At 35.1% G+C, this 69,096-nt stretch overlaps 7 protein-coding genes and 2 long non-coding RNA genes across 15 annotated transcripts; all 9 read right to left on the bottom strand.

Moving 5' to 3' along the window:
• On the bottom strand, window positions 1-1,944 carry LOC125592878. The gene is made up of 5 exons (XR_007328578.1): window positions 1,731-1,944; window positions 1,484-1,649; window positions 884-1,027; window positions 262-739; window positions 1-138 (listed from the first exon to the last, which is right to left on the bottom strand). It is a non-coding gene; the product is annotated as an uncharacterized LOC125592878 (long non-coding RNA).
• A 1,294-nt stretch (window positions 1,945-3,238) lies between these two features.
• Window positions 3,239-5,424, bottom strand: LOC106423125. 3 transcript variants are annotated; one of them, XR_001284578.3, is made up of 5 exons: window positions 5,141-5,397; window positions 4,902-5,053; window positions 4,271-4,339; window positions 4,066-4,182; window positions 3,239-3,933 (listed from the first exon to the last, which is right to left on the bottom strand). It is a non-coding gene; the product is annotated as an uncharacterized LOC106423125 (long non-coding RNA). The 3 variants fall into 3 exon arrangements; XR_001284579.3 differs by having other exon boundaries at window positions 4,911-5,053; XR_007328575.1 differs by having other exon boundaries at window positions 4,271-5,053; window positions 5,141-5,424.
• Window positions 5,425-23,967: 18,543 nt separating this feature from the next.
• LOC125592876 (50S ribosomal protein L24, chloroplastic-like) lies at window positions 23,968-25,211 on the bottom strand. The gene is made up of 4 exons (XM_048768452.1): window positions 24,957-25,211; window positions 24,738-24,779; window positions 24,391-24,621; window positions 23,968-24,290 (listed from the first exon to the last, which is right to left on the bottom strand). Exons 1-4 carry the CDS (start codon window positions 25,059-25,061, stop codon window positions 24,078-24,080), a joined length of 591 nt encoding a protein of 196 aa, XP_048624409.1. The 5' UTR covers window positions 25,062-25,211; the 3' UTR covers window positions 23,968-24,077.
• Window positions 25,212-25,303: 92 nt separating this feature from the next.
• On the bottom strand, window positions 25,304-28,388 carry LOC106423177 (calcium/calmodulin-regulated receptor-like kinase 1). Of its 2 annotated transcripts, none has more exons than XM_013863957.3 (8): window positions 28,050-28,388; window positions 27,115-27,497; window positions 26,846-26,999; window positions 26,531-26,657; window positions 26,266-26,351; window positions 26,098-26,169; window positions 25,826-26,029; window positions 25,304-25,728 (listed from the first exon to the last, which is right to left on the bottom strand). In XM_013863957.3, exons 2-8 carry the CDS (start codon window positions 27,432-27,434, stop codon window positions 25,390-25,392), a joined length of 1,302 nt encoding a protein of 433 aa, XP_013719411.1. In that variant the 5' UTR covers window positions 27,435-27,497; window positions 28,050-28,388; the 3' UTR covers window positions 25,304-25,389. The 2 variants fall into 2 exon arrangements, with proteins under 2 accessions (XP_013719411.1, XP_022566732.1); XM_022711011.2 differs by lacking the exon at window positions 28,050-28,388 and adding an exon at window positions 27,689-27,939.
• Window positions 28,389-38,958: 10,570 nt separating this feature from the next.
• Window positions 38,959-44,266, bottom strand: LOC106445415 (glutathione S-transferase T3-like). Of its 3 annotated transcripts, none has more exons than XM_048768449.1 (2): window positions 39,770-44,266; window positions 38,959-39,557 (listed from the first exon to the last, which is right to left on the bottom strand). In XM_048768449.1, the coding sequence occupies exon 1, from the start codon at window positions 43,695-43,697 to the stop codon at window positions 42,816-42,818; it is 882 nt and encodes a 293-aa protein (XP_048624406.1). In that variant the 5' UTR covers window positions 43,698-44,266; the 3' UTR covers window positions 38,959-39,557; window positions 39,770-42,815. The 3 variants fall into 3 exon arrangements, with proteins under 3 accessions (XP_048624406.1, XP_048624407.1, XP_048624408.1); XM_048768450.1 differs by having other exon boundaries at window positions 38,959-39,550; XM_048768451.1 differs by having other exon boundaries at window positions 38,959-39,542.
• A 4,510-nt stretch (window positions 44,267-48,776) lies between these two features.
• LOC111210542 lies at window positions 48,777-55,977 on the bottom strand. 2 transcript variants are annotated; one of them, XM_022711016.2, is made up of 2 exons: window positions 55,478-55,975; window positions 48,777-49,007 (listed from the first exon to the last, which is right to left on the bottom strand). In XM_022711016.2, the coding sequence occupies exons 1-2, from the start codon at window positions 55,810-55,812 to the stop codon at window positions 48,950-48,952; spliced, it is 393 nt and encodes a 130-aa protein (XP_022566737.1). In that variant the 5' UTR covers window positions 55,813-55,975; the 3' UTR covers window positions 48,777-48,949. The 2 variants fall into 2 exon arrangements, with proteins under 2 accessions (XP_022566737.1, XP_022566738.1); XM_022711017.2 differs by lacking the exon at window positions 48,777-49,007 and adding an exon at window positions 54,909-55,250 and having other exon boundaries at window positions 55,478-55,977.
• Window positions 55,978-56,503: 526 nt separating this feature from the next.
• On the bottom strand, window positions 56,504-60,246 carry LOC106384087 (glutathione S-transferase T3-like). Its single transcript, XM_048768448.1, has one exon. The coding sequence runs from the start codon at window positions 59,252-59,254 to the stop codon at window positions 58,130-58,132; it is 1,125 nt and encodes a 374-aa protein (XP_048624405.1). The 5' UTR covers window positions 59,255-60,246; the 3' UTR covers window positions 56,504-58,129.
• Window positions 56,516-57,784, bottom strand: LOC125592674. The gene is made up of 2 exons (XM_048768022.1): window positions 57,361-57,784; window positions 56,516-57,063 (listed from the first exon to the last, which is right to left on the bottom strand). Exons 1-2 carry the CDS (start codon window positions 57,782-57,784, stop codon window positions 56,516-56,518), a joined length of 972 nt encoding a protein of 323 aa, XP_048623979.1.
• Window positions 60,247-63,889: 3,643 nt separating the features above from the next.
• Window positions 63,890-65,351, bottom strand: LOC106423119 (organelle RRM domain-containing protein 2, mitochondrial). The gene is made up of 4 exons (XM_013863904.3): window positions 65,051-65,351; window positions 64,461-64,529; window positions 64,254-64,360; window positions 63,890-64,171 (listed from the first exon to the last, which is right to left on the bottom strand). Exons 1-4 carry the CDS (start codon window positions 65,232-65,234, stop codon window positions 64,070-64,072), a joined length of 462 nt encoding a protein of 153 aa, XP_013719358.1. The 5' UTR covers window positions 65,235-65,351; the 3' UTR covers window positions 63,890-64,069.
• Between the last annotated feature and the right edge of the window lie 3,745 nt (window positions 65,352-69,096).

Raw genomic sequence — 69,096 nt, 5'->3', positions numbered from 1 at the left:
TTCTAAAACGCTAACCAATGTTTGATCTGCACCTTGACTTCCTGTCTTTAAAATTTTCTACAAATTCTCATCGACATAAAAGTATCCTCCATCTTTCCCTCTGTCCTAACTCAAAGCTTCAATCTGGTCCTCATCATTCTACAATAAGATAATTGCATTAGCATGACCCTAGTCAGGAATAAATCCAGTTGTCGAAAGAGACATTACTTGATTCAGGAACAGTCACAGAACCAAAAGAATTTTTTTTTGCAAAATTCTTACCTCATAAGTCTTCTCAAAATCATAGATATTGTCTTTCTCATCAATAGAGAGCTCAGTTGTAGTCTGATTGAAATCTGTGAACGCTCCAACGCACGGGCATGGCGGTGAGCTACATGATCTTCAGCTAATTGTACATTGTTGTATTCATCATAGCTTGATATGCAGACTTCTTTTCACATAAGCAACTTCCGCCAAGCCCTTTACCATAACACAAACGCCGGCAAAGAACAGATAAACCAGAGGGAGAAAAAAAAAGAAAACAGAAGTTAAGATGTTGTTTCGGTACAAATCCATTCTGGTGAAGTCGTCTCACTGTGAAATTGATAAAAATAGCTTTGACGGTGATGAATCTGCGGTAAGGAGTGATCAAGAACCCATAAATATGATAACGGCGATTAGGGTGAACACGTTGTTTGCAGCTGATGGAGATCCGTCGCAGCAGACTCGAAAGCTAGCTGGTTGTTCTTGAAAACAAATACTGCAACATATCAATGTCCTACACATCTCAATATGACTCTCCAAATAAACATAACGCAAAATAAACAACAACGATCCATGGAAAACTTATTTAGAAGGTGATAAAGCAAATCCACGAACATATAATTTCCAAGTCACTACTTACATTTATAGAATTGTCCACGGAACCAGAAAAGAGTCTGCTAGCTCCAACATATAAAGAAACAACTCTACAGGTGTGGTCCGTAAGTGACGCAGCCGGATGAAAACGTAGTGGCAGTATTGTATCTCCAAGCAAAGTAAAGCCATCCTGCACATAGAGAATGATATATCCCTATAACAACTTGTTACTTACCTAAACCCAATAGACCTGTGAAATTCTATAACACAGACGTATTTTCCCATTCAAGAAGATAATCTATGATAATATAAAAAGAGAAAAACAAAGATGAAGGATACGCATGACGCTAAAGCACAATTCTACTCGGTTTAAGAAATATATTATACAATCAGTTAAACAAATTTATGTACTCATATTCACCTGAAAATAGATTTTGTGAAGAGGATGTTTACCAGCTTTGAAAGAAGGTTTTGCCATTTTAATTTGGAGATTGAGTCATCGTAATTTACAGATAAGAGTCTTCTTTCAAAATCTTTTCAATTTTTCATCTCTACAATCTTCTATGCGTTTCTCTCAGTGATGCTCGCGCATCAAGCTCTGATAAGATAGATTACAAGAGATAGAGGATAGAGTAAAAGGTTTTACCTTGAGATGATCATGGGCGTTGGAGGGAGTTCGTTGAAAGAATTAGCTGAAGTAGATATACGAATTTCATCTCCGATAAAGAATACCCACAACATATAATTTAGCTGAGACATGAAGGAAACGGGTTTAAGATTGACGCCTTCGGTTAAGTTTTCGTGAGATTCACCTGCAATCGGAATCAAATTTAGTCAAAGGCAAGAAACAAAAGGGTGAAGCAGGTCGAATCAGATGTCAAGTAAACCATCACCTGAGACGCAGCGGCGAAGCCAGAGACGCAGCGGCAGATGAGCCATCTGCATATGGAGTAGATCTGATTTGTCGTCCATCGAAGCCTCTTCTCCTCCTCTGCTTATGAACACAGCCGTTTCCACGTTCTTCGTTGCAGGCTTGCAGCCGTAGGGTTAGATGAGGCCAAAATGTTAAAGTTTAATGAAACACTGCAGTTTTCTTATTAGACACGTGTCAAAATGCCATGAAACGAGTTATCTATGTGGCACCCTACGTGGACACTCTACCAGAGAAGGAAACCCTTCTTTATACTCCCTCCGGATACGAATGTAAGATGTTCTATATTTTTATCTTGTATACAAATGTATGATGTTTTGAGATATAATTAATGTATTTATTTTTAAAATTTAAATATAAATTAAAAAGTAAAATTATGAGTGGTGAAACTTTATTGATATAATCAAAAAGTAACAACTAAAATATTGTATTTATTGTTTCTTAATATGTGTGTAAAACCTTAAACATCTTATATTTAAATCCAGAGGGAGTATATATATACTAGGGTAAACCCGCCCTACGGGCGGGCGGGTGAGTAAGTGAAGAAACCATAGAATACATATTTAGAGTAAGTGAAGAAACAATATAATACATATTTATTTTATGTACATTTAAAATACTCACACTAAGTATTTAGAGCGTTCACTATTTTTTTTGTTTTTTTTAAATCACAGGTTTGTCTAATTTATAAGCTGATTTTTTTTAGTGGATGGTTATATATTATGTTTGAGCAATTATTTTATAAATTATTTACTTTTATATGATATTTAAATATTGAGAATCACAGATGGTTGACTAAATTGCATAATACCATGCTTAGTTACGATTCAGAATCTGAATAAAATAATAAATTTTTATTAAGAGAGTTTCATTTATTTATTTGCTTTTATTTATTTCTTATCGAATTATTATATATTTCTGTATTCATTTAGACTTTACTGCTATTTACTTTAATCTTCAATATTATAATTGAATTAGGTTCGTTCATTGAACTTCGTTAAATATTTAAATTAATTTTTTAGTGGATGGGTTATATATTATGTTTGAACAATTATTTCTTATATATGATATTTAAATATTGAGAATCAAAGATGGTTGACTAAATTGTGTAGTACCATGCTTAGTTATGATTCTCTGAATAAAACAATAATTTTTTTTATTAAGAGAGTTTCGTTTATTTTATTTGATTTTATTTATTTCTTATCGAATTGTTGTTTATTGCGGTAATCATTTAGACTTTACTGCTATTTACTTCAATCTTCACTGTTACAATTGAATTCGGTTTGTTTATTTTAATTTTAATTCCCTATTTTTTTTTTGATGTCTCCCTATTTTTCTTTTGACCTTTTCACCTTTAGACAAAAAACATTTCTTGGTTAAATTTAAAAAATTACATCTGTTTATTGTAATAGTGGTGTTTATTGTTGCTATATATATTTTTTGACTGATTCCACTATAATACCAAAACAGTACGAAACCAAAAATCTGGTTAACCAAAAAGTTTCATAATCACAACATAAATACTAAAGTTACCAGGTATACCAATTATACTTTACCTACCTAAAATCAGAACTGGTTATTTAAAAAGTTGCAAGACAACTACATTATTCAGTGAATGGTAAAAACTTAGCAACCGGAAATGGAATTGGGAATTTTTTGGCCAGCTTCATTGTCTCCATAGTTGGAGTGATCAGGACCCCTTGTAATATAAGATAGTAGATACAATAATAAATAGAAAAAGCTGAAAAACCAATTTCTTCCCTTGTAAGTGTCATATCATTAACCAAAAAAATTGTTTGTCTAGCTTCACCTGTAATTTTAGAAAAAAAAATTGGGCCTCACTGATACAACCCGACTAATGGCATAGGAAAGATAATCATTTAAGCAAAGTTGACGTTTGTACACGAATAAAAAGATTACACATTGCAAAAAATGATTGTATTATCTCTCTGATCTTGACCCAAAGTGGACAAACCTCTGAGTTCTGGTCTCTCTCTCACTGGTATTGCTATGGATTTTCTTGCAAGCTCGATTTTGCTTTTGATCCTTACGGGAACAGTGGTTAGTTACACGTGTGAATCTCGGCCCCGTCGTTCATAAGCGGAGACGATTCTGACCATTGATTTCGATTGGAGATCTGGTCTTCACTCCAAGGTCCAAAGTCTCTAAGTCGTAAATTAGTTGTTTTGGTTTCAGTGAAATTGATCAAGCTATTGTTTTATATCCAACAAACTACATAGGCTCTTCTTACGGTTTGTCATATTGTAGATAGTGTTCAAAGGTTTGTTTATTCTAACCTGCTTGTGCGTCGTTAATCTCTGGCTCTGTCTCCTCTCACTCGATAATCATGGATCTCGCTCCTTCTTCTCCAGCTGATCTCTCACCGTCACCACCTCCTGAGCACCTATCGACGACTACTCTCCGACAATAGGAACAAAACAAATAAAAATTCTTCAGCTAATAGAAATGAATGAAGAATGTGGAGGTTTAAGGAATCAATACCTGAGAATATGTCTACGTTTTGTAACTCTATTTGAAGTAGGGGTGGTGGTTGATGATCTTCAAGCTTCCCTGGTTAAACATAATAAGGAACTACATATACATGATATGAAACTTAAAAAGAAGAATTTTAAAATAAACTAACTAAAAGCAAACAAACTAAACCATTGATTAGATATATAATATCAACTCATTCTCATAGAGAATGGACGTTGGCAATAATTAACGGGAAGGACTTCAGAAGAGGCTTCTTCAGAAGAACAATAGCTTTCTCAGAATTGTTGATACCATGCAAATCAGGTCCCACAGTATCAACTATCAAGCATAACCTAAAGAACCCAAAAAGAACTCTCAACACACATATGCAAAAGACACATTCACCACCGACTTAGAAACACGCCGGTAAACTCTGAAACCACCGGCAAATAAAAATGCTTCAAGCTAGCCAATGAAATAGCCTTTAAATCAAGGAATTCCTTAAATAAAAGCTACCAGCATCACGAAATACCTAACGTGACACATCGATAAAAGAAAAGCATACCTATGATAGATCGACCAATTGAAACCAATAGAGAAGAACAGAGAGAGATGGTCAGAAAGGCCTACTTTATGCAGAAACCTCCGTCCAACTCACCATTAATACCTTTCCTCATTATCATCAAAGGCTTTCTCTTTATTCTTAACCGCTTTCATCCTCTTTCTCTCCTCCATCGCCGCCGCTTTCTTCCTCCTACTGCGCCGCACTCCTTTTCGACGATTATCTTCCGCCGTGAAGTCTCGGGCTTCCTGCGAGAGCTCACAGGTGAGACGACTTTTCCATTGTGCTCTACAAAAGTTTTTAGAGTTTATATGATGTGAAGAATCAAGACTCACCTATTTATATATGTAGTTTCACCGACTGGAAGCTAGGTGGGAGCTGAAGAATCATGGAAGGAGTGGGGGAGATGAAGTTAAGGAAAACTTTAATGACATTGATTGAATCCGGTTTGAGTTCCGTTAAGTTGCTGATTTTCCATTGCAAGAGAGAAGAAATCCTATCGGTTCGACACTACAACGGCTTACGCCGGAGATTGACCAGAAAAAGTCGTCCTCCTTAACCTAATTGAAATTCCGTTGTCGCAAGAATGGCCACGACCTTAAAAAAGGTTGACAAAGCGAAGGGCCAAAAAAAGCCCATGGCACGACACAAAGCCCAACTCGTGTCCCTTTCGTTTTAATGAAACGCAGCGGAGAGAGAGGCATGGACACGTGTCGCAAGCAGAGACTTCGACTTTCCTAGCTGGATGCTGAGCTGGATGGCCTAGGAGGGATTCAAACCCTTTTATATATATAAAGATATAGATAGATAGATTGTTTCGTTGGACTTCGTCAGAAAGTTGTGAAAATACAATAAATAAGGACAAAACATAGGTACGATGAATCGTTAAATTCACCACATCTTTTACCACCAATTAAAATGCCACCTAGAAAATTAATAAAAAAATATTAAATATTATTTAGAAAATTTAAAATAGTTGAAAAAAGAATGATGCCTAGCAAAACCCTAAATCCTAAATTATAAACCGTAAATCTAAATCAAACCCTTAAATACTAAACCCAAACCATATACCCTAAAACCAAATAGTAAACCTTAAACCCAAACTCTATACTATAAACCCAAATCCTAGACCCTAAACCCAAACCGTAAACTCTAAACTCAAACCCAAATCCTAGACCCTAAAACAAACTGTAAACCTTAAACTCAAATTCAAACTTTTTGGGTTTAGGGTTTACGGTTTGGGTTTAGGGTCTAGGATTCAGGTTTAGGATATACGGTTTGGGTTTAGGATTTATGGTTTAGGATTTTGGTTTAGGGTATATGGTTTGAGTTTAGGATTTAGGGTTTAGAGTTTGGGTTTAGGATTTAGGGTTTAGAGTTTGAGTTTAGAATTTAAGATTTAGAGTTATGTTAGTGGCATCATTTTTTTTTCAATTATTTTTGATTTTTTTTTAAAAAAATAATATTTTTATTAATATTCTAGTTAGCACTTTGATTGGTTATAAGAAGGTGGTGAATTTAAAAGTTCACCCAAGAGGGTGAACCTAAGTTTTGTCCAATAAATAAAGAAAATATTACATGGAGGGTCACATTTCAAGTTTTAATAACACTACTAGATCTTGACCTGTGCGTCCGCACGGGTCTTTACTTTAATTTGTAAGAATATTATAAAAATTATTGGTAATTGTTGGATTTTAAAAATTATGGTCCCGTTATATATTATTGTTTGACTATTATTGTATTTTTAATACGAATAAAGGAATACTAATACATTCCTATATTATTATTATTTTCATTGTTTATTTAATATTGTAAGCCAAATATTCTAGCTATTTCTAGTATTGTATATCTAATTCTATTTCGGTGGTCCATAAAAAAAATTAGAAAAAAGTTCACTCAATCTATTAGTTCCTTGGTATTTTATTTTTTATATATATTGAAAACAATTTTATAATGGTTATTGGAAAATACATTAGTAAAAATTAATTTTTGAATACATGTATATTTTTGAATCAATTTTTATTTTGAATTTTGTTTAATTATTAATTTAGACAAAATATGTTTTTAGTTAATTAAATTGGACCAGTTGCACAAAAAAATAATTAGAATGAGTCATTTTCGTATATTTTAAATCTGGTCTAAACATATAATTTATAAAAAAATATAATGGACTCCAATTTTTTTTAATAACATAAACCTATTATTTTGTTTTTTAATATACTGTTATCTATATTTTCAAACAACATTATATTTCTTTTTAATTATGTTATTTTTGTTTCTAAACATTGCCAAAGGTACTTCTACTTTAATAAGATAGAAGATATAATATTGCAAAAATATGTTGTTATTTATTTTTTCATGTCACTATAAAATATCATATATCTGTCATTATATAATTAATCGTGTTTTTTACCTACCATAATATAAGTAATCATATTTTATATGTATCATCATATAAATAATCATATATATTATATTTTTAAAACTTAATATGAAATATAAAAATCGTAATTTACGTTGGTGTTTGAAATTGCTTTGTATTGTATTTTTCTTAAATATATTTAAAACATTTTTATAATGGTTATAAAAAATATTTTAGTAAAATCAATTTTTGAATATATGTATATTTTTGAATCAATTTTTGATATAAATCAATTTTAAATTAATATTTTGATTTGAAATATGTATATAAAATTTAAATTTTATCTTACGATTATTTTAGACAAAGATGTTTTTAGGTAATTAGATTGGGTCAGCCATTTTCGTATATTTCAAAGCTGGCCCATATATATATTTTTCATAATATAATGAATTTCTAATTTTTCTTGATAACATAAGCCCATTACTTTTTTTTAATATATTGATATCCATGTTTTCAAACAATACTATATATTTTTTTAACTGTTATCTATATTGCCAAACAAAAGGTTAAAGTAATTCTACTTTAGTAAGAAACTAGATTTTGACCCGCGCTTTGAAAGCGCGAGAATTTTTGTGAATTATTTTTTGTTTTTACATTTATTTACCCGCTTGTTTGTTTTGAGTTATATATTTAGACTTGGTGTATTGATTTTAGGTTCGTTTTCATTTTCATTTTTTTGAGTTTTCAGTTTGATTTTGGTTCGGTTGTGGTTTATGGTTGTTCGGTTCAAGTGATAAAAATCGTTTGATTATTTATGAATTTGGGCTCAAATTCGGTTTGGTTAGTTTTGGATATTTGTATACCCATTCTGTTCTTTTTTTTTTGACGATGTCCATCTTCTAAGATCAAGTGGTAGGCGGTTCTGAGTTGTTCCGAAGAGACGCTCTGTCCGGCTGGATCTGATCTATATGGGAAAAAAGAGTACCGCTAAGTTCTCTATTTATATGTCGAGGTTTAAATTTTTTTCTAAAATATGTCTTGCATTTGATAAATAACTGATTTTTAATAATTGTTAAGGATAAATGTATAAATGAAATATTAATTTGTCCATAATAAAATCGAACTAAGTTAAAATTTTGCTACTTGTATTTTTCTGTTAGAATAAAATGAAATGCAATTTAAAATAATTGTTGATAATTATATAAAGCTTATACTTTATTCCATATAATTTTATTAAACAAAAGATGATTGTATTTATTTTAAAACAATACTTTTGCAATTTGAAAATGCTCTTAATTGAAATTAATATAAGGGAAAAACATTCTAGATATGTTGACCATTCTGATAATTATTTTAAAATTGTTTAAAAACTCCTTGGGTCTGATTTATACAAAACAAAGAAGTTCCATTTTTATATTTAAAAATAAAAACTAATTGAATACAACTGAGTTTTAAAAACTGAAACTCAAAATGAGAACAATAAAATGTTAGTGTAAGTTGGGTTTATAATTTATGTTGATATTTTTCAATATCACTCAGGCCCATGGTTCATCACTACCAACTGAGAGAAGAAAAACCTGTCTTTTTGCCTTTTCAGAATAAGCTTCCTCAGAAAAAAAGCGTTTGTCTCTCTCTCAAAATGTTTCGATAACATGATGAAACATGATCCATCAACACAGATGGTTGAAGGTATATCTCCAATAACTTATTTTTCTTTGATTAATATATCATAGGCTCATCGAAACCATTACTTACGATCTAAAAATCATTTTTTTTCAGATAAGGGTTGCATGTTGAATCCAATGAATGATCTGATTAAGCGGTTAGTTCTGTTTGTCTCGTATATGTCTGAAGAAGATCTGAAAAAGTATCCCTCAAGACAAAACAAAAAACTGGAGTTAAAGGATCAAGAAACATCAATCACTTCATGTCAATAGACTTTCAAATATTTCTCTTACTCGTTATATAGTTGGTTAATCGAGTGTAGTTAAACACTAAAAAATAAATATCTAAAGTTTTTTAAACTATTTTTCGAATTTGTTTCATGTCGAGCGATGAGTCTTCCACTTTTCTCACATCTTTCCAAACAAATTGTTATAATATATTTCCGTTCATATTGAAATGGTGGTATATGATCTTTGATTGATCTTACTCATTTTTGTTTGAAAATTTAATATATTTACTCATGTGCAGGCCGTGCAGTGACATTTGTATAGCCAGAGCTTTATTCATGTGACTCTAACCAATATCACAAAACAACAAACCTGAGAAAAGATAAGTTTTCATACAATGGCATAAAAATTTCAACGCTTACAATAACTACTATATTTAATATTTGTAAAATCTAAATTTTATCTAATGTTTATTTTGTAATTTTACAGTCAAAGTCTACACGTATGATGATGAAAGTTATGAGGCTAAGTCCAACCAAGTCCAACCAAATCCATACCTATACACAGATAAAAAAAATCAAGATGTACCTGAAACAATATAATTGAGTAGACTATGCATTTTTCAGTTTACCTTCTTGTCAACGAATACGTTTCACCAAATTTCGAGTTTATTTGCTCCCAGGTGTGGATTACTTTCAATTGGATGTACCAATCAGTTCTGTTAGGTTTCAGTTTTGAAAGGTAAGAATTTTTTTTCATTCTTTGCGTTTCTTTACGCTTTCGAAAAGCAAAAAGAAATTTTGTGTGTGGGGATGATTGTTTGACTATGGTAATTATATATAGCTTACAATAGATAGGTTTTGAAAGAATATTCGGATTATTTTTAGTTTAGTTTTCTACCACATAATAACAATGTAAATCGCTTTAGAATATCTTAGTTATGTTAATAAACTAAGTGAATATCGTTATTTGGCAGTAAATTTGTTAGGATGGCTGATATTTTGGTAGGAGGTTTAAGGGTTTGTTAATAATTGGTAATTGGTGAATAAAGAATATTACTTGGCATATACTTCGTTATTGATTAACAAAATATTTTTGAAACAGAATATATTTTATTAGAGTTTAAAAAATTTTCAGATTTGGTGGTTTTATATTTTAAGTTTGAAATTGAAATATTTTTCATGTGAGTTTTTTTTTTTTTTGCAAGTAAGAAATCACATATAATTAGATTACGGTTTATTTTTTGCAAGTAAGAAAACATGAAGCAACTTCCGGAATTTAATTTATTTGCTTAAATTTTATCTTTTTATTTAATGGTATAGATATTTTTGGTTATTGATTTGAAAAAGATTGGTATTTGTGATCTAGTATATTGGATATGTTTATGTATGGAACTTCTGAAAATCTAGTTTATTTGCCAAATTTTTAGCTTTTGATTTAGTGGTTTATAGTTTTGGTTATTGATTTGAAAAAGCTTTATAAATCCAATAATTGGGTCGACTATATTGGACGGTGGTTTAGGGTTTAGGATTCTAATTATCTGTATTTATTATGTAAAAGTTTATTGTTTTGATTAGTTTATTTGCTTAAATTTACGTTTTTATTTAATGGTATAGATATTTATGGTGATTGATTTGAAAAAAGATTGGTATCATGACATTGCTTATTTTAATAAATTAAAATATAAAAAAAGATTTGGGGGTTATGGGTTCGTTTGTGTCTCTTACTATACATATAAAAATGCTAGCTTACAAATATATAAAAATGAATCTGGAAATTAAAATGATAGATTTTTATAGATTTTCAATAATGCAACATGTATGTTTTTTTGGTGCAATTGTTTGTAACCAAAACATTGATTGGAAGTGATAAATGGTCGATGATACACTGATATTAACAGAATGTATTGTTTTATTTAGAAGCTTGCAGAATTCACTTCGGTGTCGATAGAACATTATTATCAATATACAAAGATTTGGTACATAGACTGTCTAAGAAATAAAAATCAGTGTGTTGTAGCAATTGAAGTTTGTTTTAAATGTAAGAGAATTTGTAATGATACGTAATGATACATTATGTTTTGATAGGAAGACATAGTTAACTAAACGTAGGTGTTGTTTTTAAAATAAAAGGATTTTTGCTGTTAAACTAAAAAGAAATTTAAAAAATACAGAACTTAATTAAAATCATAGCTTAAAAATATTCTAGTGGCAGTGTCTTGTAAATATTGTTGAAACAGGAGTGCACATAAAAAAAAAGCCCTTCAGTTTTAATAGTATTGATTCTACTTTAATAAGATAGATTTATATAACTATCTATATATTTTAAGAATTTTTTTAAAATTATGTTGAGGAATGAATATTAGGATATTTCTTTCAAAGAGACTCTCCCCATAACCGGTGTTCTGATTTCAAGAATGCACTCAAGAGACTCTCCCCCATAACCGGTGTTTTGATTTCACGAATGAAGTAACTTCATGTGTATTCCCATCAAGTCCTGTAGGGTTTAACATCCTTAAGAGGTGTAAGATTTTTAGTAAGCGACATTATTTTGTGGTTTCAGAATATGAATGGGAAGTACGTAATTAGAATAGCTATATATATTGACATGGTGAAACGATGTAGGTTAACTCTTATTTTTGAATTTAATAGTCAGATATGGAGAGATTATAGGTAGGGTATATCTGCGATTTTTTTGCAACATTCCTAAAATCTTGTTTAGATATTTTGAAATTAAACTAATGATATGGCAATATTTTCTTTGTACCGTAATTTGAGGTTAAAATATTGCAAGGTTGAAAATTTTACTGAGCATATTCCTTATATTGATTCACGTTAGAAAAGTGTAAGCATATTTAGGAGTAATTTCGAAAAGTGAATATATGTAAAGTAGTTATTAGCTTCCACAAAATTTATGTGTACAATATAAGTTTGTATTTAATAGATCAAAAACATAGTGACTCAACGGTTTGATTTTATTCAGATTTAGTTTCACTACAAGAAAACACATACTTAGCGAGGAAAATTAACGAGGAAAAACAATCCTCGTAAATTTGCGTCGAGTTTACGACGAATTTACGTGAAAAACTAAAGTCATCGTTATTTCCTCGTAACGTAACGACAAAACTGTTTCGTCGTAAAGTGGATGTAATTTTATGAGTATTTTACGAGGAAAAACTATTTCCTCGTAAATACGACGTAAACTTTGCGTGGTATTTACGAGGTAATAGTTTACGTGTATTTAGCGAGGAAATTTTTGAATCCACCAACTTTATAGGTGTTACACGTTTTTTTTGCCCACCTAATTAATTTTCGTCGTAAATTCATAGCAAAATTACAACTATCAGATTCGAATTTTCCTATAAATATGGATGTTTGAACATCATTTTAAACACACCAACAACAAAAAACGTGAAAGAAAAAAAATGGCTGGCTCCGGGACTATTTACGAGTTGCGGAAGTGGATGTATATGCATAGAGATGCTAACGGGAGAGTGACGAAAGAATACCTTGCGGGTCTGGAGACATTTATGCATCAAGCAGATTCAACACCGCTCGCCCAAGAAAGTGGTAAGATGTTTTGTCCTTGTCGGAAATGCAACAATTCGAAACTGGCAAATCGTAAAAATGTTTGGAAGCATTTAATAAATAGAGGTTTCACGGAAAATTATTATATATGGTTTCAACATGGAGAAGGTTTTAATTATGATCAGAATGAAGCAAGTAGTAGTAATAGCAATTTTCAGGAAAAAGAACCGGTTGATCATCATTTGCATAATGAACATAGTTACCATCAGGAGGAGATGGTAGATTATGATAGGGTTCATGATATGGTAGCTGATGCATTCGTAGCTCATGATGAAGATGAAGAACCTAATATAGATGCAAAAAAGTTTTACGAAATGTTAAACGCGGCGAATCAACCACTTTACAGTGGTTGTAGAGAAGGTCTCTCTAAATTGTCGTTAGCTGCTAGAATGATGAATATTAAAACTGATCACAATCTACCTGAAAGTTGCATGAACGAATGGGCGGACTTGTTTAAAGAGTACTTGCCGGAAGACAATGTGTCTGCTGATTCTTATTATGAGATTCAGAAACTGGTTTATAGTCTTGGGTTGCCTTCGGAGATGATAGATGTTTGCATCGACAACTGCATGATCTATTGGGGAGATGATGAGAAGCTAGAAGAATGTCGATTCTGCAAGAAGCCACGATTCAAGCCGCAAGGACGGGGACGTAATAGGGTACCGTACCAAAGGATGTGGTACCTACCAATTACAGATAGATTGAAAAGATTGTATCAATCAGAGCAGACTGCTGGAAAGATGAGATGGCATGCCGAGCATACTCAGACGGATGGTGAGATGACTCATCCATCAGATGCAAGAGCCTGGAAACATTTCAACAAAGTACATCCAGATTTCGCTAGCAATATCCGGAATGTGTATCTCGGATTATGCACAGATGGATTTAGTCCGTTCGGAATGTCAGGGAGACAATATTCATTGTGGCCAGTCTTTCTTACTCCATACAACCTGCCACCGGAGATGTGCATGCAACGGGAGTTACTATTCTTGACCATATTAATACCTGGTCCGAACCATCCAAAAAGGTCCCTGGATGTTTTCCTACAACCACTGATAAAAGAGTTGAAGGATTTGTGGTCAACAGGGGTGAGGACGTATGACTGTTCAACGAAGACGAATTTTACGATGCGAGCGATGCTTTTGTGGACCATAAGTGATTTTCCTGCCTATGGGATGTTGTCTGGATGGACTACACATGGGAGATTAGCTTGTCCATATTGTAATGGAACGACAGATGCGTTTCAACTGAAGAATGGTAGGAAGACAAGTTGGTTTGATTGTCACCGTCAATTTCTTCCCATTGGCCATCCTTACCGAAGAAACAAGAATATGTTTAGGCACAAAAGGGTTGTGAGAGACACTCCTCCTCCATATCTAACTGGAGAACAAATTGAAGCGCAAATCGACTACTACGGAGCTAACGAAACAGTTCGTTGGGGTGGTAATTGGCATGTCCCTCGTAATATGCCAGATTCTTACGGTGTTCATCACAACTGGCACAAGAAGAGTATATTTTGGGAGTTGCCATATTGGAAGGATCTTCTTCTGCGCCACAACCTCGATGTGATGCATATAGAGAAGAATTTCTTTGAGAACATCATGAGTACAATATTGAATGTCCCAGGGAAGACAAAAGACAACATAAAATCGAGGTTGGACTTGCCGGATATTTGCTCAAGAAGCGAGTTACATATTAAAAGCAATGGACAAGTTCCCGTTCCGATATTCAGATTATCTTCAGAAAAAAAGTCGGTGTTGTTCAACTGGGTGGCATCAGAAGTGAAGTTCCCCGATGGGTATGTTTCGAATCTCTCTAGATGTGTTGAAAAGGGTCAAAAGTTCTCCGGGATGAAGAGTCATGATTGTCATGTATTTATGCAACGACTACTGCCCTTTGCATTTGCGGAGCTACTTCCAACAAACGTACATGAAGCACTTGCAGGTACGTAGTGTATTATATCACAATAATTTACAAAATAATATATGACTAACAATGTGTTTAATTTTTTTTTGAATATAAAAGGCATTGGAGCATTTTTCAGGGATCTGAGCACACGCACTCTTAAAGAAGAAGTTGTGGAACAGCTTCAGGAGAACATTCCCATCTTATTGTGCAACTTGGAGAAGATATTTCCTCCCGGATTTTTTGACGTCATGGAGCATCTAGCTGTCCACCTCCCATATGAGGCATTGCTTCGTGGACCTGTACATTACGGATGGATGTATCAGTATGAGGTAGCCATGAAATATTTGAAGGGAAAAGCAAAGAACCTCGCCAAAGTTGAAGGTTCTATAATTGCTGGAAGTTTGACGGAAGAAGTTTCTCACTTCACATCGTACTACTTTGCGTCAAAAGTACGTACACGGAGAAGAGCTCCAAGAAGATATGATGATGGTGGTGTTGCGCCAACATATGCAGTTGCTGGTGTTCCAGACATCTTTAGCCAGATTGGGCGACTCGGTGGGAAGTCTAAAGAGGTTTGGTGGTCGAGTGAACAAGACGCTCATAGTGCACACACCTATATTCTACTCAATTGCGAAGATCCATTGATTCGTTATTTTGAAAGGTAACATATATTGACACTTCGAAACACATATAAGTATAATTAATTGTATAATTGCGAGAGATTCATTCCTATAAAATGTGATTTTACAGCCTATTTGTTTCTCAAGTCGAAGAAACATTTCCTGGTATATCCACAAGTGACGTAGACAAAAGGAAAGATCAACACTTCATTAAGTGGTTGTGGAATCAGGTATTAACTAAAAAAATTTTCATACATTATCTGTATTTCATTAACATTCTCTTTATTTTTGCAGGTTGATTATGACGACGACGATGCAGATTATCCTAAGTGGTTACACGAAGTAATTCAATCTCCACTTGTAAAGGTCACCACATCACAGATGTATTTCACACGAGGCTATACTTTTCATACATATGACTATGGTAGACAACGGGCGACCAGTAACTATGGAATATGTGTGAAAGGGGAAACAGATTTCTACGGGATCTTGACGGAGATTATTGAAGTCGAATTTTCAAGGATACTGAAGCTGAAATGCGTCCTCTTCAAATGTGAATGGTTCGACCCCGTCGTCAACAGAGGTGTTCGGTCTAACAAATTCGGTGTAGTTGATGTCAACGGTGGACGAAGGTACAACAAATTCGAGCCTTTCATCTTAGCTTCACAAGCAGACCAAGTTAGCTTCCTTCCATACCCTCGGATGAGAGATTCAGGTATAAATTGGTTAGCAGTAATCAAAGTTACACCTCGAGGACGAATCATCAGTGGAGAAGAACCACCATTGCAAGAAGAACAGATAAATGAAGTTGAGGAACCTGAACAAGAAATTGATGATATCCTTCTCATTGATCCGCATAATCACGAGTACGAAGATCTTACCGATGATGCCACAGACGAAGCTGTTGAAGACGAGTTTAATGAAAATGATGATGTTTCTAGTGATGACGAGAATGTCGATGTATCCGATTGATGTATTTGTTTTATGAATAAGATGAGGCATCCTCCTGTGCCTCCTCCGATGCCTCCTCCTGTGTCTCCTCCGATGCCTCCTCCTGGACCTTCTACTGCACCATCGGCTCCTCATGTGCCTCTTCCGATGCCTCCTCCTGTGCCTCCTCCGATGGCACCTCCGATGGCCGCCGATATTCATCCTGATTTGATGGTGCCTCCGAGTGCTCCTTACTCGCAGTACACTGTAGAGGACATTCTCAGTCTGCCAGGCAGAGAAGGTTTACCAGTCATCGACCCAGACCGACCGGACGGAACTTTGTGGTATGTTGCATTAATTTTTTTTTAATTCGTTTAAATTTCTTTTATAACATTAAAAATAATTTATATTTTAAATTTGTATTTTCCAGGTGGGGGGTTGACGGATGTCTTGCATCGGACGTAACCGACACGATCAAGGGTTACTTCTCCATGCCACATCCAAACTGGAGTAAGACGCCTCACTACGTCAGAAAGACATGGTTCAAAATTTACGCTGTAAGTTTCTATTAATTAATTATATATACTTTAATTTTTTCATGATTTATATATATACTTTCTAAAAAACTAATTGTTAATTTATTTTTCCAACAGCAAAAATATACTTGGGCCTTGGGGATCACTGAGAGGGTGAGGAAGAAGTTTAACGCGAAGGCGAAAGTTCGCTTGTTGGACACGGTCTCCAACTGGAAGGGTGACTGGATCGTGAAGGGGTATGAGCGTGGCAAACCCGCTAAGCTCACCACGGATGTGTGGGATGGCCTCATCCGTTATTGGCGCCTTCCTGATTCCATTAGAATGGCCCAGGCTTGCTCTAACTCCCGTAACACGGTCGATGAGCACGGGAACGGGCCGATGCTTCACACTACGGGCCAAAAACCCCACGCCGGTGTCCGTTTGGAAATGGTAATTAAATATTTTATTAAATAATTTTTTTAATATATATATTAATTTATTCTAACTTTCTTAACTGTTTTTTAGGCTAAAGAGACGGGACATCTCCATTTTCTTATGGAACTTTACGAGAGGACCCACAAGAACAAGGCTGGCGTATTTGTAGATGGCAAGTCCGAGCAAATCTACAACGACGTAGTTGCTCGGGTTGAAGACCGCCAGACTCAGCTGACCCAGCAGTCTACCGACGGATTACCCGTCACCTTATCCACACTTGACGTGGATAAGATTTACGAGGAGGTAAATTTTCAAAAAAATTAATTTTTTATTATTCATTTAATTTAACTTTAAATGTTTACTTACAATATTCATTTTTTGTTTTTAAGGTTGTCCCTAAAAAAAAGGGACGGACGTTGGGTATTGGTTCCGTCAACGATGTTCCGAGAGCGACATCGTCTTATGGTCAGCGACGGGATGATGAAGTCACTGAGCTGCGTAGAGAGTCCGCTCAGCTGCGTAACGAGTTGACCGCGACAAAATCTCGTATGGAAGGAGTCGAGGGTTTCTTCGACGTTATTGCGGCCACAAATCCGGAATGGGAGTCCATGTTGAGGAACATGCGACAACAACATCCCATTCAAGGCGAGTCATCCGACGTACATAACGAGGCGGATGTTACGAGGAGGAGTGATGAATTCTACCGGGCGATGAACGACCCTTAGTTTTTTTTTTGGTTGTTGTATTATATAAATTCAAAACTTATTTATATATAAAATATTTTCATTTTGATTTATTTTTATTTTAAATTTTAATTTATTATTAAATTAAATAATTTTAATTATTTTTAATTATATTTTTAAATTCTGTAAAAATAATAAAAACGAAGTAAATTCGTAGCTAATGTACGACCTCTTTACGTGGAAACCTTACGAGGAAATGACGAGAAACAATTAACGACTATTTTACAAGGAAACATTTGCGAGGAAATAACGAGGAAAAGTTTACGAGTATTTTACGAGGAAATCGTTTCGTGGTTGTTACGTGTATTTTGCGAGGAAACTCTTTCAAGGTATTTACGTGTAGGTTACGAGGAACTCATTTCGAGGTATTTACGAGGAATTGTAGCGACGTCTTTGCGTGGAATATTGACGTGGTCTTTACGACGAATCGCCCTACTTCGTCTTTACGACGAAATATATTCCTCGCTAAGTTACGACGAATTAGCGAGGAAATATGTGTTACGACAGACGAGTAACGAGCAAACGCGCTTCCTCGCTATTTCGTCGTAAAGCCTCTTTTACGACGAAATAACGAGGAAAACCGTCCTCGTTAAGGTGATGTTTTCTTGTAGTGTTTATTTAAAAAATGAAAAAATTAACTCAGTGGCAGGGGTTGGTAAATATAGTGAAAAATTCAGGGCTATTTCTAAAATGTATTCTTGTTTTAATAGATTAGATAAGACAATTTGTACTCTTCGGACACTTTTTCTCAACTTAATCTCTTTTTCTAGTTGAAACAAAACCAAAACTGTAACTAATAGGTCCCACATTCTATTTTTTATGTTCTTCTTTCCCAACTTTTTTTGTTTTCTTTTCTTCTTTCACCAGATTTTTAAAATGCTTAAGTTTTGGTCGAGAATCATTACGGGTCTAAATCGATGACGAGTATACTCGGTATCTCAAGGTAAAAAACAGTGCAATTGACATGATACATCTTATCTCATCTGGAATTTTCAAGCTTGACAAGATCTAACTCTTATTCAAAGGTTTCATTTGTACTCATTAATCCGGTGCTTTCTTGGTTGATACGACTAAACCTAAAAATTTCGAATTTAACTTGGATCTATAAAGTTTCATCTGAAATGAGTAAAAAGTGATGAAAAAGAGTGAAAAATCTGGAAGATGGTGGAGGCGGCCATCTTTTAATCGCATGTATTTTACAGGGAAGGAGATGATGATGAAATCACAAATTTAAACTCATTAAAAAAGAAAAAGAAAAAAAACCAATAGCATATTAGCTGGTCGAACCCGGGTTTGTTGAACTAAAACGAAACCACTAACCATCTGAGCTGTAAGGCTTAACGTTCATCCTCAAAAACTTATAATTTTAGCAATATACAAACACGTAAAAGCTCAAAACCTAGACCTGATTAATCCCCTATTTTCAATTAATTCGTTGCCTATGCCGACCGACCGAATCACGCATAATAAAAAATGTACTCTTACACACCCAATTAAATTATTTGAAAATCATGTTTTTTCAGTCACTAACAATTTAATTAGGCATGGAAAATCATTTTCCGGATACGATTCCAGTCGGTTTCTTTCGAGTTTGAGTCCTTTGGATCTTAAACATTTGAATCCATCTACATATTTTTTCGGTTCAGGGTCGGATCAATTCCTTTTGGGTCCAGGTCAATTCGGATCTATAATTAAAATATCTATAATTTTCAGGTATGTAATGGATCTAATTAAAAAATCAAAAAGACATTAAATATCCAAATATTATCCAAATCTAGTCAATTCTCTCATATTTGTAGACATTTTTTTTGTAAAGCAGTGTACATGTGGATATTTGTTCTACATGTGGACATCCGCACATAGTATCCACGTGGATAATAAAACATGTGTACATGTGATTGTTATTTGATAGTATAAATGTAATATAGTGGACACTTATATGTAAAATAGTGTAAAATTGGATTTATGGTTGAGTTTCAAAATAAATTTATGCTTCTCCCCAAAAAGTGATATGTGGCTTTGATGAAATATTTTACAGTGAGTACATGAATTTAATTTGACAATTGGTATCTAATATCTACGTACACATGAATAGTTTTTTTTATGTATATATGTTCTACGATGAAATATTTTACAGTGAGTACATGAATTTAATTTGATAATTGGTATCTAATATCTATGTACACATGAATAGTCCTTTGGATCTTAAACATTTGAATCCAACTACATATATTTTATTTCGGTTCAAGGTCGGATCAATTCCTTTTGGGTCCAGGTCAATTCGGATCTATAATAAAAATATCTATAATTTTCAGGTATGTAATGGATACGAATCGGTTTTTTTTTGTCATCAACTTTACAGACTCATATTGACTTTATGAACCACACTGGGAGATCTTGATCCATGTGAACTACAAAAGACGTTTCCTTTCTAGCACTGCGGGCTAAGCTATCTGCCTTCTTGTTTTGCGTTCTTGGTACATAGATAATCTCTGCTAGGAAAAAACTCTCTTTCAGGCTGTTTATATCTTGCAAACGCTGGCCATTCTTCTGGTTCTGAAACCATCTTTACCAATTGAGAACAATCCATTGCAAACGTAACCTGAAATTGTCGTAAGTTTTTCATGCATTCCATTGCCCATAGTAACGCTTTCATCTCTGCATGAAGAGGAGAGAGGGAAGCCCGAACATTCCTTGCCCCCATAAAACCCTCAAATCTTTCTAAGGTACTGTACCATCATTGACCTGAAAAAATATCATTCTCTTTCCAGGAACCATCCGTAAAACACCATCTTCCTGAAATTGACGAAAGAGTTGTAGCCTCTACCTGTGGAGTCTTCTTTTTGTCATTCAATATTTGTGCCTCAGCCCAGAGTTTTGATTCCGTTTCTGCCAGTTTAAGGGTATCTAGAAGATCTACCTCCAGATTACTAAAGACTTTATTATTTCTTCCTTTCCAGATGTACCACAATATCCATGCAAACTGATGATCCTCCATCTGTGGAACAACTCTCCAAAAGAGAAACTGAGGATCTGAATCGGTTCGAGTATTAAAAAAATCAAAAAAGACATTAAATATCCAAATATTATCCAAATCTAGTCAAATCCCTCATATTTGTAGACTCTCTTTTTTTTGTAAAGCAGTGGATATTTGTTATTTGTTGTATATGTGGATGTCCACATATAGTATCCACGTGGATAATAAAACATATGTACATGTGATTGATATTTGATAGTATAAATGTAATATAGTGGACACTTATATGTAAAATAGTGTAAAATTGGATTTATGGTTGAGTTTCAAAATAAATTTATGGTTGAGTTTCAAAATAAATTTATGGTTCTCCCCAAAAAGTGATATATGTCTTTGATGAAATATTTCAGAGTGAATACATGAATTTAATTTGACAATTGGTATCTAATATCTATGTACACATGAATAGTTTTTTTATGTATATATGTTCTACAATTTTTAACCATAAGAAACAAGGGTAACACATATGTATATGTAAACCAGATATATATTTATCTAGAGTAAAAATATAGAGTAACAAAGGTAACACATATATATATGGATAATATACACATGTGTACATGTGAGACGTTATACAAGTGGACAACGATATTTTTGTGTACATTTGAATGCTATTTACATTTACAAATGTTATTAATTATGCCTTAGTTAGAAACATATACACATGAACACATGGAATTCCCGACCATTACTTTTCGTTGGAAATTCATGGTGGAATTTTCTGACGGCCTTTCCATAAAACATCCTAGACAAAAAATAATTTCCTAACAATATTTCCCCACTTGTGTGTGTGTTAGAAAAAAAATATATAAATATGTATTTCATATTTATCACTAGTGTAATAAAGTCTGGAAATGCAATGAAGGATTCATATCACTTGTATCTTTATTTTATGTGTTTGCAAATCACTTGTGTGTTATGTTATAAATAGGTTCCACCCATGTATACTATAGGAAAGAGAAACTGATGAAGGGCTCTTCAAGTGTGCCTAGAATAAAATAAGTTTGGCTCAGAATCTGTATGGTTGACCAAAAGAAACCATCTTGAGTTAGATAGAATCGGCAGCACTGGTGAAGACATGATTTAAAGAGATAAGTGATTGGATGTCCCCCCTCTCGAGAGTTTCCATCTGTTAAGTTCCACTACTTGTGAGACAGTGCAAGATAATTAAATTCCCAAGACCGTAGAAAGAACCAAAAAACTTGAATCCGAAGAACCGAACCGAATCCGATCTAAAAAAAACAATATCAAATCCGAATTAAAATTAGTTAAATATCTGAACAGGTTCAAAATTTTGGTAACTACATAATCAAACTTGGCCCTAACTAGAGTATTTTGGGTATCTGAATGTATTTGAAATAAATTTTTTAAAATATATTAATTATTTTTAGTTTTAATATATAAAATTTGAAAATATATAAATAATACTCAAAACACTAAAAATACTTGAAATATCTATTGATTCTCTATCTAAATATTCAATTCAAATCAATTTATATGTTAAGTTTATGTATTTTGATATACATTTTTCAAAGTTATATGTAATATATTATTTTATGAATTTTAAAATTTTAAAAATAATTTAAACGAGTATTCGAACCCAAACAGAAATTTATAAATACCTGAATGAAACTGAAATCTTTAACCCCAAAAATCCAAAATCTAAATAGATCCAAATCGAACCAAATGGATACTCGAACGTCCAGCCTAGCTGCAGCCATGTATGACCTGTTAATTTTATCAAGGGATCCGAAGAAGACTAATTATCATGATAAAACTATTCAGAAAGTGTCTGAACGTAAACTGACATACAACAAATGGCTTACACATGCGAAGGCTATCATCTTAGAAAAATACTTGTTCAATCAAGATTGGTTATTGTAAAACTAATTATTTTATTTTATTGTTTCCGTATAAGTTGGTGAAATTTCTAGTTCTAATCAGTTTTGAGAAACCATATCTTTTAGAAATTAATACATAGGTACCATAATTAAAGCAGATAATACTGGATGGAGTGTTAAGTTCTAGAGTCAGTCCGATATCTGAGCTTAATCATCTACACACATTTGGTAATGAGGGAGAGGACACCTAGACCGCAGTCTAAATCGTTTTCTCAAAATCAAAGATTAAAACTTCCCAAATCTTAAATTTTATAATCCGAAACGCCTGTTATTTATGATAAGAAAAGCACAGTATTGTTAGAGCACCTAGCACTGTCACGAAAACATAAATTTTTGTATATTCCAAGTCAATTATTTTGTATCGTATAATATAACGTTGGCTCACTGATTCATAATAAAACTTAGAAGCCGTTCTTGTTGTTCTTCCTAAGCAACTCCAAGAGCAATCAGTTTGATTGGTGATGTACTGCCCCATAAATTAAATAAGGACAATGCTTCGACTCCTTTCTAGTTGAACTGTTTCTTGAAAATTCTCCGCTGCATGTTTTGACGGGTAATTATTATTTAACGATTCAAAAAATGAAAATAGGTTTGCTTTTGAGAGATCCAAAAAATCAGTTGCATCTGTATTATAGTTTTCAAAGGAAACTCTCACCAAAATTTTATATTAATATTTTTAAATGTGAATATAAAATTTTATTTATATTTAATTGGGAGATAAATTATAGCATCATAATATGATAAGAACTATGAACACAAATTTGTGGAAGAGAGATTTAAATTGCAAAAGTCTGTGTTGTGGGCTTTGTCTTCATGTGCTGCTCGCCTTTACGGTTTGAGACACTGGACTGATCGGGAGTTGATGCCATGGGCTCTACTTGGCAAAAAGGTTTAGTCCCTTGCATCTCGTTGTGGCAAATCACCAAGCTGAATTAGCACTAGAGCTAAGAAGAAGCTTAGCGTGAATCTTCTTTAATCTTTCTCAAGCAAAAATCGGTTCATATCACAGATTCTTGTACGTATTCGTGGTAGAGGAGTTTTGAAAAATCTTAATTTTATGTTTCTTCTCAGAGTACTCACGAGACATGAGTTTTGATAATCACAGCTACTTATCAGACCGCTCTACAACTGGAAGATAATGACAGAAATCCAAATCCGGAATCCTCTCATTTGAAGTGGTTTATTGGTAAAATTTTGGTTGATATAAAACATATTCCATAGCTTTGCACATGCACTAGTTTTAGAAAATACTCTGTAAAAATAATGTATCTTTAGAATAAAGCACAGACCGTTCGAAGCTTTACTTAATACATTCATGAGATAAATATATCAAAAAGTGGAGATGTTAAGATGCGGAGGCAGCTGCAACTTGAGTTGTTTCTTTATCCTTAGCCTCCTTAAGTTGCTTCCACTTCTCAACAGTGTCGATAAGTTCCCCAGTTTTGATAAGATATCTTACCTTCTGTCCATCTTCAAGGACCTTGTGACCCACCCGGCTTACCACCTCCTTTTCTTTCGAATACAGCATCACATTTGAGCTGTGGATCGGTGCTTCGATCTGTAACACGTAACACATTGTCTAAAAAGAAAGTGAAGGAGAGCTATGGTTTCTGTTTTGCAAATTAACGAAAGAGAGAGAGAGAGTCATGATGACTGACCTTGACAATTTGGCCAGGCTCACCCTCTTCACGGCTCTTCATGTGTTTGGTCTTGAGGTTAACATCTTTGATGACGATGGTGCTGTTGTGGGTAAAGATCTTAGTGACTTCTCCAACCTTACCCTTGTCTCGTCCAGATATCACTTTGACCGTATCTCCAAACTTGACGTGCATCTTGTGCAGGATGGGAAGACTGTTTGGTTTGCATTTCTTCCTTTCCCAACGCTTAAGCTGAAATCAAGAAAAAAAAAAAACATAACAAAAAGAAGAAGCAATCATACATTTGGGAAGATTCAACAATTTCCTTCTGGTTGACACTTGACAGATGGGTTCTTGTGGTCACTAACCTTTGCAAAGACAAGACATGGGCGGTTCTCAGCGAGCTTGACCTGCAATGAGTTCAACAGATAAGCAGAGGAGATACCAAAATGCAGACATTTTGCACTCAACATGAAAGCATTCTCAGTATGTTGGAGAAGCAGTCAAACGGTGTCGTTCCAGAGTCTAAAACCATTTAAAGTGCTAATGACGAGAGATTAAGATCAGAATTAGAGAATCGGAGTTACCGGAGATGCGACGGAGAGGGGAATCGGGGAAAGGAGACGCTGGCCGAGGAATGAGGATATAGAAAGAGATGTAAAGGAGCTCTGAAGAGCAGACATGGTCGCCATTTTTTTGAACTCTGTTCTCGCTCTGCAACTTTCGCTGCCAAGTAGCCTAACACTTCTTGATTCTTCTTCCTCCTATCCAGGCGATAAAACGTGGATAACGATTATCGCTGGACTCCGAACGACAGCGTTTTCGGATCACGACCCTGATTAACTTCTCTTATGGGTTTTTATGGGCTTGGGCTAAATGTGGTAAACATCAACATCAGTGTATGACAAAATCTACAAATCATCCTAAAACCCTCTTAAAAAAAACTAAATAAAATTCAATTAAAAAATATGTCAATACTTGTAATAAACTTCATCATTCTTTGTTTCAACAATTACATCACTAGTCTTCAACTATACTACTCTCCATGGAATTATCTCTCCTATAATTTTCCGACCGTACCGATCTATTCCCGGTCTGCTCACCACTTGACTCCACCGTAGGAAGACACGGATAAGGCGAGGAAGACATCTTCTGACGTTTTCTGGAATGTCTCACCTTGACAACACGTGCCAAAACCTGAACAACATCCCTCATGTTGGGACGTTTCCTCGGTGCACGAGAGATGCATTTATATGCAAGAGCTGCCACTTCGTTCACTTCCTGTAAATCAAACCTCCCATCTAATCTCGAATCCACAATCTCTTCCCACCCAACTTTCTCCTCTGCATTCATCGCCGCCTGTTTTTTCATCAAAACAAAAAAAAAGTTGTCTTTAAATGTAACTCTTCAAAGAAACAAATGTGAAACTAAGGATTTGTTAGTTATTTGTCTTTACCAGCTCAACATATTCCATTAGACCTTGTTGAGGATTCCTTGCGGCTATAAGCTCGAAAAGCAAAACCCCGAAGCCATAAACATCGCTTTTCTTGGTGAATGTTCTTGTGGAGATGTACTCTGGATCGAGGTAACCAAACGTTCCTCTGACGTTAGCAGCATGTTTGTTTACCATTTCTTCTCTAGACAGGCCAAAGTCAGCAACCTGAAGTTAACAACAATGAGAAAAGTTGAGGTAAAGAGATCTCAAGTGGGAGAAAGAAGATAAGTTACCCGAGCTCGCATGGATTGATCTAACAAAATGTTGGAAGATTTGATATCTCTGTGGATTACAGGAGGAACAGCCTGCAAAACGAAGGTTGAGTATAGCATAGCTTTGCAAGTTGAAGAGATGCAATGGAATAGTTAATGTTTTCAGGCATAAATAATAAGCTTACTTACCCCGTCATGAAGATACTCTAGACCACGTGCCACGTCTAAAGCAATATATATTCTCAAATCCCAGCTCAGCGGTTCATGTTTATCGCTTGTATTAGTAAAAGCATTTTAGCGCGTCTCAAACTTGTATGAAAGCTCATCAAGTTGATGAAATTCCAAACCATGTTAGATAATAGAGGTGAATAACTATACTGAACGGATTTGATATTGATTGGAATTCATTTACTAACAAGCTGATTAATATATGATGAATAAAGTAGTAGCTCACTGTACAAGTGAGAAGCTAAGCTTCCTTTACTCATGTAGACATATATAAGCATGTGTTGGCCTTTCTCTGCGCAATAGCCGACCAAGTTGACAAGGTTACGGTGATGCAACCTTCCCAATAACATAACCTGAAAAAGAATAGACAAGTGAGCGAGTTTAACAAATAAAATAACAACTTGTGGATGAAGCAATAGCAACAGTTTCACATAACTAAGCATGGGCATAATCAACTAGTCCTAATCTGATTCTTTAGATTTGAATGTCATACAGAATCATCAAGCACATTTTCATAATAGATATATGTTTTCTTTTTTACCTCTGTCTGAAACTCTTTCTCGCCCTGTTTAGAATCAGTTGCGAGAACTTTGACAGCAACAGTCTCACCAGTGGACATTTGAGCTTTGTACACGGGGCCAAATGCGCCTTGGCCTATCAAAGTCGTGAAATTACACGTTGCTTTCTGCAAATCCCTGAGTTGAACCACCAAAGATCTAATTAAACACTCTTACAAGAGAAGTCTAGTCCTCATTAGTTAAGAGAGACAATAAACATAAAAGACCATGCAAGGATACTCTGATCAAGAACCTGTAAGAATATTCCAAAATGCCAGAGGCAGAGACCACATTGCTCTTCTTGGTAAAGCCATCAAGCCAAAGAGACCTCCCATTGGTGGAGGACTTCACAGGCGAATCAGGAGCAAGAGTGGAATCAGACATAATGGTGCAAGAATCAGCACCGTTGTCTCTGATGGGAAGCGTAGCGGTTCTTCTGGAGGCACTGTTGGCAATCTGAGACCTCTTGCTATGGTACGTAAAGCAGCACAGCGCCGAAATAGCTAGGACCACACCAATCACTAAACCAAGTGAGATCCCAACGATCAAACCAAAGGACACTCCTCCTTCCATTTCTTTTTTTTTTTGTAATCAAAGCCCACTTAATGAATGACTCAAAGGCTCTTGAACACGCCTCTGCAAGAAAAGGCAAAAACATAATAATTGATGAGAGATACATGAAGGTTGACCATCGCCTGCTGAACAAAAAATGCATTGGTGATGAGGAGGATTCTGAGAAATCTTCTTTTTTCTTTTTTTTTTTGTCAACATCAGAGAAATCAATTCTTATCTTCAATCGTATAAAACAAATTGAGTAAGAAATATACCAAAGAGGATAAATATTTAATGAGGTTTTGGCAGAAGATCACAGCTCAGATTTGACTTCCTTAAAAGTTTCTAGGGAAAATGGCTGAGAATTTTCTCGGGAAAATATTGGGAGAAACCGGAAAAACAACGAAGAGGAGGAAAGGAAGATGGATTTGCTGCAAGTTTTTGAAAAACCTTTGTTTATTCTGTTTTTTTTTTTCTTCTTCCACTAAATTTTCGTCTTCTTCCTCGGCGTTAAACCTCATAGAAGACTTAATTAAAAAAAAAAAAAAGGTCCCCAGAAAAATAAAATCACACCTACCTACCACACAACATAGGATCCTTGTAAATAAAAAAGATTAAGGAGAAGCGGATTTCTACCTGTGGAGTTCTTGAAAACTGATGGTGCATTATTTTGCAGAAGAGACGGTTACATTGTCTATTCGATTTAAGAGGCTTGGAAGAGAGCAAGTTTTAGGAGAGAGAGCTTTGCTTTGATTGCAGAGAATCGAATCTTAGAGAGAGAGTGTGTGTTAGTGAGAAAATGACAGAGAGGTTGTTCTACTTCAAGCAAACGATGGATTACATAACGCAACCAAAATATATAAATTAACAACGATTATAGATTTTTCAAAAAAGCTTAACACTTTAGCGACGTCTGCTTTAAACTTCAACGAACGAAACGCAAAAGCTTCTTTTTATTTTCCTTTTAATTATTTGTTTTATTGGAAGTGACGTTACGTACTCCTCCTATATATGTAAATGGAGAATGCATCTGATAACAACATTATTATAGAAAAAAATCTAATGATAATTATATAAATATTCATCTAATAATTTTGACTTTTTACATTATTGTGAAATAAATGTAAAAAGCATGTTGTAGCATTGGATATCCAATCAAATATATTATTTTTTTAAGTTGGACCATCTTTTAGAAAATTTATTAAATATATGTTTTATTATTTTAATAATATTCCAACAATAATTATTTTCAGATTAATTTCTATTACAGTAAAATGTCTATAAACTAATAACGTTAAAACATTGATATTTTATTTATTTATAAACTTATTTATTTATAGAAAATCATTTTTGAATTTATATAATTTAAAATATATTTTATGTAAAAGAAGAACAATAATTGATTTTTTGGTAGATTTATTGCTTAGATTATATATATATATATAATATTGTTTTTATTTTATCATTCCGTGTATAGAAAATATGTATTATAAATGTAAATGCATTTTAAGGATATAATAACATCAATATTTAAAAAAAATAAAAAATAAAGATATATTACACTGTGAAAAAAAAACAAACTACACAATTTATAAGATTTATATTTATATAAAGTTTATATATATATATATTAATTATTAATTATGTTTACATTAGGAGCATATATTTACATAACGTTTTCAAAAAAAAATTATTTTATTATATATTAAATTACATCAACTTTTACTCTGATTCAATTCAGAATCTATAAAATTTATTAATTTATTGTATTTATTGAGTATTAATTTATGAATTTTTTGATGTAATTACCATTAAAAATCTAACATATCTCAATTGAAAGATTGTCTTTTTTTACAACAAGACTTTTTTTGAAAGATTGTCTACTTCCTACTTTGACTACATATAATATTTGGATTCCTACAAATACTCCGTATGAAAAAATAATTTAATGATTAATAAAATGAGATTTTGATTATATTATTATACAGTTTATCGTTAAAATGAGATAAGTCTAGCTATATATGTCAGGCATTATATGTGACTACATATTATTTTATCAACATTACATCTCCTATATATTAAAATGAGAGTATTTTTAATGAGTAACCTTTGAATTATAATATATTTACAAAATTACCATTACGATGATGCGTCGACACGAAAAGATTTCTCACATTTTTTATTTACAAAACCATCTCTTATTAGAGTAATTACAAAATATGTCATTCGACATCCCTTATATATTATTAACATAATAAATGTTAACTACAACATATATGGATTTGAAGAACCGAACCGAAGTAGATTTGAAAGTAACACTAAGCACAAACTAAAATTGATTAAGTACTCAAATGAATCTAAAAGTTTAATATCCAGATAACCAGATTGAGATCTGATCCAGACTAAAATATTTTGGATACCAAAAACATCTAAATCACAATTATATACTTAAATATATTAATTATTTTAAATTTTATATCTATTAGATATTCAAAAATATGAAAATATCTAAAAAAATTCAACATAATCACAAGTAAGTATCTAAAAATAACATAAAATGTTCAAAATATTGGAAATATTTATTTGTTCTCCATCCAAATATTTAAATTGAACTATTTTTACGTAAATTTAAATATTTAGTCTTACATTATTCAAATTTTTATGTTTTATATTATTTTTGGATTTTGAGGATTTAAGTATATTTGGATTTTTGTTAAAAAAATACATAATTAAAATGAATACCTGAACTAGAATCCTAACCAAACCAGTGATGATTCGAACCAAATCCAAACTAATCCAAACCAAAATTGTAAATATTAGAATACGATTTAAATTTCTAACACTAAAAATCTGAAATCCGAATAGATCAACTGAATCCAACCGGGTATATGAATGTTCATTCTTAAAAAAAAGCTATACATCAAATCTTTTAGTACAACAGTAATGTAATAAACTATTTCTCTCCATACACAGCGCGGATTACGGCCTACTAATTTAGTAAAATCAAAACATTTTTTCTTATTGACGTGGCCCAACGAGCACTCTGAAGGAAGAAACATCCAATGCTTAATATCGAACAATCACTACAAGAAAACACAGTTTTAGCAAGGAAATTTAACGATGAAAACTAATCCTCGTGAAATTACGTTGACTTAACGATGAAATTGCGAGGAAATAAAATTTCCTCGTAACGGCCTTGTAAAATACCGAGTAATGCGTTTCCTCGTAAAATCGTCGTAAGTTGACGTGGTTTTTCCGAGAAAAATGTGTTTCGTCGCAAATTCGTCGTAAAATTAGCATGATTTTTACGAGGAAATAACTTACGAGGAAAGAACGAGAAATCCACCAACTTAACACGTTTTTTTTGCCACCAACCTAATATTTCGTCGTAAATTCGTAGCAAAATTCAACTACCAGATTCGAAAATTTTCTATAAATATGGAGGTTTGAACATAATTTTAAGCACACCAACAAGAAAAAAAAACGTTAAAAAAATGTCGGGCTTGGGAAATATTTTCGAGTTGCGGAGGTGGATGTATATGCATAGAGATGCTAACGGGAGAGTGACGAAAGAATATCTTGCTGGGTTGGAGCGTTTTATGCATCAAGCAGATTCTACACCGCTCGCCCAAGAAAGCGGTAAAATATTCTGTCCTTGTAGAAAATGTAACAATTCAAAGTTGGCAAATCGTGAAAATGTTTGGAAGCATTTAGTAAATAGAGGTTTCACGCCAAATTATTATATCTGGTTTCAACATGGAGAAGGTTATAGTTATGATCAGAATGAAGCTAGTAGTAGTAATAGCAACTTTCAAGAAGAACCGGTTGATCATCAATTGCATAATGCACATAGTTACCATCAGGAGGATCATGCAATGGTAGATTATGATAGGGTTCATGATATGGTAACTGATGCATTCGTAGCTCATGATGATGAAGATCAAGAACCTAACATAGATTCAAAAAAGTTTTATGAAATGTTAGATGCGGCAAATCAACCACTTTACAGTGGTTGTAGAGAAGGTCTCTCTAAATTGTCATTGGCTGCTAGAATGATGAATATTAAAACTGATCACAATCTACCTGAAAGTTGCATGAACGAATGGGCAGATTTATTTAAAGAGTATTTGCCGGAAGACAATGAGTCTGCTGATTCTTATTATGAGATTCAGAAACTGGTTTATAGTCTTGGGTTGCCTTCGGAGATGATAGATGTTTGCATCGACAACTGCATGATCTACTGGGGAGATGATGAGAAGTTGGAAGAATGTCGATTCTGCAAGAAACCACGATTCAAGCCGCAAGGAAGGGGACGTAATAGGGTACCGTACCAAAGATGAGGTGGCATGCCGAGCATACTCATGAGATGACTCATCCATCAGATGCAAGAGCCTGGAAACATTTTAACAAAGTACATCCGAATTTCGCTAGCAATAGCCGGAATGTGTACCTCGGATTATGCACAGATGGATTTAGTCCATTTGGAATGTCAGGGAGACAATATTCATTGTGGCCAGTCTTTCTTACGCCATACAACCTGCCACCGGAGATGTGCATGCAACGGGAGTTTTTATTCTTGACCATATTAATACCCGGTCCGAAGCATCCAAAAAGGTCACTTGATGTTTTCCTACAACCACTGATAAAAGAGTTGAAGGATTTGTGGTCAACAGGGGTGAGGACGTATGACGGCTCAACCAAGAAGAATTTTACGATGCGAGCTATGCTTTTGTGGACCATAAGTGACTTTCCTGCCTATGGGATGTTGTCTGGATGGACTACACATGGGAGATTAGCTTGTCCATATTGTAATGGAACGACAGATACATTTCAACTGAAGAATGGTAGAAAGACAAGTTGGTTCGATTGTCACCGTCGATTTCTTCCAGTTGGCCATCCGTACCGAAGAAACAAGAATTTGTTTAGGCACAAAAAGGTTGTGAGAGACACTCCTCCTCCATATCTAACTGGAGAACAAATTGAAGCGCAAATCGACTACTACGGAGCTAACGAAACAGTTCGCTGGGGTGGTAATTGGCATGTCCCTCGTAATATGTCTGATTCTTACGGTGTTCATCACAACTGGCACAAGAAGAGTATATTTTGGGAGTTACCATATTGGAAGGATCTTCTTCTGCGCCACAACCTTGATGTGATGCATATAGAGAAGAATTTCTTTGAGAACATCATGAATACAATATTGAATGTCCCAGGGAAGACAAAAGACAACATAAAATCGAGGTTGGACTTGCCGGATATTTGCTCAAGAAGTGAGTTACATATAAAAAGCAATGGCCAAGTTCCCGTTCCAATTTTTAGATTGTCTTCAGAAAAAAAGTCGGTTTTGTTCAATTGGGTGGCATCAGAAGTGAAGTTCCCTGATGGGTATGTTTCAAATCTTTCAAGATGTGTTGAAAAGGGTCAAAAGTTCTCCGGGATGAAGAGTCATGATTGTCATGTCTTTATGCAACGACTTCTGCCATTTGCATTTGCGGAGCTACTTCCAACAAACGTACATGAAGCACTTGCAGGTAGTTTACAATAGGACAATAATATTAAATTGGTTTAGTTTACAATAATAGTATTTGACTAACAATGTGTTTAATTGTTTTTGGAATAGGCATTGGAGCATTTTTCAGGGATTTGAGCACACGCACTCTTAAAGAAGAAGTCGTAGAACAGCTTTAGGAGAACATTCTTATCTTATTGTGCAACTTGGAGAAGATATTTCCTCCAGGCTTTTTTGACGTGATGGAGCATCTAGCTATCCACCTCCCATATGAGGCATTGCTTCGTGGACCGGTACATTACGGATGGATGTATCAGTACGAGCGAGCCATGAAATATTTGAAGGGAAAAGCAAAGAACCTCGCCCAAGTTGAAGGTTCTATAATTGCTGGAAGTTTGACAGAAGAAGTTTCTCACTTCACATCGTACTACTTTGCGTCAAAAGTACGTACCCGAAGAAGAGCTCCAAGAAGATATGATGATGGTGGCGTTGCGCCCACATATGCAGTTGTTGGTGTTCCAGAAATCTTTAGCCAGATTGGACGACTTGGTGGGAAATCAAAACAGGTTTGGTGGTCGAGTGAAGAAGACGCTCATAGTGCACACACCTATATTCTACTCAATTGCGAGGATCCATTGATGCGTTATTTTGAAAGGTAACTTAAATTGAGTATACGTTATATAATTGAGAGAGATTAATTCATGTAAAATGTGATTTTACAGCAGGTTTGTTTCACAAGTCGAAGAAACATTTCCTGGTATATCCACAAGTGACGTAGACAAAAGAAAAGATCAACACTTTGTTAAGTGGTTGAAGAATCAGGTATTAATCAAATACTTTTAAAATTTTCATACACGAATGATTTGTATTTCAACGTTCTTTTTATTTTTAAATAGGTTGATTATGATGACGATGCAGATTATCCTAAGTGGTTACACAAAGTAATTCAATCTCCACTTGTAAAGGTCACCACATCACAGATGTATTTCACACGAGGCTATACTTTTCACACATATGAGTATGGTAAACAGCGGGCAACCAGTAACTATGGAATTTGTGTGAAAGGAGAAACAGATTTCTACGGAATCTTGACGGAGATTATTGAAGTCGAATTCCCAGGGATATTGAAGCTAAAATGCGTCCTCTTCAAGTGTGAATGGTTCGACCCCGTCGTCAATAGAGGTGTTCGGTTGAACAAATTCGGTGTTGTAGATGTCAACGGTGGCCGGAGGTACAACAATTTTCACGTTACCTCACGGGAATTTTACGACGATAAAGAAGATGTGGTTTGGGGTTTGGCGTTTCGTTTTAGGGGTTTAGAGACAGTCGTCGTACTTTCCACGTTACCTCACGGGAATTTTACGACGATTTATAATACATTACCTCGCATATTCCACGGTAACAGTAAACGTCGTAATAGCCTCGTTAACTTACGTGGAATAAGAGACGCTTTATAATTAAAAAAGCGGACCTCGCTTATTCCACGTAAGATCAAAACGTCGTAAGAGCCTCGTGAACTTACGTGGAATGAGCGAGGTTCGCTTTTTTATTTTACTTTTCGTCGTTAATTCGTCGGTAAATATAAACCCTAAACTAAAATGAAACCCAAATCCCTAAACCCCAAATGTGCAAACCCTAAAACTCCCCATTCTACTTCATATAAACTAAAAAAAAAATATTTTCTATTTTATATAAACTTAAAAAAAAAAGAGAAGAAAGATATTGGAAACACATATGACGAGATACGTCAAATTCAAAATTGTAGAGTGTGTTTGATTTGTTGTGTGATATGTCAAATTCAAAATTTGTAAAATTGTTTTCCAACGTATTAAACCTTTCAAATTCAAAAAATATATATATTGAAGTTAAAGGGTTAGAAATATATGAAGTATAAGATAAGAAATATAAGAAAGATAGGGTTTGAGGTTTGGAGATAAGAAAGATAGGGTTTGAGGTTTGGGGTTTAAGATTTTAGGGGTTAGCAAAAAAAGCCTCGCTATTTGCACGTAATGTCGATGATAAAAACAAAAATCGTCGTAACAGCCTCGTGAAATTACGTGGAATAAGAGACGCTTTATAATTAAAGAAGCGGACCTCGCTTATTCCACGTAAGATGAAAACGTCGTAAGAGCCTCGTGAACTTACGTGGAATGAGCGAGGTTCGCTTTTTATTTTACTTTTCGTCGTTAATTCGTCGGTAAATATAAACCCTAAACTAAAATGAAACCCAAATCCCTAAACCCCAAATGTGCAAACCCTAAAAAAAATTATTTTCTATTTTATATAAACTTAAAAAAAAAAGAGAAAAAAGATATTGGAAACACATATGACGAGATACGTAAGATATTGGAAACACATATTAAACCTTTCATATTTGATACGTAAGATATTGTAAAATTGTTTTTCAACGTATTAAACCTTTCAAATTCAAAAAAATATATATATTGAAGTTAAAGGGTTAGAAATATATGAAGTATAAGATAAGAAATATAAGAAAGATAGGGTTTGAGGTTTGGAGATAAGAAAGATAGGGTTTGAGGTTTGGAGATAAGAAAGATAGGGTTTGAGGTTTGGGGTTTAAGATTTTAGGGGTTAGCAAAAAAAGCCTCGCCATTTGCACGTAAAATCGATGATAAAAACAAAAATCGTCGCAAGAACGACGTAAAATAAAAGACGGGCCTCTGTATTTCCTCGCAAAAAAAAACACGGGCCTCTGTATTTCCTCGTTAATTTGCGTGGGCCTTGCGACGAAACGAAAGACGGGCCTCTGTCTTTCCTCGTTATTTTGCGATTAATCTTCGACGAACCGTAATCCTATATATAGGCGAAACCGCAGGCCCTCTTCATTTCCTCTATATTTCCTCTCTACAGCCTCTCTATTTCCTCTCACCATGGTAAGTCTCTCATTCCTCTCTAAGTAGTTTAGGGAATTTAGATTAGGTGGTTAGTTTAGGGAATTTAGTTTACGAAATTAGTTTAGAAAATTTAGGTTTCGTAATTTTATTAATTACGTAGTTAATACTGTTCATAATTTTTTTTTTTACTCTTGACTTTAATTTAGAAATTTAAATTTTGCAGACTATTCGCAAGCACCAGCGTACTGCTCACTACTCGCAGATGTTCGGTCCACCGGGTAGTCGGTTAGACCCGCCTTAACTTCCCGGTTCTTCTTCAGCTCCCGGTTCTTCGGGTCAGCAGGAGACCGTCCCCGAGACTCAATCTTCTCAGAGAGTCTCGCCTTCTTCTACGGCATCGCCATCAGTTCCTCATGTGCCTCCTCCGATAGCTCCTCATCCGATGCCAGCTCCTCATGTGCCTCCTCAGATGCCCGCCAATCAGGTTCATGCTGATTTGATGGTGCCACCGAGTTGTCCTTACTCTCAGTACACTGTTGAGGATATTCTCGGTTTGCCAGGCAGATAAGGCTTACCGATCATAGACCCCGACCGACCTGACGGAACTCTCTGGTATGTATGTTACATTAATATTTTAAATTCATTTGTGACTTTAATAAATATTTAAAACTTTAAATTTGTTTTTTTTTTTCAGGTTTGGGGTTGATAACTGCCTTGCAACAGAAGTAACCGAGACGATTAAAGGTTACTTCTCCATGCCACATCCCAACTGGAAATCCACTCCGATCTACATCAGAAGGACGTGGTTCAAGATTTACGCTGTAAGTTTTTACAATTTATTCCTGATTTATATTTTTTTTAATTTTATTTTTCTAAACTAATTATTAATATATTTTTTTTTTGCAGTAAAAATTTAATTGGTCCATGGGGGTCACTGAGAAGGTGCGGAAAGAGTTTATCGACAAGGCGAAGAAACGTTTGTTGGACACGGTCTCCAACTGGAAGGGTGACTGGATCGTGAAGGGCTATGAGCGGGGCAAACCCTCAACCATCACCACGGACGTGTGGGATGGCCTCATCCGTTATTGGAGGGATCCTGATGCCATGAGAGTCGCCCAGTCTTGCTCCGCCTCCCGTAACTCGGTAGATGAGCACGGCCACAGGGCGATGCAACATAGTACGGGCCAAAAGCCACACGCCCGCGTCCGTTTGGAAATGGTACGTAATTTAAATATTTAACTTTTTGATTTTTAATATATATATATATATATATAATAAAAACTTTCTTAACTGTTTTTAGGCCAAGGAGTTGGGACGTTTACCGACTCTTATGGAACTTTTCGATCGGACCCACAAGAACAAGGCGGGCGGATTTGTAGATGAGAAGTCTGAGAAGATCTACAATGATGTGGCAGCTCGTATTGACGAGCGTGAGACCCAGCTGGCGCAGGAGTCCGCCGACGGATCACCCGTCGTCTTATCCACAATAGAAGTGGATAGAATTTACGAGGAGGTAAATTTTATATAAATTTTTTATTAATTCCATTTTACTTTAAAATTTAAATTTTAATATATATTTTATTGTTTTTTAAGGTCGCTCCTAGGAAAAAGGGACGTGTGTTGGGGATTGGTTCCGTCAACGATGTTCCGAGAACGACTTCCTCTTATGGCCAGAGACGGGATGATGAAGTCTCTCAGCTGCGCGACGTGTTGGAGACGACACAACATCAGCTGACGTCGACACAAAACGAGTTGGCCTCGACAAAAACGTCGTTCACAGCTCGTATGAGTGGTCTCGAGAACTTCTTGGATGTCATAGCGGCCACAAATCCGGAATGGGAGGCCATGTTCAGGACCATGAAACAACAAAACCCCATTCCAGGCGAGACATCCGTGCAAGTCAACGAGGCAGATCTCTCGAGAAGGAGCGAGGAATTCTACGACGCGGCAATGCAGCATTAGTTTTTTTTTTTGTTATTGTATTTTAAAATTCAAAACTTATTTATATATTATATAATTTCATTTTGATTCGGCCAAAAAAAAATTTTCTATTCGATTTAATTTCAATTAAAATTTTATTAATAAATTAAATAAATATAATTTTTATTTTATTTTTATTTATAAATTCAGTAAATAGAAAACAAAGTAATTTCGTCGCTAATTCCCGATGTATTAACAAGGAAAATTAACGACAAAATCTCGAGGAACTATTAACGAGGATTTTACGTGGATTCTATTTCGTATACTTTACGATTCAATTACGACGAAATATTTTCGTGTTCTTTACGTTTTTATTACGACGAATATATTTAGAGGTTTTTGCGGGTCTTTTACGACGAATCCTTTTCGAGTTTATTACGAGGAAGCACAACGACCGCGTTACGTGGAAAGCCCACGTGGTCTTTACGAGGAAAACTTAATTCTTCTTTACGAGGAAAATATAACTTCGCTAATGGACGAGGAAATGGCGACGAATCTTCTCTTACGACAAACGTATAACGACGAAACGCCTTTTATCGCCATTTCCTCGTAACTCTTCTTTTACGAGGAAATAACGACGATTTTGGCCGTCGTTAAATTTGTGTTTTCTTGTAGTGAATAGAATTCCAAGTTCAATACATTGATCCGAAGTATTAATAATCCTAGTTTTTTTTTGTTTTTTGTCGACACTATATCTTTGAGAGCAACTCCATCCATTAGAACTCCTAAGACCACCTCCATCCATTAGAGACCCTAATGGGTTCCTAAGATTAAATTAAGGATTAATTTTGTGATTTGACAATTTTAGAACCCTTGTCAATCTATTTAATTTTTTCATCATCCATTGGTAGAACCTCATTAAAAATTAAATTTTTTTTAAAAAAAATTTAAGTTGAATGATTTGAAAAAAAAAAACATAAAATTTTTATTAAAAATGACATAAAAGCATATTAAAAATACAAATACATCGTAAACGAGAAAAACCGATTAGTTGAAACTTTGATTTGTTTCAAATTTTTGTCATATATTCTCAACCAAATCCGCATTCAATTGTTGATGTATTGTTCTATCTCGAACCCGATTCCGAATGCTCATCATATTGCCGAGATTTGAAGGCATTTACATGTAGATCTCCAAATTCCAGTTCGTCTGTTTGTTTTCTAGTGTGCTTAGCCATATTCAATCCATTGAACATTCATAGTTTAACAGAAGCAAACACATTTCATTCCGATGCTTAGAACTGTTACGTTTCTTACATTCAACATTCAAGTACAAGATTCAAGTCACTCTCGATAGAAACAGGAGGAAACAATAACAAAAGAGTTTTACGAATTCACATCTCCCAGATTAAGTTATCAAAATAGAGATGATGGAGAGATGATCACAAGTGCAGAGCTTTTATTAACTTCAGTCACCAAAAAAAAGAAGAGAAATCAGGCATCAGCTTGAGCTGTTTTCTCGACGGGGGTGTAAGGATAATACTCGACGGGGGTGTAAGGATAATACTCTTTTTCCCCTATAAATCTGAACCACCTGTTCAACACCAATGTAAACACCTCCAATAGCTGCGAAAGTGAGCCCATGTGTTCCCATCATCTTCAGCATTCTGATGAGTCCTGGGAGAGCCACGTTTCTCTCCACTCTCGGAACGTCTTTCCACGTGGCCAGAATGGTTCCGTAGATAGTCCCGGCGGCGAAACCAGTGACGCAGCCTTTGATCGTCTACATCATCGGGCAATCCTGTTCTTCCAAGTACCTCATTTCAGCTGGATCCATGACTCCTTCCTGCGATTCTAGTAGCTACACAAGATCAATCAAAAACATAAATAAAATGTGAACTTTTTTGATTCTGAAACACGCAGAAGGGATACAAATGGACAACCCTAGTTCGATCTCAGTAAGCTAATCAATGGCGTAATACAACAACAGAGAATTGGAATCAATCAATGAAGAACAGACGAATGATACATAACAGAAGGAAATGATATGAGATTGATTGAGAAACTTCTAACCTTTAGGATTCGAAGATACGAGAGATGAACGAAAAGGATGAGCGATTCAGCGAAGGAGCTTTGGTTTTTTCGCGAGCGGTGGGAGATTCGCGACGAGGATGAAGAAGATCCAAGGTGGAGGTGAGACTGCGAGAAAGACGACGACGGCGAAGCTCGAGCTCGACGACGAAGGCGAGCTACTGTCGCGGTGTAACGAGGACGGTGGCTTGAAGAGGCGGAAGCTCGTTGATTCCGACGACGGTGGAGGATTGACGCCATGGAGAAAGCTTTGTCGTTGTTTAGAGCTGAACGGAGATGGGGAATCGCGGAGAGATGCGGCGGCTTGGAATGGTGAACACAGTTACGACCAGAGGGCTTGATGATATCGCCGGAGAAGCTCAGATTGATGACGAAGTGCTGTAGCGGCTATGGAGAAGCTTGATACGGAGAAGAAGGGGAGTCGGAGCTCGAGCTCGTAAAGTTTCACAGCGGAACAAAGGAGACAGACACAATCTCGACATCCAATGAAACACTGCCACGTAGGGTTCCTTACCATTTCCTAAAATCCCATAATAAGCACCGGTCCTTTCCTTTTTTCCCCTTTTTCATTTATTTATTTTTCCTTTTTTTTTGGAACCCTGCGGTAAGGACCGCCGATGGACATGCTCTAAGAGGCTCTAATGATTAAATTAGTTGGATAAAAGATGATTTGATAAGTTTAGAACCTTGGTTAGTGGAATTAAATTTTTCTTCCTCCAATGAGAGAACCCCATAGGGGTTCTTAAAAAAAAATTAATTTTTTTTAATTAGAATAATTTAAAATAAAAGCATACATAAAATTATTTAAAAAAAATTACATAAAACATATGAAAAATACAAATACAAATCGTAAACGAGAAAAGATGATTAGTAGAAATCTTAATTTGTTCCAAAATTTTGCCAAATATGCTCAACCAAATCAGCTTTCAATTGTTGATGTATTGTTTTATCACGAACTCGATTCCAAATGCTCATCATATTTTCGGGATTTGAAGGCATATCTGTAGAATACGTGAAATCCACTTGTGAACTTCGGTTTGATTCCGGTTGTGCGAAAACTAATACATCAAACTGAGTGAACCCATCTCGTTCGTCTTCTACGATCATATTATGTGGAATGATACATGCTCTCATTATCTTGCCAATTTTTATTTTATTCCACAAAAGAGCTGGATTTTTTACTACGGCAAATCGAGCTTGCAAGACCCCAAAAGCACGCTCGACATCTTTACGTACAACTTCTTGATGTGTAGCGAATAAGGATGCTTTCGGACCTTGCGGAAGTTGAATAGATTGGACAAAAGTAGCTCATTTTGGATAAATACCATATGTGAGATAGTAAGCCAAATGGTACTTGTGTCTGTTGACAATGTAATTAACTTTTGGAGCTCGACCATGTAATATATCATCAAAAACCGGTGATCGATCAAGAACATTAATATCGTTTAATGTACCTGGAGGTCCGAAAAACGCATGTCATATCCAGAGATCTTGTGAAGCTACAACCTCTAAAACAATGGTTGGCTTTTCTGATCCACGTGTATATTGACCTTTCCATGCAGTCGGACAATTCTTCCACTCCCAATGCATACAATCAATGCTTCCTATCATCCCGGGAAATCCGCGTATCTCTCCAATATCGAGTAGTCGTTGAAGATCTTCTGGCGTGGGTCTTCTTAGATACTCATCTCCAAATAAATTTATGATTCCTCCAACAAAATGTTCCAAGCATAAAAGCGCAGTGGTCTCACCAAGTCGGAGGTATTCGTCGACCGTATCAGCTGGGCAACCATATGCCATCATACGAATTGCTGCCGTTGCCTTTTGTAACGGAGAGTGACCGAACCTTCCAGTAGCATCTCTTCTTTGTTGAAAGTATGGGATTTCAGCGGAGAGTCGATCAACAATACGCATGAACAAGAGCTTGTTCATTCGAAACCGGCGTCGAAACATGTGAGAAGGATATGTTGGATTTTCACTAAAATAATCGTTCCGTAACTGCATGTGTCCTTGTTCTCGTTGTCTTTCAATGTAGGCTCGTTTCTTTTTTGACCTTGACGCTTCTTGGCGATTTTCATGATGAATGAGGAGATTTTCGAATTGTCGATCGAAAATTTGATCGAATTTTTCATCCATTTCATCATCGAAATTAGTTGAAGAAGAAGATGCCATTAAAAAAAATGTTAAGAAAGAAATGTGAAAAATATCTTGATTTTTAGGAGAAGAATAAGAAAGAAAGAAGGGATTTGGTTTTTTTGGAGAAGAATAAGAAAGAAAAAAGGGTTTTGGTTTTCTTTGGAGAAGAATAAGAAAGAAAGAAGGGTTTTGGTTTTGGTTTATTTGGAGAAGCTCTTGCTCTCTCGTTCGTTATTTGAAGGGAAATTAAGAAAGAAGCTATGAAACATGAAAATAAGATAGTGTTGCTCTCTCTCGTGTTGGTACCATATATACAAGCTATATAATTATTAATCAACATATACATATTGTCTTTTTGTGTCACAAGCAATGTCACAACTCATAAAGCTAACAAGACAACAACATGATAGAGTCTTCTTGTGTCTTCTTGTGTCACGAGACCACCACAGACCAACAGAACATGTCTTCTTGTCTCTTCTTGTCGCTTTACCTGCTAAAGTACCGAGACCAACTCACAGGCTGTTGTCATCTTATATCACAAGTCATCTCTGCTGTCTTCTTATGTCACCTTGGCTTGACCTGCAGAAGAAAGAAGATACCATAAGCAAGCGACACAAGATCCAAACCATAAACCATAAGCAAGCGACAGAAGAAAGAAGATACCATAAGCAAGCGACACAAGATCCAAACCATAAACCATAAGCAAGCGACAGAAGAAAGAAGATACCATAAACCATAAGCAAGCGACAGAAGAAAGAAAATACCATAAACAATGTTACAGACTCGCCATTAGCAAACGAAGACACAGAGCCAAAGCATAAACTGAAACAAACTGAGACACAAGATCCATAAACTAAGACATGAAACAAACTCCAAGTGAAACTAAGTAATTTCAAGCTAACATGTCATTGATAAGCTTATTTTTCAGTGCCACTTCTAGTTCAGTAAGAGGCTCTGTCTTGGTAATTAAGGAGTCAAGCAATTTCTGCTTATTCAGCTTCTCTTTCAAGGCGAAGTCTTGCTGCCTAATCTCCCAAAAGCTCTGAAACTCCTTTCCTTCCTCTTCCAAACTCGGCTTGCTGGCAGACCTTTTAGCCTTCGCTTTTGCTGCTTTAACACCACCAGGCCGTGAGGCTTGCTCATCATCTCCTGGCACAGAGGTTGACGATTGAGCTGAGTGGTCATCTAGCTTCCTTCGTTTAGACTGCACTTTATCCTTAGTAGTCGATACTCCACACCACTTCTGATCATGGCGAAGCTCCAACCATGCATGCTCCAGGGTGAACTTCGCCTTGTAATCATTGAAGAAGATCTCATGAGCCATTTTCATCACATCAGTCTCGTTCTGGCCACTTGATTTCTCCTTTGTTGCAGCAGTATAGCAGCCTACGAACTTGCATACTCCCTCATTGATCTTCCCCCACCTCTGTTTGCAGTGAGTTGCTTCTCTCTTTTGCAAACCGGCAAGCTTTGGACTTGCTGCTACATAAGCGGCAATTATTTTCCAAAAAGCAATTGCTTTTTGTTCATTACCAACAACCGGGTCCTTTGAAGTGTTCAGCCAAGCGCTGATGAGCACCACGTCCTCTGTTGGTGTCCAGTTCCGTCTCTCTTTGCGGTCTTCTACAGTGTGAGCTTCCAAGTTTACATCATCAGCCCATTGTGTACCAAAGAAAGAGACATTCGAGGCAGAGGGTTCTAAACTAGGTTGAGTGTTTTGTTGTTGAGTATTTAAGAGATCTATAAAGCTAGAAGATTGAGAAAATGAATCCATAAAATTGTTTATGGATTCGCAGGAAAAAGAAAAGGAGAAGAGCTTCAGTTGTTTAAATGTGTTTTTGTTTAAGCCTATTGTTTGGATTTTAAAGGCAGTTGTTGTTTTTAGTAGTTGAAGTCACTTAATTTAAGTGTTAATGACAATGAATGTTTTCACCTAAATGCATATCAGAACCACGCAAAACTAAATGTAAATCACATCAACACAACTAACAAATACCATTTAATTCCCAAAGCATTAAAGGAGAAGTCTATTTACCTCTTGCTAACTGCAGTGAAGGAGCGATGCTTTGTTGATGTTGAATCCGTAATGAATGAAAAGAACACTCCCCAACTGTCATCCCCGCAGATCACCTCTCCTTACACAACCAACACATAAAGTTAAAGACAAACTGAACTAAAGCCGACAAACCAAAACAAAGACCAATAAAGAAAACAGATGAATATAGATTCTAGAAGAAACAAATTACCTTCTACTGTGGCTCTGAGTAGTACCACAAGTGTTGGGAGGATAGAAACGAAAAGCTTTGTCTCCACAGATACACGTTGTTGAGATCAATTCCTGAAACCACAACACAAAAAAAGAAACGTAGAAATTAGTTAAAGGAGAAGAGAATCTCATAAGCTAATGAAGCATCACACTCACCAACTGACTTGATAACTTCATCTCCACATTCAAGAATCTGAGCTGCTCCTTTGAAGTTATTTAGAAACTCAAAGTCAGAGTCTTCCTCCAATGTCTCAGCAGCCCCTCCCACAAAAGGTGCCTAATCAAATTAATAAACACTCATCAAGAACAAATCCTTGATAAATCGATTCTATACCCAATTAGTAGAGAACAAAACCATGTCAATCAATCCTTGATAAACACTAATCAGCTACTAAGCAAGACGATCTCAATGATGCACGCAACAACAATACAAGTCTAGACACTGATCAAGAACATTCCTTTCATAGAGCCCTTCGATATACAACAAACGCAGCTTCTAAGCAATATCCTAAACGATTTCAATTAAAACAAAAGGTTGAGAGCTTTCTTCACTTACAGGGTCGAAGTTATCGAGATATGATCATCTGCTTCGTCTTTCAATCCATCTTCTCTTTCTCTATCTTTCCTTCTTCTTTTCAGTCTTTCGGTGAAACAAAACAGAATCGTCGTTGAATCCAGAGACAGAAGATGGAGTTATCGAGATTGGATCGCCTCTCCGATATCGAACGAAGATCGAGAGAAGAATCGCCAGAGAGTTTTTGTGATCGAGACGAAGGAGGAAGAGACAGAATGATTTTCGTTAACTACCCCGACGAAAGGAGAGACAAACATAAATGTGAGGTGCAATAGAAATAAGACACGTGGCGGTTCCTACCAACTCTAAAAAACCTTCATTTAACACCGGTTCTCTTAATTTCCATTCTTTTTTATTTTATTTTTTCACTTTTCCTTAGAACCCCTATCAAGAGACACCAATGGAGGTGCTCCGAGAGTTCACTGGTAGTAGTACCACATTGGATCATATATTTGAAATATTTTATGGAAAGAAAGAAAGTGTATAAAAATTTTAAATATTGATAGGAAAATGAAAATTGTGTTTATGTCGTATTGTCGTGTACGTTATGGGTCCCACGAATATGACTATCCATATCATGATTGGATGAACTATCTGTTTGGGATCGTACATTCCTTCGTTGTGGACTTTTTGTTATCCGCCATGAATATCCACGGTTATGATTACCTACATCGCGGTCTGCATGCTTCTTGTATACCCTCTCTATTTGTTTTATTACGTTTTGCAACGAACCTCATAAAGCGAAGAAACAACACTAGTGATAAAGTAATAGAAATTTATCTGCTGTGATTTAATTGAATATACAACCTGCATATAGCTGTCTAGATTTGTGCTTTTCGTATGCTAATTGTCAAATGTTTTGTCTACTGTAAATTTATTGAATCATATATAACCAAAAATGAGGCTAATTGTCAAATGTTATGACTACTGTACATTTGTTGAATTATGTATTTCATCTTTTTATAAATAATTGTCACTTTGACATTTTTCACGGAGATTAAAAAATAATATATCTATATTTAATGTATGATTAATTAAATAATAATGATTTAAATAAAAATTTATTGATTATTCAAATAGTAAAAATTAGATTTAATGTATAATTTACATTAAATAGTAAAAGTTACATTAAGATTGTAGAATGACATTTTTTGAAATAAAATTTAAAATTTAAAATGACACTTGTTACAAAGCAAAGGGAATATAACCAAAAATGAGGTAGATTTCAAAAATCAAAACTTTATACTCCTCGCTATGAACAAGAATCTCACCAACTCACCTGAGTATCATATACATGAAGTTCATCATTTTATAGATTGATGACAGAAATTTTAGTGATCCGAATTCTAAAGAGTCTAGAGTTTAATAGGTGACAAGATAAATTTTGAAACTATAAATCTATAACCAGGGGCAAGCAGTTACAAACATCCACCTAAGTCGCCCAATGTCACACATTCAGTATTATTAGTTGGAGTTCACCCCACGAAAAAACATAAATAATTTGTTCAGCTAAAAATGTTGCTAAATACAGAAAATATAATGAATAATTCAAAATGAAGGACCACCCATGAATATGTTGCTGATTCTTTTCGAAAATATTTTAATAATATCCGCGAAATCAAATTGTATATCACTAACAGTTAACTTGTTTCAGTTCATCTAACATGATAGTATTACACGCTGCCATTAATTCGAAAAATAAGTACAATATTGTTTACTTTTGTGCACTAAAAAGAAAGATAAAATCCCGTAATTACTGCCGCAAGTAATTCTAATACACTTCAGAAAAAATTCCACCACACACGAAACCTTCCACTCAAAAGATTGACCAAAAAATGGAATTTCTTCTTACACCTCAATGATGCAATCTCATAATTCAAGAGTCAGGATCTTTCTTTCTTATTTGCAGATGTAGTATTAATTATTCCCCACAACATTGAAAGAGCTGGAAATGTGATTTCCTGATTATCGAACGGTAGAATTAAGCCTTCTAAAACAGCTTTAAAATAATTTGTTTGTCTTTTAGAAAAAGTCACCCATTATTAGATTGTGTTAATTTTACAATTCATTCAGTAGAAACATATTTTTCATCATTTTGGCTAACCATTTACCCAAACAAGTTATTGTATGAATTAGTTTCTTTAGTTTTCTTTTATCTTCAGACAAAATATCAAGGCAATGGATATATAAAGTTTAGAAGTTAAAACAAACAAAGTTAAACAAACAACAACAACAACAAAAAACTTTAAATGCAGTTCTTCTATCATACAGAGTGTCTTTTTCGATTTAGAGCATATCCATAATATTTTTGAACCAATCATTAACTAGTGAAATTGGTCAGTTTTTTTATGTACTGGATATAATTGTCGTTCAAAAAAATGTATTGGATATAAAATATCTTAGACCAATCATTTGTCACTATCAAATTTAATAAGAATTAAAATGGTAAATAAATGATTAGGTCTTGGCAATAAACGAAGATGTATATGAAGGGAAGACAAGTCAGAGTTGAATTTGGGATGATGAGATGAGTTTGATAACTTGAGGGCACATATTCCTCAAGTTCAAAGTTTACTTGTTCCATGGTCGCATGATCATGAATCAACACACACATGTCTTCTCCACGTGCACGGTACAGCCCAGCCCATGTTTGTTCTCATGTTTCAGGATATATTCCCATAGTCGTATGCATATATACCATTTATATATACACACAAATTTGGAGTTTTATAGATTAATGCAAAGAAAAAGGTGATATAAGAGTAAGACTACATGTGAGAATGTGACCAAAGATGCAAAAAAAAAAACCGCGTTAACACCTTGGTAGTGTACTAAACTACTAATAATACATTAGGGATGGCTTTAAGAACTTGAGTTAAGGTACAATCATTTTCTTTGAACTACATGTAAATCATGATTCATGACATTTTAATCAGATTGATGTCCAATGAGGCACCTGAGTCATTCAGAAATAACATTGGACATTTATTGGGCTTTGGTGATTGGCAATAGCCTATAATCCGGCCACATTAAAAAAACAAAAGAGAATTCATTCAACACTCTCTGCGTAAGTGACTATCACAGAATCTGAACCTTCAGATATTAAAACCCCGCCAACTTTTTTTGATGAAAAAAATACATATGTATATCAGAATGTAAATAACTTATTGACAAGCTAAAAAGGTAATCTGGTATTTACCATTTAACCTATTAAAATTGATTGTTGCCAGGGAAGGTTTTTTTGTTGTTGACCAGAAGATAGTATTTCTTTTAATGAAGGGCTTTCTATAAAAATACATGGAGCTAATACAAAGATATGATTTTCTTGGATCATACAGGTTAGACAGAGTTAAAAAAGAGGGATTTAGTTTACACTAACTAGATTTGAAGAATCAGTTAAGAATCAGTTAGAGGGTGTGAGAGAAAAGCTAACTCACTAAAGACTGCTAGTAGATTTGACCATGACCACCTCGGCTTCTTTGACCACGTTAATTCACTATAAAAAGAGCTAGTTACGTTTGCAGGGATTGTTTTTCAAAGAATTGGATATTTGGCAAGCACCAGTAGGAGCCTGATGCGAACTTTACTAATGTCAGGGTCTTTCCCGGCGATTATAAATCGTTTTTGAAACGATAACAAAGTTATGATAGCTTTGATAAAACTAATGAAGTTTTTCTTTCCAAAATTTCTCCAATGTTTATGTTAAAATAATACGACTAGACGAAGAGTCTTATTAAAAGAGAGAAAACAGATTGTCAAGTTTTGAACTTTTGGAAACGATCTTTAGTACAGTTTAATGTTGGAGTGAGCTTACGAGAATAGCTCAAACGATCTCTTCGGACAGTGTTGAAGGTTTCCTGAGAACTGATGTTGTTGGGGAGATATGGATTTCAACCAATTATTTTGGTAAACCTATTAGTATGACGAACCTGTCTGTCACGTGATATTTTCTTAAGATAGCCATTTTGAGTTACTCTACGTGCTGCATATGATAAGCGGATACATTGTACATAGATAGACAAACTCTTTTTGTTTGAGAGTCACATATATAGGTTTTATATACCGATGGCAGTAATATCAAATACATATACATAATACTTACATTAATGCTACATCATTCGATTACTATATTTATTAATTTATTATTATACATAGCTACACATAAACTTCAGGAAGAAACTGAAACTCAAAACATGAACGGAGTCGGTGAGAATGCGGGAATCACTGGTTCGAAAGCATTTCTCCTGCAATGCCGATAAAAATAATGTCAAAACAATAGTTATATTGTTATAAACCATATGATCGATGTCCATAACCGGCCCGGTCTATAACCGGCCCGGTTATAGACCGGCCCGGTTATAGACCGGCCCAATACCAAGAGAGATTGACGGTCCAACCCTAGAGAGAGAAAGAGGCGGCCACATGAAAAGGAGAAAGAGACGGCTTAGGCTTTAGAGAAAAGGAAACTCTATTTCCTTTTCCTTATATTTATACACTTTCCATAATTATGTATTTCTTTTTATCTCTTTGTAACTCTCATATATAAGGGCACCTTATGATTGAGTAATAATACACACAACTTACAGATTCCTAAACCTTAAGTTCATAACACGTTATCAGCACGATAGCCTCTAACACCCTGAGCCTAAAACCAAATCAACAAAACCTTAAAACCCTAAAACGAAAAGGAATATGCCTCGGAACTTCAAAGAGACCGTTCTCTCAAACCGTGAGAACCCAGAAAACGATCAAGATATCAAATCGAAGCCCTTGCCGAGATGAATCAGTCAGTGCAAACCGCTTGTCGATCTGACCACCGACGCGCCCTCACGCACATATATAGTGCGCACCGATTTGCTTTAAAACCCTAATCCGAACCCGACGATACCGACGAACCCTAATCCATTTGCGACTCCGTTCCAGCTCGTGTCCACCTGATCAGCTCCAGCCCCAAGGCGTTCCTGATCCTAGACAAACTCAGCTCCATCCTGCATCAAGGACAGCTCGCGTTCCAGACTGCAAGCGCCCCGTTCGCATCAGAGCCGCTCGCGATCCCGACTGCAACAGCTCCCGTTTGACGATCAGCTGCTCGCGTCTCCAACCTCAATCCGTTCGCGTCCAAGCCAGCTCGTGTTCAGCTCGCGTCCAGCTCGCGTTCCTGCCCAGCTCGAGGTTCATTCTCTTGGTGGTCTGGTTTCAACAATCTACTAAAACTAAAGGTAAATTCGAATTCTAAGAACATGAAAATCAAATTTGGATTGCTTGTAAAGAATGAAACCATAAAACCTAATCTCTAAAGATAAAAGCCATAGGATAATAGATCAATCCCTAATGAGTAAATCGAAGCTCTATAAGTTCGATCCCCAAACCCTAAAATCGAGATTGATCCATTGATCAATTAAAATCAAAGCCTTAAAGGTTTTGAATCTCAAATCAAATCTCTTTGATCTAAGATCAAATTTTCGAAAATACCTAAACCCTAATTCGAAAAACTGATTAATTAAAACTGATTGAATGTTGATTGAGATTGAATTGATCATCCTGAAATTGTAATTGCTTGTTAATCAAATCGAAACCCTAAAATCCTAATTTTGAAAATCGATTTTGATTGTTTGAATTGAATATTAATTGATTGATTTGATCACCTAGAACTATTGCTAAGATTGTTTAAATTTGAATCTGAATGAATTAAGATTGTTTAGATTGTTTAAACTGAAACCCTAATAACCTAGTCTAGATTATTTTGAAATCGAATCTGAATTGTGGTTGTGTGGCCGTGTGGCATTGTTGCATTCTAGGTTAATAGTTCTTGATCATACCTTGTGGCCGTGTGGCCTTGTTGCATTCATACCCTAATTTGATCACAATTGATTGATTGCAAATTGCACTTAGAACTTTTCTAGGAATGGTATTGAATCAAATCAAGTAGCCGTGTGGCTTGTTCTTTTGTTTGGCCGAGAGGTTTGTTTGTATTGATTGCATCATATAGAAAAAAATGTATGTTAGGATTGCAATTACATGACAAACTAAATGCATAAGATTGAACCGATTGCATTCATGGCCGTGCGGTATGCTTATTGGCCGAGAGACATAGATCTTGGCCGTGAGGCATTGATTGATTGTTTAAACCTAAAACCCTATTCGTTTAAACCCTATTCCTAAAGACCTAAAGATATTAATCTATGATTTTAGATGTCGAAAATCAACAACCTGGATTTCGCTGCCCTAAATCTCTCTGGAGATAATTACCTTCAATGGGCGCTCGATGCTAAGATCATCCTGAAATCCAAGGGTCTCGGTGAATGTATCACCGAGAACAATAATGATAATGAGAAAGATCGTTACAGAGCCATCTTGATCATTCGTCATCATCTAGCTGAGAGTCTCAAGGATCAGTATCTAACCATTGAGAATCCACTAGATCTTTGGAACGAATTGAAATCGAGATATGATCACCAGAGAATGGTGATCTTACCAAAAGCTCAGTTTTATTGGACAAATCTCAGAATCCAAGACTATAAGTCTGTGGACGAGTATAACTCTGCACTGTTTAAGATTGTTTCTAAAATGAAGTGTGTGGTGAAAGTATTACGGAACATGATATGCTTGAGAAAACCTTTTTCACTTTCCATGCAAGCAATGTGCTGTCAACAACAGTATCGTGAGAAAGGTTTTAAGACCTATGCTAATCTTATTTCTTGTCTCTTGCTTGCTGAGCAGAACAATGAATTATTGATGAGAAACAGTCAGATGAGACCTCTTGGATCAGCTCCACTACCTGAAGCACACATGACAGAGGACAATAATGAGTCCAACCACGTCCAAGGAAACGGCCAGTATGGCCGTAGTCGAGACAAGTCGAACGGACGTGGACGCGGTCGAAGATCTTTTGGCCGCGGGCGAGGAAATGGTCGAGACCATGGCACATTTGGACGAGGTCATGGTTGCGGCCATGGATCTTCATTTAAACCCCAACACTCGACCAAACTAGACGAATCTGTGTGCCATAGGTGTGGTATGAGCAATCATTGGGCTAAGACTTGTAGGACTCCCAAGCATCTTGTTGACCTCTATCAAGAGAGTCTGAAAGGGAAGAATCCTGAAGCCCATATGACTTACCAAGATGATGAAAATGACTTCAATCATGAGAAGGACGATCTTATGGATTATGAAACTTCAGATTGTCTAAAAGACTGAAGATTGATTTCGACATTTGTAATCTAAATTTATGTGTTCTTTGTTTTGGTGTTTTTCATTTCTATGTTTCCATTTCTTCGAACTTGTTTTTTAAAACTTAATAAAAGGAATGACTGATTTTATTAAAAAACGCCAATATGAGTTTATAAATTAAGGGTATGGTACACATTAAGGTATATGGCCAGATATATATAAGGGCAAGCATTTAGATGCTTTATATTCACCCAGAGAAACCCATTGAGATTATAAAATATAGAGATATAAGAATGGTTTCCACAATGATACAATGGGCAAAAGGAAACAACAGTTCCTTCAGAGTTATGAAAATCGCCCAAGGCCATATTAAGTCCTAAAGACTATACTTGCATTCCCTATTGATCTAGACTATGCCAAGATCAGTATGATAGAGGCAAAAGTCATGGTAACCAGAATGGGTTACCCACGAAATTATACACTTTATGGCATGACCGGATTGGCCATCCTGGTCCAAAACGTGATGCAAAATTGATATTGGAAAAGGCACAAAGAGTTATCCCATAGAATCTCACGTGTGTAGCATGAACACAAGGGAAACTCATTAGGCCATGATGTCCCAAAGCACTTAAAAATTATAGAATGTCCATGAGGGGGCAGTGAGGACAAATCCGCACATGTCCATACTATATGTAGCTTAGCTGAATCCTTTTATAAATCTGTATTGGCCATTACCCATAGGTCCAAACTCTCAGTCCAAGGCTTGGGGACACACGAATTTACATGCACCTTAACTAATAAGCATCAGACCATTTAAGTGAGCATAGATATTCTCATCTCAAATTTAATACGGGTCATGAGCCAGACATATACCATCTTGAGATATTTGGATAAGCCACCACAAATATATGTGCCGTCTAAGATGGATCCTTAGAAGAGGATGAGGATGTATGTTGGATATGAATCTCCCACAAATAATGAAGTACCTTGAGCCAAATATGGGTGATCTATTTAGTGGCCAAGAACACGGATTGCAAGTTTAATGAATCCGACTATCGAACATTAGGGGGAGAAAATAATAAGCTGGTAAGAGAAACAGAATGGCATCGACCATCATTGTCTTGGCAAGATCCTCGGACTAAAGAATGTGAAATAAACGTCCAAAGATTATACATTTACAAAGCTAGCTAATCAAATGCCAGACACATTTGCTGACCCAAAAAATGACTAAGTCATATATAAACCAGCTTGTAAAGCACCAACGAAATTTATGTCCAAGAGAGACACAGTCAAGTTGCTACAGAGTCTATACAAGATAGACCAATAGGTTCCAAAAGATAAGAATCCTAGGAAACAAAAGAAAGGTACAAAAGAATGATAATCAAAATCCAAATCCGAGGTTACTAAGGAAACCATCCCAGACATGGAGATAAGGCCGGCCGGCTCTAAGGTACAGGTACCAAACGCAAAGTATTAAGGTCATGATAATAATGAATCTCAATCGATTATATCATGTCTGGAACATAATGGAACCAATAAAGAATGTCGACATAAGATGATTTATTTGCATACAAGGTAGCACTTGAATTTATGAATATAAGCAAGGATCATGAACCCACGTTAGTATAAGAGTGCGCACTCGTAGAACAAATTGGATTGAATGGAAATGTGGGGTTAAATATTTTAAAGAAGAAAGGTGTATTTGACCATATGATTAAAACGCCATATGATGTTAAAACCAGTGGATATAAATGGATCTTGTGAGGAATAGAAATCGTGAGATATAAAGCTGATGTTGCACAAGGATTCCCACAAAGACCAGTAATAGATTATGAGGAGACATACTCCCATGTGGTGGATGCAACTACTTTTAGATTTCTCATAAGTCTGGCTATATAAGAGAGAAAAAGTAGACTTGCAGCAAATTGATGTAGTGGCTGCATATTTATATGATCCACTGGATAATGAAAGTACTAGAGGGTATTGAGCTGAAAGTACAACAAGTTCTCGAGAACAATATTGATAATCATCAAAGTATATGATCTGAATATCCTAGGAACCTCTGGGTACAATTTCCCAAACAATTGAATATCTCAAGAAAGAGTTTGAGATGAAAGATCATGGAAAACAAAGTTTTGTTTGGGACTACAGCTTGAGTACATTAACAATGAAATCCTTGTGCATCAAATAGTGTATACAGAAAAGGGTATTCAAGGGATTTAATGTGGACCAGTCTCACCCATTATCTAGTACATGGGCGTGAGATCACTTGTTTTAGACACTGATTTGTTTGGTCCACAAGAAGGACATGGTCGTGAATATCCCTGACTTGGACACGGATCCTTTGGTCCCAAGAAGGACAAGAAATATGTCTTTGGTCCGGTCCGGTAAAGTCCATTACCCAAGTACCATTGGCGCCTTGATGTAATAGACAAGCCATACTAGGCCGAACATGTGTTCTTGCCGAGAATCTCTTATATGTTTAGCTCATGTTCGACCATAAGGCACTAAAGACATACACGTCCCTAACCTTAAGTACTATTGGCGTTTTGCCTTGATATTGAGACCATTAGTCATTGGTATCCATGAAGCTCAACCATCAGGTTGGGATGCGCCAACTTGAAGGACATATACGGAGATTGGGATACGTAGACCGAAAGATTTTCAGTGATGTTCAGAACAGGAGGAGTAATGCGTGTTGTACTCTTTTTCCTTAACTATGGTTTTGTCCCACTGGTTTTCCTGGTAAGGTTTTAATGAGGCAACATCCAAAGCATATTACGAACTCTGTATGGTTATGACATCCAAGGGGGAGTGTTATAAACCATATGATGGATGTCCATAACCGACCCGGTCTATAACTGACCCGGTCTATAACCGGTCCAATACCAAGAGAGAGAGAGACGGCCCAACCCTAGAGAGAGAGAGAGAGGCGGCCGCATGAAGAGGAGAGAAAGACGGCTTAGACTTTAGAGAAAAGAAAACTCTATTTCATTTTCCTTGTATTTGTACACTTTCCATATTTATGTCTTTTTTTTTATCTCTTTGTAACTCTCATATATAAAAGAACTTATGATTGAGTAATAAAACACACAACTTACATATTCCTAAACATTAAGTTGATAACATATCTTTATCTTTTGTCGATTCTATTTATAGAATTTCTCGTTAAGTTTATTTTGGTTAGCTTGCCACTTTACTACTTTGTTTACTCGGATAATCATTAACATGCTGACGTTGACGTTCCAACTATATCGAATCTTTATCCACAAAACAGCATCTTAACTACCATGATTATCTGGTAATCTTCTCTTTATCTTTTTATAAATTACGATGAAAGAAAAAAAATAAATTGAAAATGTTACATTCTTAAACTAATACGGCTAAAACCCCATAAATTTACTAGTATATAACCATATAATAAACTATGATCTTTAATTATATTAACCAAAGGTATTATGTGAATTTGTTAGTTTTTATGATAAATAATTTTGTAAAACACTTTTTTTTTTAATGATCAAAACTTCAAGAATTGAGTGTTTACCCGAAATCGTCACTGCGGAAACGAACATGACCACCACCGGATCGGGACGACGCGTCTCCACCGCCACCATCACTTTTACGACGGATTTTCCTCTTCTCTTTCACCTTTTCCGATGTCTCCTTTACCGCCGGCTTGTGCTCCGAGATAACGCTGAGGGACGGCGTCCACTCCGCCGCTTGGCCCGGTTGACCCGCAACTCTAACGCGTTTCCGCCTCCTTCGCTGTTTCATTAACGACTGCGTTTCGCCGGAAATAGAATCATCCGCGGTTGCGGCGGATTGGTGGAACTGCTGCGAACCAAAACAAGGCACGACGAGCTCCAACAAGAATTTCATACCCTACACCACACCACACCACACCTAATCCCTTTTGTTCCTTTTTTATTTTTCTAATTTAAATCTTAGATTAATCTTTAAAAAGAGCTAATATTCTGAGATGGTTACAAATATTTTCAAGAAATGTTTGAGAAAGTCATTGGAGTGGTGATACTCTTCCGAACAAGAGACAATTTATAGGGGAAGTCAAGTCGATGATGACTCATTTGATTACGTGGACATATGTTTTGTGACATCCCTTAGTATTAACAATGATTGATTTATTCAACACCCTCTTTTTTTCTTTTTAACACCCCACATCATCTTCTTTTTTTTCCACCTAATTATTCAACACCCACTTTATTTTTAACATCTACAATAGTTTTGTTTAATAAAATTCAACACCTTACCCCACCATTTTTTTAAATCATCTTATTATTCTTTACAATTTAATAGTTACATAAATAATAATTTCGAGTATAATTAACATAAATAATTAAAATGACATATTTAAAAAAATACATTTATATTTTTAACTATTTTTAAAAATACAATATTTTTTATTAAACAAATAAACTTATGAAAATTCAAATACACACGATGTAATACAACAAATAAAAACACACAACTTAATTGGTACAATAAACTCAATTCAAAAACATAAAAACTCTTAAACCACACGTAACTTAAAGTCGTTTTAATTTTGGAACATCCCGAATTTTGCTCATATGTGTTTGACTAGATTTGCTTGCAATTCGTGATGTACCTTTGAATCACGTAATTCAGATCTAGCACGCACATGATTTGCAAAAACGGGTAACACCTCAGTCGAAAATGGTTGTGGTGTACTAGAACCACTTGCCTCAGATTGATCATAATCGGTCCAATGTTGAGCATATGTATCTCGTTCATCTTCAACAATCATATTATGCAATATGATACATGACCGCATGATGATAGCCAAATCGGCTATATCCCACATGCGAGCTGGTTCACGAATGATTTTGAATCGAGCCTGTAAAACTCCAAATGCACGTTCGATGTCCTTCCGACATCCTTCTTGATATTTTGCAAATAACTTGTCTGGCTCACTTTGAGGAAGTCGGATTGATTTGACGAAAGTTGGATAAGAAGGATAGATACCATCAGCTAGATAGTATGCCATGTCATACGGACGTTGATTCAGGAAAAATTTCACTCTAAGAGTATTTCCTTGTTCAACATCATCAAACACCGGAGAACGATCTAGAACATTTATGTCGTTTAATGTGCCTGGACATCCAAAAAATGCATGCCAAATCCATAGATCATGAGAAGCAACTGCTTCAAGTATAACAATGGTGGTTCCCTTATCTCCTCTAGTAAATTTACCTTCCCACGCCGTTGGACAATTTTTTCATTCCCAATGCATGCAATCAATGCTCCCGATCATCCCTGGAAATCCCCGCATCTCACTGACGTGCAAAATTCTTTGAAGGTCATCTTGAGTTGGAGCTCTAAGATACTCGTGTTCATACAGTTGTATGACTCCTTTACAAAATCGACGCAAGCACTCCAATGATGTAGTACCTCCTATTTTGATATATTCGTCGACTGCATCAGCCACAACACCATATGCTAGCATTCGCATGGCAGTAGTACATTTTGCCAATGGAGATATACCTTCTTTATTGGCTGCATCAACTCGCTGGGTGAAGTAGTTGTCATTGCTTGATAGGTCTCCAACGATCCGAAGAAAAACATGTTTTCGCATCCTGAATCGCCGACGAAATATTGCATCATCATATGTTGGTTGATTCGCAAAGTAATCATCAATAAGCCTTTGATTTGCAGCAACATGATCTCTTTTGAAGTATTTTCTCTTGCTGCGAGGTGTTTGTTCTTCAACAATTTTTTTTCGACGCTCTCTAAACCGATTAACGATGTATCTCTCTTCAATTTCAGACTGTTTTTTGTAAGCTTCAATATCAAAAGGAAATTCTGACGGATCCATTGATATTTTTGTAAGCTATGATTTGTGTTGTTGGTACATTTATGAAATAAAGAGTCTCCATTTATAAAAGATCGAGTGGCTGAAATTTTTGGACTTCAAACCAATATTAAAATGACATAATTAATAGATAAGATTAGATTCTCTCACAAAAGCCAAAAGTCACGGATTGAATACAAACAAAACTATTAAAGTTGAAAAAGACGTACCCATTATTAAAGTAGAACGAGACAAACACATATTATTTAAGTAGAAAAAAACAAACACACAATATTAAAGTAAAAAAACAAACACACATAATTAAAGTAGAAAAATACAGATTATTAAATCATAAAGACTTGACATCAATTAATTTCCAAATAGATCGTGGCTCAACTTCTCCAACAGCTGTTTGTTCTTGTCGTCGAGATGCTCTTTTTCACTTAGCTTCATGAACATCTTCATCTTCTTAGCTTGAGTCTTTTCTTTCATCAATTGGTTTGCCTTCTCTTGTCTCTTGGCTATTTTGTCCAATCGTTTCAATTCCTGTTCTTTGAATTGTTTGAATTCATTCCACTCTTCGTTGACCATCTCCAAAGTTACACCGACGTTTTTCTTTTTACCTTTTTTTTTTGTTGCGTCTCTCCCCATTGGACGGACACTAGATCCGACAGAATTAGAGTCACTTGCATCATTTTCGTGGGATCTCTTAGATCCACTACTTGAACCACTGTTTCCTCCTACCTGGCTACCATACCGTGGTTGATCACGGAGAGCATGCCATTCTGACATTAAATTGAAATGTTCATTCTTACCACCTGAATATATTTCATGCGCTTTTGCTAGGACATCATTCTCCGACCACCCACTTTGTTGCATACGCGTAGCATTATCGTACGCGCCAACCCATTTGCTCAACTTTTTGCTCATATAGTTGTAATGGTTTCTGCACGAAGCTCCATCTCGTGGAGGATTAAATGAGCAATACTCATTACAGTACTCATCAATTTTCCCCCAATATGCTTCACTTTTTTGGTTCCTGCCAACAACACTATCAGTTCCATACTTAATCCAACCACTAATTAGCACCAAATTTTGATCAGTGGTCCATTTCGGGCTTTTGCGGCAAGCATGAGTTGAATCTTCTTCATTTTCCTTTCGAGTGCCTTCATTGACAGCGCTCGTGACACCAAGACCTATTTGTGTAGAAAATTCTGGAAATTCGGTTGTTCCAATATTTGGTACAACATCATTACCCATTGAAGCTGAAGAAATAGGAGGCCTTTGAGATAAATTTGGTATCACCGATCCATAATACGGAGGATAGTTTGGAACAGATGATGGCATAAAGAAATTTGGTGCAAAACCATAATTTGGTATATTTTGGGGTGTGTTTGAAGGTTGATTTTGAAAATGATAGTTGTTGGGATTTGGATAGTTGAAAGGAAAATTTGACGAATTTTGAGTGTTAAATGGATTATTATTGTGATCCATTTGCAAAAGAAAAAGAGTTTAAACACAACTTTTTTTTAATTGAATGCTAATACAAAAATTATAGTGAAAATTGACGTTTTTTTTATGTATCCAAATGAAGTGAGACTAGTCTAATTTTATAGATCATAAAAAATCATGAATTTTCATATAATTTTTTTTATATATAAAAAACGATTACTATAAAATAATTGAGTTTTAATAATTGGAGGAGATAAGAATCTCAAAAGAATTTGATCAACCAATGAAAATATAGGAGCTGATTTAAAGAAGATAAATGTTTTTTTTTCTGTGGAATGGTTGCGTGAATCTCACTTGCTCAACTTTCTCTCCATTCACTTGTCGCCACGTGTCTCTGTGTCCCCACTTTTTTAAAATTCAACTGGTTGAATTTATTCAACTGAATGTAATCCACGTAACAATTTTGTTTCATTCAACTAGCCCATTGCAAGCATTAAACTGTTGAATCTAAAATTCAACTAGCCCATTGCAAGTAGTCTTATATACTAAATCACAAGCCACTTGCCCAATAAAAATCTGACACATATTTTTTTGTTTAAAAAAATAAAATCAGTTAAAAATAATCTTTGAATCTTCAGAAACATTTATAAAATTGAATCCCTAAATTTTCTCTTACCGGTTACACACGTTTAAATTTTGAAAGGAAAATTGTGTCATTTATAATTAAAAATCATGTCACGATTTGTTTTACAGTTTAACTTCTATATAACTTCAAGTAACTAATTTACTTCATATCTCTTTTCTTTACCATCGTATCTTCTTCTCTTTTTTTCTGAGTTTTGGGTGTAGTTAAATCTATACTCGTTTGTATTTAGCCTTTTCAAACTTAATTTTCTTTTATTTTCCATTCAATGATGTCGCATTCTTTTTAATTCTTTCTATATGATTTATGTTGAAAATGGTATTTAATATGCTCCAGTTCCAAAGCTTTCGTCAAACAAGAAAGGAAAACTCAAGAGTTTTTCAGCAATTTAGGTAACAATACATATATCTGAATCTGCTATATCAAATTGAGTACAAATTGGTTTGTTATGGTTTAATTATTTTACAAATATGTTTTTTAACAGAACATATTCAACTTTCTTACAAATCCATATATAAGTCTATTATACAAACTGAGGATTATATATATATATTTGTCTTATCTGAACTTCAAGATTCAAAGTGCAAGTTCAACCAAAAAAACCCCAAAATATCTTTTATTTTTATTTTTAATTTGGCATTTATATTTATACAAGGAAGATTACAAAACTTTTAAATAAATAATTTCAGTAAAATTTTTAAAAAGTTTAATATTTTATTTTTGTTATATTACAAATAAATAGTCCAAAAAAGAGAAGAAGAGAATGTTAATATAGTGTTAGTGGGAACTAAACTTATATAATTGTTAAAAATTTCAAGTCCTATGCTTATTGTTATGATTCTAACTTTCTTATTAAAATCAAGAACTATCGGTTTGATAATGTCCCATAACATATACAATTTATTGTTATTCAAAACGTTTAATTTTTAATATTTTATAATTTTATCAAAATTTAATGTTATTAAAATTATAATTCTTAATAGGACTCAAGTATCATCTACAAATATTGCAATATAATACATGGAAAATTAACATCGGACAATCAATTTTGCTACAAATCATACTAGTTTAACATAACAAATTAATCATTTTTATTCCCGTACGCAGTACGGGGTAATATACTAGTTATTACTAAACTGCCTTTAACACCTTATCTTAATTAGACCGGATTTGGTTTTAGTTGAAATTTAAACCGAAACCGAGAGGTGACAGTTTGCCAAACTCAGTCTATAATTGTTTCCGAGTTAATTATCTGGGGGTTTTTGTTTTGTTTTTTTTTTTTTTGTAAGAAAATTATTCTATTTTATTTGGAATATGAAACAAAGTTTGATTCATCATATAAATAACAACTATACGCTACACCCAGCCAACACAATGATCATCTCACATAAACCGAGCGGGTAGATAAACTTTAGAAAATCACTGTGCATGTCGTTTCTCGCTGATCAGTTTCATTTTCGATCATTATGTACATATTCAATCATGATGAGATCATTGCAGCTAGGGGAATTGATGAAGCCACAAACAATTATATTACTAAGATCATTTAAATTCAATATTACTATATATATATCATCAAGTACGTCGCAATATTTGATGATACAATCTACATACTAATGTGTATAAACATGTGTTATAATACGTGGCAATTAACCTTATCTTAAATTTAAACTCCTGTAGATAAGAACTACATTAAATGGATCAGATTAGCTTCGTATCTTCTAACGATATAGAAAATGAAACGGTCCAAGGTAACTAAGTATAAACGAAATCATTAAATGGATCAGATTCATATCCTTTTCTTCACTTGCTAATACATGAAACGAAACCTGCTACATTTAAACCCTAATTCCACCACATAGAACGACTTATCTCAAATGCTGTCACGTCTGAAAGCAATCGCACATGCGGCGCAACCTAAACGACGATGACTCACGTACGTCTCTTCTGTTAATTTGTCTGTACTGTCTTAATTAAATTAACACAAATATGCATGCTCTCATGTATTATTAATACGTCGACTTTACAGTAATACTTTGTGTAACATCCCGAGTTGTGATATGTGAAAAGGCTTAAGAGAATTGATTTGGCTATCTATGTCACCAAAGTTGACTTACCTTTTCCGGAGCACATCCTAAAAGAACTCTAGAGTTAAGCGTGCTTGAGCTGGAGTAGTGGAAGGATGGGTGACCTATCGGGAAGTGATTCGCGATAGCGTGCGAGTGAGGCCAAAGCATGGGAAAAGATCAGGTGGTGATTGCAGGGTCAGTAAACAATGATTTCGAGCCTTCAAAAATTAACGGACCGACCGTCGGATGGGATGGGGCCCACGGGCCGAGAGAGCGGGCGTGGGTGGCCATTAGCCGTGGACGGGTCGGGGCGTTACAAGTGGTATCAGAGCTGGTTAGCCATCTCAGTTCTTACCTGAGAGGCGTCTTGAGACTTGTCGTGGGCCGCAACGAGGACGTTGCGTTCTTTGAGAGGGGGTGAATTGTAACATCCCGAGTTGTGATATGTGAAAAGGCTTAAGAGAATTGATTTGGCTACCTATGTCACCAAAGTTGACTTACCTTTTCCGGAGCAGATCCTGAAAGAACTCCAGAGTTAAGCGTGCTTGAGCTGGAGTAGTGGAAGGATGGGTGACCTATCGGGAAGTGATTCGCGATAGCGTGCGAGTGAGGCCAAAGCATGGGAAAAGATCGGGTGGTGATTGCAGGGTCAGTAAACAATGATTTTGAGCATTCAAAAATTAACGGACCGACCGTCGGATGGAATGGGGTCCACGGGCCGAGAGAGCGTACGTGGGTGGCCATTAGCCGTGAACGGGTCGGGGCGTTACACTTTGCATGAATAATGGAGTTTAATCAGTTGGTTATGTTGCTACTTGCAAGGTATCACGTGCCAATGTACTCGTAAGATATTTTGACAGAGCACTGATATTAATCTTCAATCCTAGCCCACACGATCGACTAAAAAAAACTAGAATAAGAACCTAAGCGAGGACACGTGAGTTTATCGACATTTCTCAAGATCATATTATGTGGTTAGGATTACGTACGTCTTACCTTACTTTAACGAGAAAGAACAAGAAGAATGATAAAATCATCGTCGACGAAAATGAACTTGATTTGAAACATTATCCAATTTGAAAGAATCGTGTTTAGTTATTATGCAGTTAAGTTTGACTTGTGCATACTCCTTAATCTTGGAAACAAAGCCAATTTGTACACGTTGAGGTCGACACTCTAATCATAACTAACGTTTGTGTCTAAGGATTAGGGAAACAAACAACTTATATCTCACAATCAACATAATAAACCAAGTACACTCCAAAAATTCTAGCTGAAATAGACCTAAGAGAGAAAGTAATGGGTCTCGTTTGATCTTGGAGTAACATGGTGAGCTGTAAAATAGAATTGGTTGCATGAGAAAGAGGGAATCGTCTCACCAAATGCATTTGGACAGCAAAAGAATGTTATAGTATGAACGGTATCTCTTTTGTTTTGTTTTGTTTCCTTTTTTTTGTCTCTGTGACATTTATTGCATAAACTTAAGTACGCCATTAGTATTTTTGATATTTTTTTGTTTGTTATTGTTCAGTCCACATGTTTGAAAATGTTCGTGTAGATACTAGACATCTCCACGTGAAAACTTTGAGAACTCAATGTTGTGGCCCAATGAATTATTCACATATATATGTTAAAATCATCATCAAATGGTTGCAAGTTTGTTAATATACTCATAATGGTTGCTTTATGAAAGTGTTCAATCATCTCTAGCAAATTGTGAGTTAGTGATTGGCTAATGGCTACGGACCCATTGGGTTGTATGAAAATGTTGCATCAGATTGGGGTTCAAAGTTCTTTGGTTCACAAAAAAAGAAAATTTAAATTCAAAAAGTAAGAACCAAATTAGTTCGAACTTTTGTTTGTTTCAATGAGGAACGTCTTAAAAGAATCTGGTACATAGATCAAAAATCAACAGACCAAACCGGACCTGAATCTGCCATGACTCCATCAGAGAGCAAATTAATCTAATTTTAAACCGGCCCATATATATAATTTAAAGTTTCTGAACTCCACCAAGGTGCAAGACGCTACGGAGAAGAGTCAGTTAAATCATAGTAGATAACAGAATGAAGCATAACACTAATAATAATGATATAATGGATTCATGAAGAACAAAAGCTCAAAGACACCATGAAATGGCATGTTTCAATAGCGGTTACCATACGGAGGAGGAGGCATGTTGTTGTGAGGTCGATATGGCTCTCTTGGTCTTGCATACTCCGCGAAAATGACCCAACCGTCAAGAAACTGCAGAGAAGAGAATTAGACACAGATGTCAGTAAACATAATGGATTTTGTATTTGAGAAATGCAGGAATATAAATAATAACCTTGCCATCCATTCCAGCTATGCCTTTTGCAGAATCCTCTAAGGTGGTATAACGAACAAATCCAAACCCTTTTGAATATCCTGAGACTCTGTCCGTGACAACCTTAGCTATATAAACCAAATCGAGGAAGAAGGGATAGCTACAGTTAGTTCAGTGTTCAACTAGCTTTGATGCGCAGAAAATGTTCATAAAGAGGAAGTTCAATACCATCGGCAACTTCTCCAAACTGAGCGAAAGCGGTCCTAAGTCCTTCAGAAGTGGTGCGCTTACTAAGACCTAAGGTGACACGAAGATGATCAATCATTTAGGTGTAAATTTTAGAATCATAACCAAAGATATAAATAGAAACTGAGAGAGTATCAGAAGAGAACATGAATCCTAGTTCTGTAAAGAGAAGCCCAAGAAGGCTTATTGTGTGTAGGGTCTCCTCTAATAATGTGTATCTTTGAGTTGTGTATGCAACCACACCAAACTCTTTTATGAAATGAATAAAACACTTTTGGAAGCTGTTTTAGAGCATGGTATTGGATTGTCTCACAAAGATAGTAATCAGATTAAAACCCTCGAGACTAAAGTCGTTAATACTAGCTAGCAAGAAGAAGTGACAAAGACAAGACATTTCAAAGCAACTAACAAACAAAGAATCATACATACTAGCAGTTATTAAATCATATTAGAACACAAACCGTAACTGCAAAGAAGCTCACTTTTTCACTAATCGTAACGAGCAACGATAAACCCTCAAAAACCCAGAAATGAAAAAGAGAGATAAAAGAGAAAGAGGAGTAGTGTTATACCGGAGACGAAGAGATTGGTGCTGGGTTCCGCCTGAGGACGAGCCGGAGTTTCGGCGTTGGCTTGTGGAGAAAGGAATGAAAACTTTGTAGCATTCGAGCAGAACAGACGCCTCAATCCAACGGGAGCCGATGCCATTTCCGTCGCCGCTCTCGCTACCGCCGGGAGTCTCATAGCCATCGCCATAGATTCAATTGACCGATCGGCGTCTTCTCCGGATTAAGAGAAACAAAGTTTTAACTAAAACCCTAACGACTAATTGGGTTTTTGGAGAGAGAAGACGAAGAAGAGACACAGAAAAGGTATTCAGAAATGACAAGTGTACCCCCGTGTCAAACTCAAATTTAACATGGTGGTAACTCGAAAGTAAACTTCCAGAACTACCTACATACACTAAAAGAGAAATTACCCTTCGTACATGTTCCACTTTCATTCTCACTTCTATCTATAGTTGATCTCATTCTTTTAAAACCATTTTTTTTTCTTCAAAAATCAATGATAATCTTTGTTATCTTTCTTTTAACCTATAGAAGCTTTATGAAATTCTTGTAAAAAGAGTATTTCGTACACTGTATAATCATCATATCCAATAATTATCCACAGTCTTATCATTTTTTGGGTAACTTTGTTTCGGTTTACAGTTTTGCTATTTTCGATATATCTAGATTAAAAAGTAGAGAATGTGCAGAACAATTAGAGAAGATGAACAGTATCTGCTGCGTTGTACTATTCTATTTGAGAAACATAGAATAAAAATGATTTCCTTAACGTTTCAACAACATATGAATTTGATAATGTATTTATTTAGCATATGGTGTTTTAGTATGAAACTTTTTGTATTTTTCTTTCTCTCATTTTCATTTTCATATTTTTCTTTTTCTTTTCCTTTTACTTTCCTCCTTCTCTTCCTCATTCTCCTCCCATTTTTCATCCTCCTCCGTTGCAATCAATTACTACAAAAGATCCCACATGTAGTATCGCCACGTTCAGTTGCTTCACCATCACCACCACCGTTTTCTCCTCCTCCACAACTCCATCCGTAGTCTCCTCAACTTTTCCCACCATATCTTCTTCTCCTCTTCTATCTTCCGTGGTGGTTTCTTCTCCTCCATCAACCCTGGCGACACCACTCAATTCCTTTACAAACTGTATTTTTTCATAAATTTCATAATTTTTAACATTTACCTTTCACACTCAAATTTAACATTTTTGTTTTTATTCTATTTGAGAAAATAGAATATAATTGTCGTTTTACGATCTTTCTTTCTGAGTTTAAGAAAACTGGTTGAAAACTTTCATATATGCAAGACTATAACTTTCTCTCTCTTTGTGTCTCATGACTCTCGTCCCTTCTTTTTTTTTCTCTTCCTCTTCATCTCTCTCTCTTCTTTCTCTTTCTTTTATTCTTCTTCTTTAATATACTATTGGTGTAAATAGATTGTTTAGTACTATCTATTTAATAGATATAGTATATTTAATATAATATTGCCAAGCTGTCACCACTAACTTTGGCTTCCAATTGGTTTGGTATTGTATGTGTCGAGTATTCCATATTATGTCATAATCATGTATAATATAGTCACATAATTGAAACTTAACCTTGTAACTAATTAAATCTTTTGGGTGTAGTATAGTATGATAGTTTTAGTTTTGGAGTGTTAACATGACGTGCGCACACCTTGAATGAATTTTGGTCATGTTTATGTGCAAATTGTCTCATCAGCTGCTTGTAACTTTAGCATGGCTATATTCTTAATTTTTTTCTTCTCTTATGAATATAGAACAAAATCTTTCTACATTTTTTTGTCAACAACTTTATAGACTCATATTGATTCTGTGAACCACACCGGGAGATCTTGATCCATGTGAACGACGAAAGACGTTTGTTTCCTAACACTGCGTGCTAAGCTATCCGCCTTTTAATTTTGCGTTCTTGGTACATAGATAATCTCTGATGTGAGAAAACTTTCTTTCAGGCTCTTAATAACTTCCAATTAACTTGCAAAACTGGTCATTCTTCTGGTTCCGAAACCATCTTCATCAGTTGAGAACAATCCGTTGCAAACGTAACCTGAAATTGTTGTAAGTTTCTCATACATTCCATCGCCCATAGTAGCGCTTCCATCTCTGCATGAAGAGGAGAAAGGATAGCCCGTACATTCCCTGCCCCCATAAAACTCTCAAATCCTTCTAAAGTACTGAACCAGCCTTGACTAGAAAAATATCATCCTCTTTCCAGGATCCATCTGTGAAACACCATCTTCCGGGAATTAACGGAAGAGTCGTAATCTCTAACTGTGGTACCGTCTTCTGTTCGTTTAAAATATGTGCCTCAGCCTAGAGTGTAGATTCTGTTTCTGCCAGTTTAAGGGTATCTCTAGGTTTCATATCCAGGTTACTAAAAATTTTATTATTTCTTCATTTTCAAATGTACCACAGTTTTCTATTGTTTTTTTATCAAAAATGTTGAGCAAAATATTCATTTTTCTAAAATGTGTATCAACTAATTGTAAACTAGATGAATTTCAGATAAAATTTGAAATTAAAAATTGAAATTAAAAATTGAATGAACATAACAGTTTATTCGAAACAAAAAGATGTTGAACTAGATAAAAAAAAAGCTTAACAATTTATTTGTTAATACATACTGCCAACATGTGGATAAGCGTAGATGGGTGGTGTTAACATGATGTAAAGGCTTAAAGTAATCTATACTATTAAAACATGATCATATTGTCTTTTTTACCTTAGTCTGCCCTTTCTTTACTAACATTGCATAGGGGTGGGCAAAAAACCCAAACCGAACCGATCCAAACCAAACCAACCGAAGTTAAACCGATCCAAACCAAACCGTTCTCTTTACATAACCCAATTGGTTCATGTTTTACTCAACCCGAATGGTTTGGTTTGGTTTGGATTGGATTCTAACCGAACCAAACCAAACTAAACCAATAATCCAATATATTTTTACCTATATATATATAAAGATATGTGTGTGTGTGTGTTAACATATTGTAAACTTTAGTTAAAGTTTCGTTTTTCATTTTTTCTTAACTTCCATATATTTTTTAAAAAAATCCAAATATGATTCAAATAATCCTAACACATAAAGATTGTACTGAAAACAAAACCTAAAGACTATAAGCATCTAAATCGTAGCCATCTCGTTTCGTTCATCTTCTCCAATTTTCATTCTCTAAATTATGTAACAAAGTTATTATAGGATCAATAAAAACAAAAAGGTAGATGCAAATAGTCTTTTAGTTAATAAGTTTTGGAATGCTTACAAGTCTTTGTTACACTAATTAGATTACAAATAGTCTGATCTTTGCTTATTATGTATTTCTTCTTTCGGCGTGGTTAAGATTTTTGTTATCGAGCTTTAAATTGTTTTTTGTTTCATAGATTTTTAAAGAAAACCAAACTAAATCTAAACCAAACCGAACTAAACTAAACCCAAACCGAACCCAAATCAAAGCTACTTTGGTTTTAATTGGGTTGAGTTTTATAAAACCCAAATTAACCAAACCAAACCGAACCCAAACCGAACCCGAAACTAAACCGATATGCCCACCCCTAACATTGCATGTTTCATTAAGGGCAATCAAGTAATATTAATAACACATCTATATTGGGCCTTTTTTTTTGATCCAGCCCACTGTCCACATCAGATCTCTCTTGGGCCATTTGGACCGATTAAGAAATCAGATCCAATTCTCACATTTTTTTTTTCCTTTGGGCCATTGAGTCCAAGTTCAAATAATTTTTTTCAACCATTCTTAATTTTTTTTTTTTCTTAATATAATTTAAGCATTCATAAAAAAATGATTTTTTCATTGAAAAATATAAATCTTTATTAAAAGTATATAATTATTTTTATTAAAAATATTAACCACATAATAAAATTAATTCATCAGAGTTATACCAACTTAATTCATTAAAAAAATAAAGTTTAATTTTTTAAACATAAATAGTAATTTAAAATGAAACATGATAAAAAAAGATAAAAAATTTAAGTCTTTTATAAAATAAAACACAAATATATGAA

This window comes from Brassica napus, chromosome C9 (genome assembly GCF_020379485.1).
Source record: "Brassica napus cultivar Da-Ae chromosome C9, Da-Ae, whole genome shotgun sequence".
NCBI lineage: Eukaryota > Viridiplantae > Streptophyta > Magnoliopsida > Brassicales > Brassicaceae > Brassica > Brassica napus.
This window is presented reverse-complemented; position numbering and strand designations above follow the sequence as displayed.

Bases quoted from the DNA above. Each gene is read 5' to 3' on its own strand.
- LOC111210542 (XM_022711016.2), bottom strand. From the start codon at position 55,812: ATGAAATTCTTGTTGGAGCTCGTCGTGCCTTGTTTTGGTTCGCAGCAG. The intron at 49,008-55,477 runs GTAAACACTCAA...TCGGCATTGCAG, and splicing joins TTCCGCAGTGACGATTTCGG to GAGAAATGCTTTCGAACCAG.
- LOC106445415 (XM_048768449.1), bottom strand. From the start codon at position 43,697: ATGGATTCATTTTCTCAATCTTCTAGCTTTATAGATCTCTTAAATACT.
- LOC125592876 (XM_048768452.1), bottom strand. From the start codon at position 25,061: ATGGCGACCATGTCTGCTCTTCAGAGCTCCTTTACATCTCTTTCTATA. The intron at 24,780-24,956 runs GTAACTCCGATT...AACTCATTGCAG, and splicing joins CCCTCTCCGTCGCATCTCCG to GTCAAGCTCGCTGAGAACCG. The intron at 24,291-24,390 runs GTCAGTCATCAT...TACGTGTTACAG, and splicing joins AGCCTGGCCAAATTGTCAAG to ATCGAAGCACCGATCCACAG.
- LOC106423119 (XM_013863904.3), bottom strand. From the start codon at position 65,234: ATGGCGATGGCTATGAGACTCCCGGCGGTAGCGAGAGCGGCGACGGAA. The intron at 64,361-64,460 runs GTATTGAACTTC...TGGTTTATATAG, and splicing joins GTTTGGAGAAGTTGCCGATG to CTAAGGTTGTCACGGACAGA. The intron at 64,172-64,253 runs GTTATTATTTAT...TCTTCTCTGCAG, and splicing joins TAGCTGGAATGGATGGCAAG to TTTCTTGACGGTTGGGTCAT.
- LOC106384087 (XM_048768448.1), bottom strand. From the start codon at position 59,254: ATGGATCACAATAATAATCCATTTAACACTCAAAATTCGTCAAATTTT.
- LOC125592674 (XM_048768022.1), bottom strand. From the start codon at position 57,784: ATGGATCCGTCAGAATTTCCTTTTGATATTGAAGCTTACAAAAAACAG. The intron at 57,064-57,360 runs GTACTACATCAT...TTGGATGTCCAG, and splicing joins CGAATATATCAAAATAGGAG to GCACATTAAACGACATAAAT.
- LOC106423177 (XM_013863957.3), bottom strand. From the start codon at position 27,434: ATGGAAGGAGGAGTGTCCTTTGGTTTGATCGTTGGGATCTCACTTGGT. The intron at 26,030-26,097 runs GTAACTTATCTT...TGTTAACTTCAG, and splicing joins ATCAATCCATGCGAGCTCGG to GTTGCTGACTTTGGCCTGTC. The intron at 25,729-25,825 runs GTAAAGACAAAT...ATGAAAAAACAG, and splicing joins TAATGGAATATGTTGAGCTG to GCGGCGATGAATGCAGAGGA.